This window comes from Phaseolus vulgaris, chromosome 2 (genome assembly GCF_000499845.2).
Source record: "Phaseolus vulgaris cultivar G19833 chromosome 2, P. vulgaris v2.0, whole genome shotgun sequence".
Classification (NCBI taxonomy): Eukaryota; Viridiplantae; Streptophyta; class Magnoliopsida; order Fabales; family Fabaceae; genus Phaseolus; species Phaseolus vulgaris.
Window position 1 is genome coordinate 642,905 of NC_023758.2, and position 63,121 is coordinate 706,025.

General features: G+C 32.0%; 7 protein-coding genes across 8 annotated transcripts; 3 read left to right on the plus strand and 4 right to left on the minus strand.

The window, feature by feature from the left end:
• The first annotated feature begins 13,353 nt into the window (after nt 1-13,353).
• On the plus strand, nt 13,354-19,069 carry LOC137809988 (protein phosphatase 2C 29-like). The gene is made up of 4 exons (XM_068611085.1): nt 13,354-15,511; nt 16,047-16,160; nt 16,771-17,035; nt 18,371-19,069. The coding sequence occupies exons 1-4, from the start codon at nt 13,721-13,723 to the stop codon at nt 18,493-18,495; spliced, it is 2,295 nt and encodes a 764-aa protein (XP_068467186.1). The 5' UTR covers nt 13,354-13,720; the 3' UTR covers nt 18,496-19,069.
• A 1,169-nt stretch (nt 19,070-20,238) lies between these two features.
• On the minus strand, nt 20,239-23,415 carry LOC137809990 (protein ABCI7, chloroplastic). Its single transcript, XM_068611088.1, has 3 exons — nt 21,759-23,415; nt 21,405-21,664; nt 20,239-20,721 (listed from the first exon to the last, which is right to left on the minus strand). The coding sequence occupies exons 1-3, from the start codon at nt 22,587-22,589 to the stop codon at nt 20,412-20,414; spliced, it is 1,401 nt and encodes a 466-aa protein (XP_068467189.1). The 5' UTR covers nt 22,590-23,415; the 3' UTR covers nt 20,239-20,411.
• Nucleotides 23,416-24,378: 963 nt separating this feature from the next.
• LOC137809989 (aluminum-activated malate transporter 12-like) lies at nt 24,379-28,267 on the minus strand. The gene is made up of 6 exons (XM_068611086.1): nt 27,735-28,267; nt 27,478-27,618; nt 27,005-27,277; nt 26,300-26,421; nt 26,074-26,217; nt 24,379-25,145 (listed from the first exon to the last, which is right to left on the minus strand). The coding sequence occupies exons 1-6, from the start codon at nt 28,039-28,041 to the stop codon at nt 24,531-24,533; spliced, it is 1,602 nt and encodes a 533-aa protein (XP_068467187.1). The 5' UTR covers nt 28,042-28,267; the 3' UTR covers nt 24,379-24,530.
• Nucleotides 28,268-30,173: 1,906 nt separating this feature from the next.
• On the minus strand, nt 30,174-33,698 carry LOC137809991 (MND1-interacting protein 1-like). Of its 2 annotated transcripts, none has more exons than XM_068611090.1 (3): nt 33,539-33,698; nt 31,919-33,278; nt 30,174-30,931 (listed from the first exon to the last, which is right to left on the minus strand). In XM_068611090.1, exons 1-3 carry the CDS (start codon nt 33,574-33,576, stop codon nt 30,428-30,430), a joined length of 1,902 nt encoding a protein of 633 aa, XP_068467191.1. In that variant the 5' UTR covers nt 33,577-33,698; the 3' UTR covers nt 30,174-30,427. The 2 variants fall into 2 exon arrangements, with proteins under 2 accessions (XP_068467191.1, XP_068467190.1); XM_068611089.1 differs by having other exon boundaries at nt 31,919-33,458.
• Nucleotides 33,699-36,423: 2,725 nt separating this feature from the next.
• LOC137809994 (protein LOL1-like) lies at nt 36,424-38,719 on the plus strand. The gene is made up of 6 exons (XM_068611092.1): nt 36,424-36,621; nt 36,738-36,865; nt 37,421-37,534; nt 37,659-37,766; nt 37,928-38,037; nt 38,303-38,719. Exons 2-6 carry the CDS (start codon nt 36,808-36,810, stop codon nt 38,342-38,344), a joined length of 432 nt encoding a protein of 143 aa, XP_068467193.1. The 5' UTR covers nt 36,424-36,621; nt 36,738-36,807; the 3' UTR covers nt 38,345-38,719.
• A 2,924-nt stretch (nt 38,720-41,643) lies between these two features.
• Nucleotides 41,644-44,615, minus strand: LOC137809992 (uncharacterized). Its single transcript, XM_068611091.1, has 2 exons — nt 44,209-44,615; nt 41,644-42,089 (listed from the first exon to the last, which is right to left on the minus strand). The coding sequence occupies exons 1-2, from the start codon at nt 44,434-44,436 to the stop codon at nt 41,859-41,861; spliced, it is 459 nt and encodes a 152-aa protein (XP_068467192.1). The 5' UTR covers nt 44,437-44,615; the 3' UTR covers nt 41,644-41,858.
• Nucleotides 44,616-55,506: 10,891 nt separating this feature from the next.
• On the plus strand, nt 55,507-60,405 carry LOC137809995 (AT-hook motif nuclear-localized protein 13-like). Its single transcript, XM_068611093.1, has 5 exons — nt 55,507-56,275; nt 56,368-56,420; nt 56,557-56,700; nt 59,478-59,639; nt 59,795-60,405. Exons 1-5 carry the CDS (start codon nt 55,864-55,866, stop codon nt 60,077-60,079), a joined length of 1,056 nt encoding a protein of 351 aa, XP_068467194.1. The 5' UTR covers nt 55,507-55,863; the 3' UTR covers nt 60,080-60,405.
• The last annotated feature ends 2,716 nt before the right edge of the window (nt 60,406-63,121 follow it).

Here is a 63,121-nt window from a genome sequence, read left to right on the forward strand (position 1 = left end):
TTTTAAAAATTTAACACTTTTTAGTCAATTTTAATCTTAGATTTATTTCTTGTTTACATTCTTTTCTCTTTGATTCCTGTGATTAAAAAGAATGGATAGTTCTTCTATAAGATATTTTTATAGCTTTTAAAAATATTAATATTTTTATTGATCTCTTTAAACTTAAGAAATATGTATATTTTTTAGTAAAATAAATTTGCTATATAAATAAAATACTTATATATTTTTTAAAGTATTAATACAAATAAATTTAATGTATATATAATATTGTTTTTAAAAATGAATAAATTTGATTTCAGTATCAAAAGAGACCGACAAGGATGACGTCAAAGTCGGAAATGGTGGACCTAAGTTTCAGCATCTCTGTCAAAGGTCGTTGACCAACTGATCCATGTCCTGGACCCATGTTCCCAATTAAATTCAACTATTCACATTTTTTTATTTATGCATTTTAACTTCAATTTTAAATGCTTAAAAGTTATATAAATTTATTAAAAAAATTATATATTAAAAAAATTATATATTAAAAATATTATATTACTCTTGAAAACTCAAATTTAATTTTAAATTGTGATCTTTTATTAAAATTAATATTTTTATAATTTATTTATAAATTTAAGCAGATAAATTATTAAAGTATGAATCTGCATAAACTATCTAATCTGTGTCAACTATTTTATTGGCGAAATCAGAATCGCATGTTCAGAGTTGTTGTCATCATTCTCCACGAGTTCATAAAATCCATTGAAGTTTTAAAATACGATGAGAAATGATTTGTAACGTGTCAATAGTTCACATCCTCAACCAATCGGAAAAGAAAGTGCTCTATTAGAAATAAATATCAGACTTATAATAAAAGTGATAACATGAAAATGTAAAATAATTAAATAATAAACTATTACTAATTACGATCAAAACTATTACTAATTATGACCAAATAATAAAATATAATATAATATCCATAGTGTGGTCACGAATTTTCAACGGAACATGGCCTATGATGTCATATTTGGTACCACGTTGACATATGGTTTCTTCCAAACTTCTTCCACTTGAATTTATAAATTGGGTTTTCCACAAAAAAAATAAAATATATATATATATATAAATAAATAAATAGAATGAGAGTGTTGGAGATCTCACATTAATTAGAGATAAAGACATTTTATAATATATAAATGGGTGTAGACCTCAACCTTATGAGCCGGTTTTATGGGGTTGAGTTAGGCTTAAAGTCCACTTCGTAATATGGTATCAGAGTCATTTCGAACCTATCATAACGAGTGTTTATTGGACTTATCGTACCATCCGCTATCGGACCGTTATCGGACCACCAAAAATATATAGTCCCACGCATTCGTAACGCATTCGTAATAGGGAGTGATTAGAGTTATTTGAATATATAAAAAAATAAAATAAAAATAAAAAAGGTAAAAGTTAATAACAGTGGCGTGACTTTGAATCATGTTTATCGTCGTTTAGCTTCATGCGTCTGTCTATATGCAACAAACTCTTTGACTTGCAGAGAGATGAGAAAGAGACAGGTTTTGATAATATATGACAACATGAAAAATATTATTCATTAAAATAAAATTAATAAATGCTGTTCAAAATGTAAAAATATTTAATTGGGTACAATTTTACTCATGTCTGAATCTCACACCTTTTCTGATTTTTATTTTTTTTATTTTTATAAAAACAGAAGTTAAATTAGTAGAATAATATGAGGAACAAAATGACGCCACGTGGGACTTTGATTGAGACTTGAGACTTTAGAATTTGAGAAGAGTGATTAAGAAAGATTCTCCAATTCAAACTTCCAAAACTACTCATTCTATCATGCATACTTAGTAACTTAAATATATATATATATATATAATTTAAATAAATATATAAACTTAAAATTAATATCAATATCAATATATTTTAACTTATAATTATAATGAAAAATGCGAAGACACTATGTCTTTCTGCTAATATAAATTAATGTAGTTTAAAACTATATAGTTTTAACTAAAAAATAGTATTATTAACTAAACTAACCATTTGTTTTTAATCTTAATGAAGTAGATAATTAATTATATTTTTATAAATAATAACAAGATTACTGCGAGAACACCAAGTTATTTTTGTAGTTTAATAAGTTTTATTGAATTATACAACTGTTACTATACGAATATAATATCGAATAAAAACGTTGTTCTTGCAGATTTTTAAAAGGTTCACACGTAAGTATTATAATAATGAAATAATTTCCTAGTAAGAAAATAAAATAGTGTAAAAACCATGTTTCAAATATATTAAATTTATTTCATGAGTAAATCATCTCCACATTGATAGTATAGATAATTTTTATACTACTCTTTATTATAAACTATCATATTGATCAAATTTATTACTTTCATAATAATTATTAAAAAAATTAAATTAAGGATAATTTGCATTATTCAATAGCATAAGATGATATGAATTATCATAAAATAATAATAATAATAATATTATTATTTACGAAATATATAGATTATTTTTGTAATGAAATGTTGAATTAAAAGTACTCACCTCTCATAGGAAAAAAGTCATGTAAGATTAATTAATCGTGAAAATTACTTGATGTAAGTATTATTAAAAGTAAAATTGTGAGTAAATATTTCATCCCAAATGAAAACTTTGTATAAAATCATACTAATTTCTGTTGATAAATACTTTTATTAAATTAACTTTGAAAATATTTTATATTATTTAAGTATTTATTTTACATAAAACATATTAATATCTGAATTGTGGGTTTTAACTCGCACAATAAATAATATTTAAATTAACTTTTTATATAAATTAATTGTAAAACAAATAAATAGTTATCAAGTTAGAAACCAAAATAATTAGTTATTATTGAACTAAATTAGAGATATTTTAGAGGCTAAAAAAATTATTGGTATCTAGAGTAATTTTTATTATTAATAAAAATTTATAAAGTAGTTTTTAAATTGATATTTAACTATTAGCTACCAAGATTTTAGTTACTAATATTTTAGATTCTAAATTAGTCTTTAAAAAATTAATTGAGACCAATTAAGAATATAAATATTAGTAGCTAAAACATTGATAACTAATTTAAATACCAATTTTGTTTCATGAAAAGTGATAGATGAATCAGACAATTTTGTTTCAAGGAAAGTGACTAGTGGACCACACGATTTTGTTTCATAAGAGGTGAAAGATGAATCACACAGTTTTGTTTCATATAAAGTAATGAATGAATTACACAATTTTATTTCAGAAAAAAAGTAAGTGATGAACCAAATTGTTTTGTTTCATGGAAAGTGACTAATGGGGCACCCATGTTTTTTTTATTTAGTTACTATATTCAAATAACTCAGGTGATAGTTCCCTTACAAAAATAAATGTATGTTTTCCAAATCTAAAGAAGAAAAATTATATGAAAATGTTACTATGAGTTTCAATCATCTAAAAAAACACAACAAAAATACAAAAATAAGATAGATATTGATGAAATATAATCTCTTTACAAATTTTATGAAAATTCAAAACTTCAACATAGACTTAGAAAATATATTATAGAGAATAAATAAACTTACTCTATCAAACATTCATTCTTATTGATTAAAAGGATTCTTACTGAGATTTAAAGAAAAAAAATTAAAAATACAGTAAAATTTGTATAAATAAAAACTAAGTAGTTAAAATTATAATCTATATACATAACATTGTAAAATCTCATATTTTATTTCATTTAAAAAAAATATCTCTACTACATTTATATAAAATATATTAATATTTGAATTACAGTTTTAATACACATAGATATTAGAATCCAAATTATAAGTAAATTTTAAAGTTATTTTCTCATAATTTTGTGGTAAAAAATAAATAGTTTACAACATAATTATTTAAATCATTTGGTCCTTTCTTACGTGAAAATGTTTAAATTCAATATGCATTTATAATTTAATATTTTATTTTGATTTGTCACATAAATTACACAAAAATAACATAAATTATCTAAATTGTTTTTGCTTGTTCACTTTGCGCATGTCTCACATGAGCGATTCATCGAGGTGTTGTTTTTTTACGAGATGCATAATTGATTATATTTCCTTTATATTTTCTTTTCTCTACTTTTCTTTCTTTTACGCTTAAGTCATTGTCTCTTTTTCATTTGCAATTAGGGTTCATCAGAACCTCTTTTTCTTCATTGCGATTATGTGGGATTACGTGCTTTCCATTGAAGCACCACATCAGACAAGGAATATTCATCTTCATTGATATTTTTATTTTATTTTTCAAAGAAAATTCTTATTCACTTGTGTATTAAAGAGTAAAATACACATCCGGCAATAACTTAAGTCTAATAACTTAAAACAGAATCGCTTTGTTCTTATTTCATGAAAAGTAGGGGATTGACCACATAGTTTTGTTTTATAAGAAGTGATGGATGAAGTACGTGGTTTTGTTTCATGGGAAGTAACGAATGAAGCACACGGTTTTGTTTCACAGTAAGTGATGAATGAACCACACATTTTTTGTTTTTTGTTTCATGAAAAGTGATAGATGAATCCAACAATTTTGTTTCATGGAAAGTGATTGATTGACCAAACAGTTTTGTTTCATAGGAAGTAAAAGATAAATCACACTTTTTTTTATCAGCAAAGATAAATAACATGGTTTTGTTTAACAGTAAGTAATTGATGGACCATAAGATTTTGTTTCATGAAAAAGTAACGAATTGACCACACAGTTTTGTTTCATAAAAAGTTATGAATAAATCATGCATTTTTGTTTTATAAAAAGCTATGAATAAATCATGCATTTTTGTTTCATGGAAAATGACAGATAAACCACACAATTTTATTTCATGAAAAGTGATTGATGGACCAAATAATTTTGTTTTATGGAGAGTGACTGATGAGCCACACAGATTTTGTATCTTCTTTTAATTACAACGATTCAAACAAATTTTATAATAGGTTTTCTGTAACATCCCTATTTTTTTCTCATATTTGTTAATATATTATGCATGCAATATCTAATTAACATGTAAACATATATTAGGTTATCATATTTGTATCTAAGAAATATTTCTTATTCTCTTGTGTGTATATTTACATTACTTCAAGTATAAGAAATATAGACTAGTGTAGTAAGACTTTCTCCAAATTACAATCTAATTACGTAGTGATCCACTAATCATGAGATTCTATTATTATTAAATTAATTGCATATAATTGGTACAATATCGTACAATATTGCATACAATAATTGTGTGTAATTTGATAAAAAAAAAATTTTAATACTCTCCTCAAGTTGGTAGGTGAAGATCATGAACCCCAACTTGTGTCGTAGCGTCAAAAACTGAAGTATATTGCAAAATTGTCAACTTCTTAACACGAAAACAAATAAAAAAAAGGAAATAAAAACATTAACCTAGCTAATTTGATTAAAATAACACCTCATTTTAAGAGATTTTCAAATGAGAATATGAATATTATAGAAATTTACGCTCTGATACCATATAAGAAAATTATATATAAAAAATTGTAAAAGAAACAAATATTTCTTATTCTCTTGTGTTTATATTTACATCACTACTTCATGTATATGATTATTTTTATATTTACATCACTACTTCATGTATATGAAATATATACTAGTGTATGTAGACTTTCTCTGTCCAAATTACAATCTAATTACGTAGTGATCCACTAATCATGAAATTCTATCATTATTAAATGAATTGCATATAATTGGTTCAATATCGTACAATATTATATACAATAATTGCGTATAATTTGATAATTATTATTTCTTTAATACTCCCCTCAAGTTGGTACGTGAAGATCATGAACCAACTTGTGTCGTAGCGTTAAAAACTGACTTAAGTATATTGCAAAATTGTCAACTTCTTAACACGAAAACAAATACCAAAAAAGGAAATAAGAACATTAGCCTATCTAATTTAATTAAAATAAGAAATTTACGCTCCGATACCATGTAAGAAAATGATATATAAATAATGATAAGAAAAAAGAGATATTTCTTTTTTCTCTTGTGTATATTTACATCATGTATAGGAAATATATACTGGTGTAGGGAGACTTTCTCTCTCCAATCTAATTATGTAATGATTCACTAATCATGAGATTCTATCATTATTAAATTAATTGCATATAATTGGTACAATATCGTACAATATTGCATACAATAATTACGTATAATTTGATCATTAGTATTTACCTAATAGAACAAGGAATAAAATTACTAATATGAGTTTCAATCATCTTGAAAACACACAAAATAAAAAAAATAAGTTTGGTATTAATAAAACATCATATCTTCATTTTACAAATTTTGTGAAAATTCAACATTTGAACCTACATTTAAGGTTGATTAAAAGAATTCTTACTAAGAATTAAAGAAACAAATTTAAAAATATAATAAAAATTGTATAAATAAAAAATAAGTGGTCAAAATTATAATCAATATACATAATATAGTGGAGAATCTCATCTCTTGTTATCTTGAAAAAAATATCTCCACTAAAATAAAATAAACTCTTACAATTAGGTGTTCATTTATATAAAATATATTAATATATTTGAACTACAGTTTTAACATACACAATAATGTTAAAAATTCAAATTATAAATAATGTTTAAACTTAATAGTTTGTAACATATTTAATTAAATCATTTGGTCATTTCTTGTGGTTATAAAATAATAAATGGTTGAAATTTTAATATGCGTTTCTAATCTGATTTTTGATCTTGATTGACCACACAAATTACATAAAGGTAAGGTAAATTTAACATAAATTATCCTTGCATGCTCAGATTACATATCTTAGATGATCAACACACTCATCTACTTTTTTACAAGATGTATTCATAATTGACTGTCTAACTATTATAAGCACACATAATCAATTATGAATGACCTATAATCAATTATCTCTTAAATATAATAAAGTAATTATAAATGTATTAATTTCTTTTCATTTGTTGAGTTATCTTATTTATTATATCTTTATATATATTTTTTTATTTAATTTAAACTTTTATTCCAGGCCAACGGTTTCATTTATGTATTTTTTTTAAGTATGAATTATTGAAAGGTTTGAATTTATGTATGTTTTTCTTATTTGATTATGCTCATTTAGATAAATATACACATAAAGTCACTCTATTCTTATATCATAGGAACTGAGAGATTGACCACAGTTTTGTTTTATAAGAAATAACGGATGAATTAACGGGTGAAGCACATGGTTTATTTCATGGAAAGTAACTAATGGACCACATTTATTTTCATTAAAAGTAAGGGATGAAACACACTGTTTTGTTTCATAGTAAGTGATGGATGAACCACATGTTTTTATTCCATGAAAAAAGATAGATGAACTAGACAATTTTGTTTCATGGAAAGTGATAGATGGATGAACCACACAATTTTGTTTCAGAAAGAGTAACGGGTGGACCACACAGTTTTTTTTTCATATAAAGTAACGGACGAACCACACAATTTTGTTTCAGGAAGAGTAACGGGTGGACCACACGGTTTTTTTTTTTCATATAAAGTAACGGATGAACCACACAATTTTGTTTCAGGAAGAGTAACGGGTGGACCACACGGTTTTTTTTTTCACAGAAAATGATCATGCGTTTTTATTTCATACAAAATATAGATAAACCAGACAAGTTTTTTTTCTTGGGAGGTGATTTATGGACCACACAGTCTTATTCTATGGAAAGTGACCGATAAATCACACAATTTTTGTCCATTCTTTTAATTATGAAGATTCAAACAACTCATATGATAGTTTTCCTTACAAAATAAATATTTGTTTTCAAATTCTAAACCAGAAAAATATGTGAAATCGTTAATATGAGTTTCAATCATCTAAGGAAAAAAAAAAAAGAAATTGATATTTATAAAACATCATATCTTCATTAAACAATCTTTGTGAAATTTCAACACTTCAACCTTAACTTGCAAAATACTAGAAAAGATAATATAGAAAACAAATAAACTTACCTTATCAAAATTCATTATGATTGATTAAAAGGTTCTTACTAAGATTTAAAGAAAAAAGTTTAAAAATATAATAAAAATTGTATAGATAAAAACTAAGTGGTTAAGATTATAATTTATATACATAATATATTGTAGAATCTCATCTTTTATTTCATTTAAAAAATATCTCAACTAAAATAAATTAGACTTTTATAATTAGGTGTTCATTTATATAAAATATATTAATATTTGAACTATAATTTTAAGACAATATAATGTTACAAATCTAAATTATAACTAATGTTTAAAGTTAATAGTTTATAAAATAATTAATGAAATCATTTGGTATTTTTTATTGTTATAAAACAATAAAAATTTCAAATTTTAATACCCGTTTCTAATTTGATTTCTGATTTTAAGATTACCACATTTAAAATAATCTATATACTAACATAAACATTATGATAGTTGCATAAAGATTTGATAACCTTCTTTTATATATTATTCTAAATTACATACATATAAATAATTTTACCTTTATTTTTATTTTTATTTTTTTCACTTTATTTATCCAATTCAAAAAAAAATCAATTTTTACAATAATTTTTATCACATTCTTTTATTGTATTTTCTTCAATATCACTTTCAATCTAAAGTTCAAATCAGGCAATAATTATAGTTATAAATTCAACTATTTGTTTCATATTTTTTTAGTGGATGCAAATCTTAAATCTCTCCCTACATAAAAATAAATAAAATAGATTTTGAAACATAAAGGGTTTTATTATATACTAATTAAAGTATCTTAAATAATTTTTTTCTTAAGATTAATTATAGATGTTAATTTCTTTCCATTTGTAGAGTTATTTGATTCATTATATCTTTATTTTTTTTTATTTGATTTAATTTACATTTTTATTCCAGGTTAACTAATCTTTTTATATATTTTTAAGTATAAATTATTGAAATGTTTGAATTTAGGTATGCTTTTCTTATTTGATTACACTCATTCAAATAAAGTCACTCTTTTCTTATTTTACGGAAAGCAGGGGATTGACCACATGGTTTTGTTTTATAAGAAGTAACGGATGAAGTACATGGTTTTGTTTCATGGGAAGTAAAAGATGAAGCACACAGTTTTGTTTCATAGTAAGTGATGAATGAACCATAGTTTTTTGTTTTAGGAAAAGTGATAGATGAACCAGAAAACTTTGTTTCATGGAAATTGATTGATGGACCACACAGTTTTGTTTCATAGGAAGTGAAAGATAAACCATATTGTTTTGTTTCATGGAAAATAACGGATTGACCACACAGTTTTTTTTCATAGAAAGTGATGAATGAAATGCGTTTTTGTTTAATGAAAAGTGATAGATAAACCAAACAATTTTGTTTCATAGAAAACGTTTAATGAACCACATAGTTTTATTTAATGAGAAGTGACTGATGGACCACACAATTTTTGTATTTTCTTTTAATTACAAATATTTGAACAACTCTCGTAATATTTTTTTCTCTTACAAAATAAATATTTGTTTTCTAAATCTAAAGAAAAACAAGGTATGAAATTGCTAATATAAGTTTCAAAACACAAAAAAAAAAAAAAAAGTTTGGTATTAATAAAACATTGTATCTTCATTTTACAAATTTTGTGAAAATTCAACATTTCAACCTAAACTTAAAAAATACTTAAAAAGGATATTATAGAAAATAAATAAACTTACTCTATCAAAAATTCATTATGATTGATTAAAAAATTCTTACTAAGATTTAAAGAAAAAAAAGTTTAAAAATATAGGAAAAATTGTATAAATAAAAATATAAGAAAAATTGTATAAATAAAAACAAACTGATTAAAATTTTAATCTATATACATAATATATAGTAGAATCTCATATTTCTTTTAAAAAATATATCCAGTAAAATAAAACAAATTCTCACAAATTATTTATATAAAATATATTAATATTTGAACTCACTACAAGAAAATCATGAAATAGAAACCAATTTTAGAGATAAAAAAATAATTAGTTGTTATAGTGACTAAATTAGAGACCATTTCAGAGATTAAATTTTTTATTTATTTTTAAATTAATTTCTATTATTGTTAAATAGTTTCTAAATTGCTATCTAATTAGCTACAAAATTTTAACTACCAATTATTTAAATTCTAAATTTGGTAGCAAAAACCTTGGTAGCTAATTAGATACTAATTTAGAAATCATTTAACAATAATAGAAACTAAAAGTTTTTTTAGTTTCTAAAATTGTCTCTAATTTAGTCATTATAACAACTAATTATTTTTATGTCTCTAAAATTGATTTTTATTTTATGATTTCCTTGTAGTGACTACACTTTTAAAGCACACAATGATGTTAGAAATCCAATTATAAGTATGTTTAAAGTTAATAGTTTGTAATATAATTAATGAAATCTTTTGGGACTTTCTTATTGTTATAAAATAATAAATTGTTCAAATTTTAATATGCGTTTCTAATTTAATTTTTGATTTTGTTTGACCACATAAATTACATAAATTGTCCTTGCATGCACACCTTGCACATGTCTAAGATGACCAACTCACTCATTTACTTTTTTACAAAATATATTTATAATTGACTGTCTAATTATTATAAACACACATAATCAATTGCAAGACATGTAATCAATCATGTAACTCTTAAATATAATTACATTATTGTAATAAAGTAATTATAGATGTATTAATTTTTTTCCATTTGTAGAGTTATCTTATTCATTATATCTTTATATATTTTTTTATTTAATTTAAACTTTTATTCCAGGCCAACTAATTTTTTTTTTTATATTTTTAAGTATGAATGATTGAAATGTTGAATTTAAGTATGTTTTTCTTATTTAATTATGTTCATTCAGATAAATATGCACATAAAGGTACTATATTCTTATTTCATAGAAACTAAAGGATTGATCCCACAATTTTGTTTTCTAAGAAGTAACAGATCAAACACATGGTTTTGTGTTTCAAGTAACCGATGGACCACATGATTTTTGTTTCAAGAGAAGTAACGGAAGAAGCACATAGTTTTGTTTCATAGTAAGTGATGGATGAACCACACATGTTTTTATTTCATGAAAAGAGACAGATGAACTAGACAATTTTGTTTCATGGAAAGTGATTGATGGACCACACAGTTTTGTTTCATATAGATTAACGGATGAACCACACAATTTTGTTTCATATAGATTAACGGATGAATCACACAATTTTATTTCAAGAAAAGTAACGGATTGACCACACAATTTTGTTTTATAGAAAGTGATTGATGAATCATGCATTTTTATTTCATGAAAAACTGATAGATAAAACAGACAATTTTGTTTCATGAAAAGTGATTGATGGACCACACAGTCTTGTTTCACAGAAAGTGACTGATGGGTCACACAGTTTTTTTTATCTTCTAAATGGTTAAGATTATAATCTATATACATAATATATTGTAGAATCTCATATTTTATTTCATTTAAAAAAATCTACTAAAATAAAATAGACTTTTATAATTAGAGTTTGATTTATATAAAATATATTAATATTTGAATTATAGTTTTAAGACACAATAATGTTAGAAATTTAAATTATAAGTAATGTTTAAAGTTAATAATTTATAACATAATTAATGAAATTATTTGGTCATTTCTAAATGTTATAAAAGAATGAAAAGTTCAAATTTTCATATGAACTTGATTTAGATTGATCACACAAATTAGATAAAGGTAAGATGATTTTCAAATAAATTGTCTTAAATTGCTCATCTTGCACCTGCTTCATATAACCCACTCACTTAGTTACTTAGTTATTTTTCTACGAGATGTGCATGCATAGTTGACTGTTTAACTTTCATAAACATACATAATCGATTATGCCTGACTTATAATCAATCATGTAACTCTTAAATATAATTAGATCATTATGCTCAACTAATCAAAGATGTCATTAACATACCAATTATGTAAGTAATTTTGATAATATATTGAAATAAAATATAAAATAATCAATTATAAATAAATTTGATCAAATAAGCACCATTTTGAACACACTTATTATGATTATCACTTTTAAAATAATGTATATACCAACATAAACACTGGGATAGTTAACTATATAATGTTTATGTTGGTATATAGTTGTATAAAAATTTGATAGCCTTATTTTTTTATGTTATTTTAAATTACATACTTTTAAATACTTTTACCTTTATATTTTTTCTTATTTTCACTTTTTTACATTCAAACAAATCAACTTTTTAACATAATTTTTTATTTATTTTATTTTCCTCACTTTCACTTTAAATCTAAAGTTTGAACACATAAAAATGATAAATATTTATACAATAAATTTGCTAGATAAAAAAAAAGGCAATTACTATACTTATAAGTTCAACTATTTGTTTATTTTTTTAAATAGATGCAAATCCTGAATATCTCTTACACATAAATAAATAAATAAAAATATATTTGAAACATTAAAGATTTTATTATGTACTAATGAAAGTATGTTAAATAGTTGTTTTTCTTCTTAAAACGAATTATAGATAAATGTATTAATTTATTTTTATTTGTAAAGTTATCTGATTCATTCTCTTTAGAAAAAGGGACTAATTCCCAACCACAAAATTATAACTTTTTTGTAAAAAACTGAAAAGTTAAAACACTTGGTTCTGTGAATAATTATTTTTGGAATTTAGACACCATGTCTATTACGGATGGCATTATATTAAGTAATTTATTTTCAGATAAAAAATCAAATTTAAAAAAGTCAACAAAGATCATGGACATTTACTACTCCTATTATACCAAGCTTTATATATATGCCTTTTGTTTTTCTTCTTTTTCTTTATACAATATTGCACACTTTATTCTGCTCTGACACTTCTAAAAAATGTCAAAGGACAAATACTGGTTTTAAAATAAAGTTTCACACTGCCTTCTTCTTAAACCGCGTATCTCCACTGAATAAAACATTTATCATGCAAAATATTAATAATTGCAGGGTGAAAAATTGAAGAATTACACTGATCAAAGAAGGAAGTAAAAATTAAGATTTAGAAAAAAATTATAGAATGCATTCATATATTTAATTATATATTCCATATCCAGAGTTTGAAAATGAAGTTCCTTAAAAGTGAAGGAAGTGTTTGAATGGCGTGGCATGGTAAAAGTTTAAGTGCATGATAAATAATTAAAAGTGCAATTAATGTTTTGAATTAAGTTTAATGGAAGTGTGATTAATAACAGAAATAGTAATAAATGTGGTATAAAAGTATTAATGAGGGATGAGGTGTGGAAGAAGCGTGTTTGAATATTAGGAAAACTGGAAGAAGAGTAATTGAGGAGATGCCAGCTCACATAACCGTCAAACTCGGACAGTGGCAACAAAGTGCACAGAAGACAACAAATGTTTTGATTTGAAAAAAAAAAAACCCGCAAAAAGGGATATAATATTATTATTTAAGTGATTTAAGTGTGTGTATTATTTTGGTGTTTGAGTGAGGAAGTGAGTGAGTGAGTGAGGGAGAGTGTGTGAGTTTTGTTTTGAGTTGCTGCTTCTTACTTTGTTCTTCTTTTTTCTTTGTTTGTTCCTTTTGAATTTTATTTGATTGTGGAGAGAGAAGGTGAAGTTGGGTGGGGGTTTGGTGGAGGGAACTCAAATGTGATGGGAAGCAATGGACTGTGCAATCTCTTTTCTTGTTTCAAAGCTTCTTCAAATCACAACCATGGCCATGGCCATGGCCATAGCCATAACCATAACCAGAGTCAGTTGGTTTTTGCGGAGACAGAGCCATTGGACGAAACCCTAGGCCACTCTTTCTGCTACGTGAGATCCTCAGCTCGCTTTCTCTCGCCATCCCATTCCGATCGCATCCTCTCCCCCTCCAACTCTCTCCGCTTCTCGCCCTCTCATCGCTCCGATTTCCCCGAAACCGCATTCAAGGCCATTTCCGGCGCCTCCGTCAGCGCCAACAGCTCCGTGCCCAAAACGGTGCTGCAGTCTGAGGACGACGACACCACCGTCAATGGCTTCAGAGGAACAGCGTCCTTCAGCGCTCTCCCTCTCCAGCCGGCGCCGAGAGGAGGAGAGACTCTTGCCTCGGAGAGAGAGCGGAGGGCGTTCTTTCTCTCGGGGCCAATTGAGAGCGGCGCGCTCTCGGGACCCCTTGACGACGCCGTTTCGGGCTCAGCGGGAGTGCCTTTCTCTGCTCCGCTCGGGGGTGGAGTGTACGTGAAGAAGAAGCGGAAGAAGAGCATTGCCGGGTTGAGGAAAGCCTTCCAGCGGAGTCTCTCGGAGAAGAAGCGGCCTTGGGTTGTGCCGGTGGGGCGGAAGGGGAAGACGGAGGCGACGAGCGAGACGGAGAACGAGAGCAATGTGCAGTGGGCGCTGGGAAAAGCGGGGGAGGATCGTGTGCATGTGGTTGTATCGGAAGAACAGGGTTGGTTGTTCGTAGGGATATACGACGGTTTCAATGGCCCTGATGCGCCAGAGTTTCTCATGGGTAATCTTTACCGTGCCCTCCACAAAGAGCTCCAGGGTTTGTTTTGGGAACTTGAAGAACCGCAGTCGCAGGTGCAGGGAACTAACCCTGCACCTGAGGTGGAGGATAATGAAGTTGAACCCCGGGATGAGGTGGAGGTGGAGGAAGACTCTAATTCTCTCCGAGGATCGGTTAAGAGAGTGACGTTTCAAGCGGAGGGGACTGAGAGCAGGAGGAGAAGGCTGTGGGAGTTTCTGGCTGAGGAGGATGATGCGGAGAACGGGCTCGATCTTTCCGGGTCTGATAGGTTTGCGTTTTCGGTTGATGATGCGCTCAGTGCTAGCAAGGAGGATTCGGGAGGTAGTAGACGGTGGTTGATTTTGTCTAAGTTGAAGCATGGGTTGTCGAGGCATAAGGAGGGTCATGGGAGGAGGTTGTTGCCGTGGAGCTTGGGCGTGGGGGTGGTGGAGAAGGAGAAGGAGAAGGTGGAAAATCCAACGACGGCAGAGGAGGAGGAGGAGGAGGAGGAGGAGGAGGAGGAGAAGGGTCACGGTGGGAGGAAGCGGAAAGTGGGGCCTGTGGATCATGAGTTGGTTTTGAGGGCGTTGTCTAGGGCGCTTGAGATGACTGAGCTTGCTTATTTGGATATGACGGATAAGCTGATTGATACCAACCCGGAGCTTGCTCTGATGGGGTCGTGTCTGTTGGCTGTGTTGATGAGGGATGATGATGTTTATGTTATGAACGTGGGGGATAGCCGCGCCATTGTGGCACATTATGAGTGTGAGGAGGTTGATGCTACTAGTAAGGAAACGGGGAGTGGTGGAGGCATTGGGTCAAGCGGGGAGTGCATAGTGGAGGAGTCGTCGGCTCCAGACGAAGGTGGTGTCGTGTTAGGGAATGAGGGTCCTGCCCGGGAAAGGAGGTTGGTTGCATTGCAGCTGTCCACTGATCACAGCACCAGCATTGAAGAGGCAAGTTTGTAATTGGACCACACTCCCTGTTTCCGTTCAGACTGTCACATTGCAATACTTTTTGTCTTGTTTTTTTCTATATTCATCCTTCCTCTGATAATATATTTTCTACAGTGTCCTTCAATTATGTATTTCCTTTGGTAGCTTTCTTGAATATCATACTTCTATTAATATATTGCTAATGATGCTGCATTTTCCCTTAGTTTTACTACTCCTCTCCTCATGTGCTGTGATGTGTGCTTGCTTGTTTTGTGTCTACTTGTCTTAGCATATCCCAAAGATCAGGGATGAGATTGTCTTTTGAAGATTTGATCTAAATTCAGCATTCTGTTTTTTTTATCAAGCGGCATGTTGTTTTTGACTTTGTAGCTTTCATTGGTGCTGTATTGGATTTAGATGTTTGCTTTGTGCTTATATGCGGTGTCCTTAATTATAGAAGTTCTGCCTCTATTAGTTTTTTTCCTTTTCCTTCAGTCATGATGTTCTGATCAATTCGTATTGCATGTCTTGAAAATTGAAGCTTAATGTTTTGCAGGAAATTGTTAGAATTAAGAATGAGCATCCTGATGATAGCCATTGTATTGTAAATGATAGAGTGAAAGGCCGTCTTAAGGTTACTAGAGCTTTTGGTGCTGGATTTTTGAAACAGGTATTGTGCCTTTTAATATTTAAATACTTTCTTGTACCAATATTTCATTCTTGTTTACTTTTTACTGTCAGATATGAGAAGAATAGTGACTTTGATATCCACTATTATGTGACAGGAGCACTGATTGTTATTTTTAGGCACTGTATAATCTATTTACGACGAATTTGGTCTCTGTAAAAAAAATTCTTTGCATAGAATAGGTTAGAACTTAATGTCAACAAGAAAAGCTTACTTGAAGTTTAAATTATTTTGAATAACCTGCAGCAAATTTTTACATTTTATTTTAATTTTGGACTTGGAGAACTAGTGCATAGCTTTTATGTGTATGTGGTTTTTGTGATTGGTGTTTAGATGTGTGGTTGGGTCATCTTTGCTTTTTAAGACTTGGTTTTAGAGTAAGCCAAACTTCCTTCTCTTGCTATGGAGAGACATTTCATTTCGTGCTACCTGACTTTTATTAGTGCCTGTGGCACTGCTGCACTTGCCCATTCTCATTCACACAAAACGGAATCCTGCTTGTTTATCATCCCTCTTGTTCAAGGAAGCAATTCTTAGACTTAAATGTTATAAGAAAGTGTATGCTGACTGGATAATTTCCATGTTTCTGCAGCCAAAGTGGAATGATGTGGTGCTAGAAATGTTTCGTAATGAGTATATTGGCACTGCTCCATACATATCCTGCTGCCCTTCATTACGTCACCATAGATTATGCCCTAGAGATCAGTTCTTGATCCTCTCATCTGATGGTTTGTATCAATACCTAAGCAATGAAGAAGTGGTTTCTCAGGTCCAGAGCTTCATGGAAAAGTTTCCGGATGGAGATCCAGCCCAGCATTTAATAGAGGAGCTGCTCCTACGTGCTGCCAAAAAGGCTGGTAAAAAGATCTTCTTCATGAATCTTTCTTATATCTTTGCATATGGTCATTTGAACATGTTCAATTTGTTTTACGACAGAAATGGTGGAAATGACAATTCATTTATATAATTAGTAAAAGCATTTGTCTTCTCTCAATGTTTCTAAAAGATAGTCGAACATTAAAACTTCTTGGCTAAAGTCTATTTGGTCCTTTTTTAATTTGTCCTATGTGATTTTGGTTGGTTCCCTTTTTTCTCCCGTGATTTTAGTCAATATTTGCAATTTTGGTTTATTTCTCAACTTTGCATACGTGTTTTTTTTCTTTGATTTTGGTCTAATTGAATCTTTAGATCTAACATTTATTTATGGTACCTTAAAGAAATAATTGAATTGATTAAAATTAAATTATAAAATAATTAAAGTTTGCAAAAGTGAAAATTGGATCAAATTTTGATTTATTTTAAATGTAGGGACTAAAATTGGAAGAAGATTAAGAGGACTAAAATTGGAAGAAGATTAAGAGGACCAAAATTACATATCAAGAATTAATAGCGGACTAAAATAGCAATTTAGTCAAACTTTTTTATTGGTTGACTTGGTGATCTATTCATATGCTATATTTCTGGCCAAAACCAGTCACTACATCTGTGATGTGACTCTTCCTTTTGACATTGAGGATATATTTATTTCCACTGGATTTTGCTTGAAAAACAAAGTAATGGATATTTGAAGTTGTCGACACAAAAGTTGCAGTGTATATATTTTGAAAACTTGAATAAACTGTATCCCCCTTATATCTCGAGCATGTGATTTAATGCATATGGTTTTCTTTTGTCTTTAACTGCTGTTCCGCACCCTATTTTTGAGCCCTTTTTCTTTTTTAAAAAATTGTTTCAAAAATGTGTTGCCTTATTAGTATTGTATTATTCATAGGGTGATGCTATAACAATATGCTTAACATCTTGGTTTTCTGGGACACTGCTTTACTTGTTTGTGAGCTCTGTGTAGCTACTTTACAATTTTTTATTCTTTAGAATTATCTGACTTTACATATTCACATTTTTATTTTATATCTATATTATCCCTCTTAAGGACATATCCTGGAGGGTTGTCTTGTCTATGTGCATAGGATTGGTTGGTTCTTGTAGAGAAAATGTTTGATGCCAGTGGGTCAGTTTGTATTTTACAACCCCAGCCTGAGGTGGGGGTTAAGTAAAGTTAGTTAAGACGAGAAAATAAGATGGAAAAAGAAAATTATTAATGCAATATTGGAATTAACTTTTTGCTCAAATGACTGGACTTGTCAACTACTATTTAGAGATTTAGAGTGGTGATTTTTATTCAATTGTTGCAGGAATGGATTTGCATGAGTTGCTGGATATCCCTCAAGGAGATCGGAGGAAGTATCATGATGATGTGACTGTTATGGTGATATCACTTGAAGGAAGAATCTGGAAATCGTCAGGGAAGTATCCGTGAGACCTTGCTCAACTCCCAGTTGGCTGTATACATGTGATCGTAATTGAGGGTGCCTCTAAGCCCGTGTCTAAATTTCAAAGTGAAACTCATTTTTGGATGTTCATTCTGGTCTGCAACATTAGTTGTGAATAGAAGAACCGTACATGTTAATGGCAAGAAGCCACCGGTATAGCTCCATTCAGAATTGGGAGATGCGAAATGCAATTAAAATGAGCTTAGAAATGGGCTTGGGAAGTCTCTTAAGGAGAAAGAACCATGTAAAGCCTTTTTAAACTGTTCTTTTTTTGTTCCGTCATCATCGCAGTCTATTTCTTTTCCCATCTATTGTCCAGCTTTATAGAGATGAAAAATGATAGAAATTTTTAGTAGCGGAGGCCCTTTCCATTCTTTTCTTTTCTTTTTTTTTTTGCCCCTTTTCTTTCTCTGGTTCCAGCCAAGAGATGTGGGTGTATATTGGTGGGGATACAAATGTACTGACTGAGCTTAGAGCAGTCACTAGTCAGAGAAGAAAATATGTAATTGAAGGTGGATTTCTACCATTTCGGATTAACATGATTCTGAATTACATGCTCAATCTAATCATGCCATTTAAGTTGTACAATGAAACATTCCCTGCCCGAAACAATAGAGAAGAAAGAAATAAAATTGAATGTTTAGTAAAATCATATGAAAAATAAAAATAAGGCATTCCAAAAAGTTGTATAATTTGATTGATTTGATAGAAATTGAAGAGATGCAAAGAGAAATAGAAATAAAACATTGAGTTTCACTACTTTTCAAAATCATTTACTTCATATTGTTATTCAATCAACCAAACTAAATAAATTATGTCCCTAATCCACCTCTACCAAATAAATCACAAACAATGAGTACACACATTTTTGGGGTGTGTAAACCTTTACTTGCAAGACCCTCATTTTGACCCAGTTATATATGGCTTCATTTATGGGAATTGCATATAAGCTTGCAACAGTTAGTTCTGAAAAGAAAATTCTCTGTGTATTATATAACTGTCATCATGGATGTGATAATAACTACAAACTTAACATCAAGCGAAATTGTTAGATTTCGCTAACGTTATGAACTTCATGTAATTTTTGGATCAGAGTTGTTGTTAGAACCAAACTGGCTTTGCAGAACTGATTATTTTTATTTTGTTGTTTGAAGCGGGAAAATTGTGTTTGAGATATATAAAATAAGGCAGCTGAAAGCACCAAAATTTTCCAACCCAGAGGCCATCACAACAAACCGTGAATACGTGAGTCTATTTGCACCTTAGGATTTGAGTAAAGGAGAAACGTCAGCAACATAATCCATTAACATTCTTCTTTTCACACACCTAGTGAGTGAATTTTACATGAATCCTATTAAATACCAGATCTCACTCATTTGGTGCTCTAATGTTCAAACTAAGGAGACTCATTGGAATTTTAATCCATATAATATAATGTGCTGAGAAACAAAACAAAAATGTGTCAAAAGTATATATCACCAACATTCCATTCCATGTGACCTAAAGGCAAAAAAACGGGGCCATAGCTGAATGCAGTAACAGCATTACAGTATTCTGAACACGCTAATATTTCATGATTTCACTAATAATTTCATGGTTCTCAATAAATTTGGGCTAATTAGAGAAGTTTATTTTAGTTCTCCTTCTAGTAAATACCATAAGGATTGTAATTCCTTCAAACAAATGCATTATTCAGTAAAAGAGCACATCCACATATCAGTCCTACACGGTGAAGCATCAAGCACCAATTATTTCACTCATCAGCTACATACAGTACAAGATTACAGTTCAATGTTCTCGAAGAAATGAATTCTGATGAAAAGAATTTCATTTTGATTTCAATTTGTCATTTCATCGGACAACTTAAGATGTGTTTACATTTAGCAAAGGCCTAATATGATGGTCAATTAGAAGATGGATCCAACAAATTTTTAATCTGGCTTCGTACTCTGTCTCTAATGGAAGAACAAGGAAACTTATCAATCACCTCTCCTCCAAAAGCAAAAATTAGAACTCTTCTAGCAGTCTTTTGGTCGATGCCGCGTGCCTGGAAATACAGGAGCTGACTTTCTTCCAGATCACTTATTGCAGCCCCGTGAGAGCACTTGACATCATCCGCCACAATTTGGAGATTCGGTTTGACATTCACGGTTGCACGAGGTTCAAGCAGAAGACTTCTTGTTAACTGACCTGCATCGGTCTGCTGAGCATACCTACACCACAATAGTACATTGCTCATATATTATACACATTTGAACTTTAAGTCTAACTCAACCTCAAAACCGGCTTATAAAGTAAAATTTATAACCATTTATATAAAATGAAATATCTTAATCTCTAGTTGATGTGAGATTTCCAACACACCCCTCACGTCCTAATCGATGTGGGATCTCCAACACACTCTTCACGCCGAGAGTGACAACTCGAGCGTGAGACAACATATTATAGATAATCTGATAATGACCCGATAGCGGGTGACTTGATTAGCCCAATAAACACTCGCTATGATAGACTCAAAAATGGTCATGATACCATATTCTTTAATAGTTTAGCACTATAAATCAATGAAATCAACTTTTTCACCAAGAATCATCTGTTTGTTTCTCTTCTCGGCTTCTTTTAGTTTTGGAAACCATTTTGTAAAACAATTTCACACTATTATTCAGCAATCAACCTCTCATCTAAAACCGAAAAACAAAAACTGGGAGATACTATCTCATTTTTTCCTGTGTTAAAATCTCTCCTTCAATTGCACACTATCCTACAGCCTCCACCATTTGTCATGTTTAGCAGCATTTTGGAAACTAAAAACATCTTTTGGAAAATAGAAATCAACCACAACCTTAACAAAGCTCATTTGATTCACATATTGCAGCACAAGTGCATACATACATACCTGTTAACCTTAACGTTTCCGTCAAAAACTGCCTGTCCCTGGGAATGAGTAACAATGCATTTGTGAAGTTGACGAGAATAGCCCCGTGGATGGTCCAGTACAAGAGTGCTATGCAGGTCCTGCGTTTGATCACCCACAGACAAGTGCAGAGAGGATAAGTCGGTGACAGTATCAGGACCCAATTGCTGGATATGAAGATTGTGCCTCCCCAGTTTTCCTCCCGCACTCACCTCTGTAAGTTGATAAGTACTAGACGATTCCTGCAAGAAAACACATGACACAGAATCTCACAACCCGATCTGGTAAAGTCCACGAATATAAAAGGCAATGATTTGACGAATCCAAGATTGTGACCTGGCGAACGGAGGTCCATTTGATGTGAGCGGCACGGAAAGACTGTGTCTGGATGTAAGAATGAGAAAGCTTCGCACCTTCTCCGATGACCGCCTCAAAAGCAGCGTTACTCCAATAGCGCTCGTTCTCGTTCCCCGGCGCGGCGGAAAAGTCTTCAGTTATATGGGCACTTGCGCCTTTCTCGAGCACGACGAGAACCCTGGGATTGGAAAGGTACATGGTGTCGGAAGAGTGGGTGGAGGGGGGCTGCGGCGGAGTGTATTGGAAGTGGATGGGGTTTTGGAGGTGGCAGCCCTCGGGGACGTAGACGAGGGTTAAATCGGGAGCGGCGATTCCGTTGATGGACCAGAAGAGGTCGGCATCGGGGAAGGTGTGGGGGAGGAATTGGGAGACTGTGTGGAGGAGGGGGGAGGAGGAGAGGGCGGAGAGGGGGCCGACGTAGACGCCGTGAGGGAGGTGGGAAGTGAGGATGTTGACGGGAGAGGGATGGGAGAGGGGGAGGATGCGGGATTGACGGATGAAAGAGAGGTCGTTGAAGCGGAAGGGCTCTTCTCGGCGGGAAGGCCATGGAGTGGAGAGGAGGGATTGGGAAGAAGCGTTTCGGAGGTTGTGGAGAGGGAAAGGGATGGAGGCTGTGCTGGGGATGCTCTCTTCCAGGGTTTCGGCCAGTTCCAGAACGTAGGGGTCTGAGGTGAAGCCCTTGTTATGGGCTTTGGGTTTCACCAATTTCTTCTGAGAAACCCAAGAGAACGGAGAAGAAGAAGAAGAAGAAGATGAAGAAGAAGGAATCAGGGAACTCCATGCCGCCGGAGACAATCCTACACCGTTCATCCTCTCTTCCTCTTACTATCCTTTGCTTCCACTGAATCAAAAACCACTATTACTCATTCCACCTAACTTCATTCAACCTATTTAAATTTTAAAATTTATATATATTCAATTATAGAGTTAGGTTTCACATGGTTTGATCAATTTGGATTCCAAATTAAATTACATGGTTCAATTGAAATTTCTCCTCAAATAAAAATAATAATAAATTTGACTCAACTCGACTCATAATGAAGACTAGAAAAGAAGTGAAATCAAAATGAACAATTCATATCTATTAAATATTTTTAATAAAAGATGAAATGTATCAACTCTTCCATTGATTTCAACCGTGAAAAATATTTATAGCAAATAATAAGGGAGGTTTCAATCATAAATAAAGAAGAAAACAAAGGATAAAATAAAAATTAAATTGAGAAGTTGTGAAGGATAAAAGAATACATCAACCTTTAATTAATGAAACGATAGGCGCTCTTCGGTTTCTTGAAAATAATAACTATGAGTTCATCGGCCAATCCAGTTAATATATCGTAATGTTTCGATATTGAGAAAAAACTTCAATATTGAGGAAAAGGTCATGTATTGCATGAAGAAAAACCTCCTCAATTTTAACTAAGTGGGGTGCCTACCTCATTCAATCCAAATCATTAAGAAGACCATGCAAAGGTTTAAACTTTTCATGAAAAAAAACCTCATATCAGTCTTAAGTGGGTGGGGTGCCGACCTTGTTCGATCCAAAGCAATGAAGACCATGTACAGGTCTTAACTTGACGTGAAGAAAACCCATCCACAAGTCTTAACTTGGCATGATGTCGACCTTGCTCGATCCAATTAGAGTTTTTAAATTTACATCGTGAAGGAAATGCCGACCTACTAGGTGAAGGAAATGTCGACCTCGCTCGGTCTGGTTTGTAAAGGAAATGTCGATCTCACTCATTCCAGTTTGTAAGTTTTAAATCATATCTATAACAGGTAAAGAAAATGTCGACCTATCAGGTAAAAGAAGTGTCGAGTCCAAGTTCGGTCCATTATCAAAAGTCAGCTGAAAGGTGGAATCAAGTAATACCAACGAACTTATCAGCCTCATTGGCTTATGCTTGAGACTGGGAGGCTGTGAGGTCATGGGTTGAACACAATAATAGGGTGAAAGCGGATCTAATACCGATCTTTGAGTTTAATGGTTATGAGCTTTTTAGCCTCATTGGCTTACGCTTGAGGCTAGGGGGTTGTGAGGGGACTGATCTTGTTAATATGGTGAAAGGTTTGTTGATCTTGGAAGCTTTTTAAGCCTCATTGGCTTACATCTAAGGTTGAGGGGTTGTGGGGTCATGGACTGAGTCGGATGAGGTTGAAGGAGGTGGGCCGATCATGCTAGGGGAGAGAAGGATGTGTTGGAGGTCTATTAAACCTCATTAACTCACGCCTAAGGTTGAGGGGCTGTGAGGTAATGAACCAAGTCAAATAAGGTTGAAGGAGGTGATCCGATCATACTAAGGGAGAGAAGGATGTGTTGGAGGCATGTTAAGCCTGAGAATACATATTAAAAAAAAAATTCTAAATAAGTAAAAAGAAGTAGAAAAACTATAATTAGTACGGGAAAACCTATAATAAGTAATTATCACCTCTGAAGAAATTACAACTCCTTTTATTAAAAAAAGGTAATTAGGACTTTTTGATATTCTTTTATCTTATGCATATGCTTTTAAATAAGTAAATATGGATATTAAAATCAGTATTTATATAATAAAAAAAGTTAAAATAAGATGTATTTAAGAGATAAAAGAAAACCAAGTAATGTGTAAGCATTTTTATAACCTGAAATATATGGTGATCCTGAGAAATATTCCTATATATATGAAAAGCCTAAAACATATATTATTGATATTAATATCCATAATGATTGATTGATGAAATAACAGAGATGATAATGCATGAAGTAAGGGCTCAGTCGACTCCATGAGATGGTAAATGGTTGTGAAAGACGTCAATTCGAGGTTCATCACAAGTGACAACAAACTCATCACCAGGTATGAACTCTTTAAAGCATGCTAATCTCCCCAGTTCCTCAACTTCCTCTATGACAAGATCAAGTTTAGCAACTGTTTCCACAAGCAAAGATGCAAAGGCAGCAAAAGGAAGAGCCTCAGAGAACTCAAGGCTAGTGATTGCAATTTTACTCAGTTGGGGCCTCAGAGACTTTCGTTCTGATTCCTTTGTCTGTTCAGTGCTAACCCTTTTGTTTTTCCACTCCAGCAATGCTGAAGAGTCCGTTTTAACGCTTGAAAGAGAGGTCTTTCCATGTCCAACTTGTTCTGCAGCTATTTTGAACATGTTGCTGGCTTGGTTGTGCCTGTGTTTGGGGCCTAAGAAGAGCCGAGGTTGAGATTTTATGGCAGTGTTCAGGTCCTGCAGGGCTTCGTGCAGATGATCAGAGAGTATTTCTGGAGAGCAATGCCTTCGATTCCTTATGCTGTTGGAAAGTTCTATCAGTACTTTCGATACCTCTGCTGCAAGCCGAATGCAAGGGTCCTTGAACATGGCTCTCACAGATCGTGGTGTCTAAAAACATTTTCAAATGAAAGTGTACAAATCATAGTGTCAGTGGGATTAATTACGCTTAACTATTTCACATTACAGCAGTCAGAATAAACCTCTGTGTGTGTGTTTATTAACAGTTTCAATCCATCAATAAAGAAATAGAAATATTCTGATGTACATATTATTTACAACCTTCTGATGTCATGCTAAATCCTTATCAATTTCAATCCTCATTTTTAAAGATGAAATAATTACTATGTGTATTTAGTTTGGTATCTATTCTTTATTTTGAGAGAAGGTCTTACTGACATCAATTAAAGAAAATAACTTTCAATTTTCTTTTCTAATTAATTCTCAAACTTGTTTACTAATGTTGGAGATCACAACATCAAATAAAGATAAAGACATTTCATAGTATATAAGTGGATGTAAATTTTATCCTAAAAGTTGGTTTTATAAGATTGAATTAAGCTTAAAGTCTACTAAGTCTACTTCTTGATATGGTATCAGAGTCACTCGCTATCGTAACGAAAGTTTATTGACTTTATAAGGTCACTCGCTATCGGGCCGCTAACAGACCACTCATAATATATAGTCTCAGACGTAAGTTGGGTGCAAACCTCACCTAAGGTAAAGTTAAATTTAAAGTCAATTTTTTGATATGGTATCAAAGTCATTTATAGTCTATCATAACAAAAGTTTGTTGAATTTATCAGGCCAATAGATGCAAACCTCACCTTATAAGCCAATTTTATAAAATTGAATTAGACTTAAAGTACATTTCTTAATAACTATTAATAACTAAAGATTAAATGTAATAAGATATTTACAAATATCAGTACTTCTTCATAACTAAAGATTAAATGTAATAAGATATTACAAATACCAGTAGAGTATAATACAGTGTTAATTAAACTATTTTTCAGATGTAAAATTTATGAAGCATTACCTGGATTTCTGTTCTCAAACAGCCATGTAAGGCCACCACAGTATAACCAAATTGACGCAGAACAGCTCCAACTTTTACATATTGCTGCCATGGAAATCTATGACAGTACCTCGAATGCCTTGGCTCCCAACTTGCATGCAATGCCTGCCCAATTCAAAACAGAACTGAGTGATTCACTGCATTCAAAGAAAATGAATGTATTTGAATGACTCACTCACTGCCTTACCAGTGTCTCATCAATGGATTTTGAATCCAAAACAGCCTTATAACCTTTGTATATTGGATCCTCAGACAATTTTATATCTCCAGAACCTTCTATTTCTCCATAAAAGTATTCATTCACACAAGCTGCAACATTTTAATTACCTTTCAATGTGTTAATTTAACAAGAAATAGTGAAGAAAACAAGTATCACTAACTAATACTATACTACTTTTGTACCAAGCTAAAATTGCATTTGATCATATAGCTGAATACACTTCACCTTTTAGTTCCCATATTTACAAGAATTTATTTTAATCTTCAAATATGTTATTTTTAATCTGTGTAATTTTAGATAATAAAAAGTAAAATAGAAGTATGACTACAAATGCACACAAAATACATTCACTTTCATAGAAGAAATTATTACATGGTCAGAAATGATAAGATTTCAAGAATCTCTACATGACAAGTTATTAACTTTTTTTTCACACATTCAAACATAGATACTCACAACACACATGCAAAAATTCATCAGCCATGTACATAATTTATATAAATAGAGTACTAATATTAAATTAAGAAAGAGAATATGTGTATTGTTAGAATTAGTGCAGATGCTGTAAAAATGATCAAATTCAAATACTGTTATATGTGTCCAACAGATGTATATAACATGGGATGAGACTATTTTGTAAAGTCCAATTAGTAGTATTAGAAGTTTGTATACCTTCTATGGATTTGGCAAGGCCTTCAAGCTTGTAAACAGTGGAATTATGGAGGTCTTCTCCTGACCAATTTGGAAATACCAGTAGACTCATGAGAAGGCAAACAGCACAGCCTATGGCAATGGTGTATACACGCTCATGTGCAATCTTCAACACATTATCAACCCGGTAGCTTGACACAGCAATCAGGTTGAAAGTCAAGAGAAATATAACTATACCATAGTCATAATTCTTCTTTATATAGGGAATAAACCTCATATATGTAGCTAGAGCTCCTGCAATAAGAGCATTAACTTTTAGTCGTCATCACATTGAATGTATTAGTTATTGTGATAAAAATTTGAAAAAGCCAAGAATGAAGTGAAATTAATCAGAATGTTAACATTGGTAGAATCATTTAAAGACAACCCTTTTGATCAGGAACCTCAATTTTAAGCCTTGATTTCTCATAAAGTTATAAAGCAAATCTGGGCACCTATAGAAAAAACTGCAGCTCCAATGATGATAGCTTGAGAGACTCGGCCACATGCATTTGCAACATACCCAACAATGAATGCCAATAATCCTGCTAACAGTGTTCCCAATCCTCTGTTGAGCCCTTTGCACAAAGTTGCCCCTGGAACCATATAAAGATATTAAGCAGCAAGGGCATTATTATACATAGGAAAGTGTCAAGTAATGAGAGTAGTTAATTTTGATCACATAAATTTGATATTTAAGAGAATTACTTGCCTGCTGTGAATTCCAACACAACCACCACAGTCATGACAGCCCAAATAGCACTCTGTCCAATCGTCTTGTAAAATGGCTCCAACAAATACAACAAAGAAACCAGAGTGAGAGACAAACCCACTTTGAATGCATGGATCAACCTTCTTGGATCTTCACGCCCCACCCTCCATGTAGTTTGACAAGCCTTAGTAGGAATTCTCCTCACCCTCTCACCAAAAACATGCACACGTTTCTTCCAGTTACCATTCATTATGCAACTCTCATTCTCAACCACCATTTCCTGGCCAGCAAAAACTTTGGGAACCATTTCTTAAGGTGCAAGTTATAGAATGAGACGACACTGTAGTAAAGACCCTGACAACTCGAAATGCAACAAGTTAATAGGCTTCTCAGGGTGTTTCATATTTCAGTAGCCATAACACAAGAAATAGTTTTATAAAAGGGAAAAGGAACTGATATTTTTGTCATTTTGTGGGTTAATGGGGAGTCTAGATGCATGAAAGAGAACCCCAATTTTTGTCCATGAAGCAAGTGTGAACTTTATAAGGAGGGTGAAAGCTAGAAGCTGGCAATGTCATTTCTACCTTCACGTGCATTCCATTAAAGTGGCAACGCTTTAAACTGAACATCTCTCTCAACTCTTAAAAAGTTGAAAAAAGAGAAGAGAACTCCAATTACACTATTACTATTTTTTGTGGTGACTGGTTCCCTGTTACCTTGATGATTATATTGTCTGTGTATTTTTTATGGAGGTCAAATTATGAGGGAACATTCAAACCATTAAAAATGGGCAAAGAATGCTTCCAATTTTCTCCACCACACCATGCAAGATTATATGTAGAAATACTTGAATTTGATGCTGAATACGGTGAAGGTGACAAGTTGCACCGACCATGTTACGTACATAAAAGTACAATGCAGAACTTAAGCGTTGGTACAATATTTATATTTTCAAATCCCAGTTTAACTGTCTACCTCTGGTTGACCTAGCTCTAACACATTGAGGCTGTTACCAATCACATTTCATTTGCAAAGCAAGCAGCTATGAAATTCTTCATTGAATAATTTCAAATCACATAATTAGGTGCTATTAATCTATCCTCTTTCTCATAAACTTGAAATCAGAACAGACATAGAGATTGATGAAGACTATAAGCACATAACAGATGTTGAATTAGGTAATAATTTTAGGTTGATAGTTTGATTTCATTGGCATTAAAGAGTGCTGCTGCCAGCTGCAATATGGCAGTGTGCAAATGATAGAGTGATTGTGGCATCGAAAGTTGGTGTTGACTCCTTGTGCTTCACGGGAATACAACCAATAATAGCCATAATATGGTATGAATAAATGGGAAGAACCGTGTGAACTGTTGTATATATTTGATATTTAAGGTAGCTTTTTTGAATCTAAATGTAGTCCTCAAACAGTTGGGGTTACTAGATTTCTTTCTTTTTCTTTTGTTTTGTTATATTAGTAAGCGGTTCTCTCGTGCATTTCCAACTTCTCCATGACTCCATCCGTTTGAAGCTGAGATTTCAACATCTGCCTCCACAAACCAATTGCCATCTGTATTCTTCAATTTTCTCCAACATATTGGGAGAGGGTTGGATCCTATTCTTTCACTTTGGTGTGGAAAAAAATTATCCAAAATGAGATCATCCTTGCGTACTACTTACATAACTCAGCAAAACAAGATTTAAGCTTCATTTTAACCCAACCTGATTTATGTTCTCAGACCTAAAGTTATATTTGTGGAGATCAAAGTTGTACACTGTCAAAATAAAGAGATCAAAAGTAAAATTACGTTTTATTGTTTTTATGTCATCACGTACAAAAAAAGCTTTTATATTTTCTCAGTCTTGGTATGGTGGTAGAGGAGGTAGGATCGTCAACAGCTGCACGTGATCCCTAAAGCCATAAGTCGAAACCCAAAATATAATTAAGTCCATGCACAAGCCATTTCCCATCTTCAATGGGTTCTCATCTTAGAGAAAAAGTGAAAAAGAAGAACAGGCTAATCAAGTATAACCATGTTAATACATGGTTTATCATCGTAAAAAATTTCCCAATTCATTCATGTTCTTAGTTTTACCGATAAAAAGCTGAGTGGTAGTCTATTTCCAGATTTTACATGTGATTACTTCTCATCATCACAGGTGAATATTAACTACTCAGTGAAATGTAAAATTCATTTTTTAAAAATAGCATTTAAAACTCTCTTACGTTTAAGTGAAACATCAAATTCTATCAAGTTTATTTTATTTAACTATTATTTTGTTTTAGACTCATTAACCACATATATGCCATTTTATTTAATTTTACACAAATTTATAAGATTTAAGGGGTAAAAACCGTAAGCAGCCAACGCAGACAATGCAGCTGCTTATTTCTTAGTATCGTGTGCTCATTAACCATACAATACAAGAATAGCTATCAAGGAATCAAAAGATCAAATAGTATTTGATACCAAATTAACATTTGTTGCGTTAATAATTCAAAAGTCTTTACTCATTAAATTTTTTTATATGTTATAATCCTTGACTAGTAGTGCCTTCAAAACACTTTTTTTCCCATTTTCCTATTTTCTAGCTAATATCAGATATTAAGACCTTCAAAACGTTTAGTTGACGGCAGAACAAAGATTTAATGTAAATAAACTACTCCAGATCGTGCTCACGCCCCACGATAAAGACTACGAACTTGCCCCAAATATACGAATTCTCTGTTCGATTGGAACCCAACAGCATGGACAAATAGCTTTGCCATTTCTCCCATACTCTTTACTGCAACTGGCACACATAACTTGGTGTGCACATGGCAAGAAAATTACGGAAACCTCCTCTTTTCCACATATAATGCATTCTCTATCAGTATTACCGGTGGCTTCTTTTCCAGAAAAATCTGGCACACTATCTAATTCTTGCAGAAGCTTAGCAATTATCTCTCTGTGGGGCTCTGCACCCTCAGACTCACTTGTAGGCAAAATAGCCAACTGTGCAGATGCTTTAAGACACGAAATCTCCTGCTCCAGTCTTAGGAGATCATCCTTGCGACGCTGGAAATCAATCTCCATCTTCAGGCTTAAAGCCTTAAGATTTCTTTTTCTATTAGCCTCAGCTGCTTCCACAGAACGGCGTTCCTCTTCAATCAGTGCTAAGGCTTCCTCCTTAGCCTTTAACTCTTCACCCTTCATGACCTGTCAAAAGTTATTATTACGCAGAATAAAGGATTCAAGACAAGCATATGCTCTGATACATAGATAGTTTAATTATAAAGTAGTTCAGGAAAAGAGAAGGCCCACCGAGCAGAAAACTAAGAAAGCACCGGGCAAAAACTGCCATTGTCATAGAAAAGAGGTTGAATGGTAAGAAAGTTGCATTGAGTGCATTCAATGCGGACAAAACTGTATCATACTTATCGATCAGAATGCAATGAACTGAGGAAAAATTAGGCATAACCATAACCAAGACAAAAATATATGATTCACTTTCAAGATTACGAATAAGAAGACACCAAGAAATTGAATGCGTGTATTTAGGATCATCATGGACTAAAAAGACATGAATTCTCCACATATCTATCAACGGGTATACAAATACACACTGCTATACCTGATAATTTAACGTAAGCAACTCCAGAATATTAGTATAATTGATGAATTCATTCAAGACAAATCACTTCAATTTTGGTTGATTTCAAATAAAAATAACAGACAAAGAACAAAATCCAAAAGCACCAAGCACTTGTATATGCATTTATAAACATGTCAAGAAGCATATATACACGCAATGTACGAGAGGTATTCAAAGCACCCTGTTGAGGTTGTGGGTACCATGCTGTGTCTTGCACAAATATCCAACTCAGATACGTGTCTCATTGAATAAAGCTCCTCCTTTTTGCTTTCCATGATTCACAGTGCACATACACTGTTCTGTTACAAGCACAAACATCCTAATGTATGATGAAATGGACAAAAAAGAAGACACGACAAATTTATCAAGTCCCTGATGGTAAATACTACACCAAACCAGTAATATACAAACACAAACTCGATAAACATAAGACAAGTTTCAAAATCACTCCACAGACTCCAAATTCAGGTTAGATATATTCAATGGTTCATGAGAAAATAGTTCAAAGCCTTTATGCAGAAAATGTAGATTTCAAAATGATATGAGCAAACCTCAGCTTCTTTTGCACGTTTTTTAATCTGAGCCAACACTTCTTGTATCTCCAAAATCTTCTGTTTTTCATCTGAAATATCCTGTTTTATCTTCGCTTCCTGTTTTTCCCAAGCCAGAAGCTTCTTTAAGCACTTTTTCTCCCTTTTTGCAATTTGCAAGCAGCTTGCGACTGACTCTGATGCACTTAATTTACAAGCTTCTAACTCTGCTTTGATTTCAGCTTTCTGCGCCTCAAGTTTTCCGACTCCTGCAGCTGCTAGATCCATTTGACCACAAGCCTTTCTCAAGGCCTCCTCCATTTCTAAGAGTCTCACCATGGTAGGGTCCTCAAGCTCCTCATTTTCCTCTTTCCCCTTCTTCAGTCTTTGACTCTCCTCTTTTTCTATCCTGAATGTTTTCAGCTCAATTAGATAGCTGTTAAGCTTTCTTGCAGCTTGGATTGCCTTCTCATGAGCCCAATCTTTCCGCTCCTTTACCTGTTTCTCAAGATCCTTTATCTGATGCAATAGAGTGACTATCACCGAATTCTTCTCATCTTCTGCCACAAACTCCAAGTTCTCATCAATATTTAGATCATGAAATTTACTCAGCACAGAGTTAAAGTCATCCTGGTCATTCATATTCTGAGAGTCACCAGACAGATCACCAAGGACTGCAGTCACAGAAACAGACGAAGAGTCCAATTTCGAAACAGTGCTAATCACAGGAAGTTTTCCTGCATTTGACTGGACCTGTTTTGAGCTGGCCTTATAACCATCAGCAAACGCTGCAACATTGCTTTTCAGCGAACAAATCATCGCAGGAGTAAGATCAAATCTTTTCGGGAATTCAATATCTCTCTGTAACCGTACAGTCATCTCCTTACCACAAAAGAACCCTTTTAAAGGAATATCTGAGCCTCCCTCTTTTCTAAATCCCCCTTCCTCGCTCTCAAGCTCGGTTAAAGGAGGAGGACACATGCTTACAACAGGAATATGGACGGTAATTGCCTTTAACACATTGTAATCGCTCATGAGGAGACACCACATAGCATCACCCTCACCTAACTCGAGCCTCACTTCTTGCAACAAAAACACAAGATTCATCAGAGTGTACTCCTGTAGCTTCTTCAAATCAGAGAACGCAGGCTTGGACTCATACATGTCCAAGCTCCCCTTTGTCAAACAAGCCAAGGTATTGTGCAGCAGGTCTGTTGCCAAATCGTTGGCGCCATAACAATGAACATTGTGCAGAATCGCTTTCACGGCAATATCCTCATTGTGCCCCAAAGCAACAAGCTTTGACACAGTATCGTTGTATATAATTTCCATGCATTTCAACGAAATGTCTTTCATTTGAACCTCGTTGCACAAAACCCATCTGGAGGAATCAACATTAGGGTTTGAATCAGAAATGGGACCCTTGACATGATAGTATTTATAGGGCACCATCCATCCATTGTCCAAATTGGAAGCTGAATCGGATTCGGATTTCATCCAAAGAGCTTTCCAATTAGCTTGATTGTTTTTATTATTCACACTGAAACCCGTGTTGTTATCCCTAAACTTTCGTGAATTAATTCAATACATAGAGATAATGACGAACTGAAAAGGAAAATGAATAAGAATAGAGACACTCACAGAGGGGTATCGGAGAGAACATTATCCCTGTAATTCATTGCTCTCTTCTATGTTCCGTTGAAGATAGAAGAGAGCAATGAAAATTGTGAGTGCCGAGTTCAGTTTCTATCACTTCTTTCACTCAACTTCACTGAAGCTCACTGAAGCTCAGTGCCACCGCAAGTTTTCGTTTCGGGTTTGGCCAATTTATAGCTTTCTCTATGTGGGCCCACACCCTCAAAAATATTTGGGCCATCCTTCACTCTTGCTTTTTAGCACCTACCTAATTGTTTTCCACACTTCCCTATTCCAGTGAATGACGGAAATATTATTAAACTTTTTCTGAAAATATTATTAAATATTTTGGAAAATATTGAAAAATAAAATATATTACAGAATTAAATTCTAAAATACATTATAAAATATTTATTTTTTAATTTTTCTTATTAATATTAGGAGAGATTGCAATTATGTTTCTCTTGTATATTATAGTAAATAGTAGTCGCATTCTTTTTTAATTTTGTAATAATTTTTCATATTTTATGAACAATTTTCAATACTTAAAGGTACCCAATAAACCATTATCTAAAACGAAAAATCAGTAAACTAAGTAAAATCAATAAAAATAAGTAAAATCAGTAAACTAAGTAAATTCATTTTCAACTACCTCAAATCTTTTTTATCCTTACTTATATGTCTACTTTCTTAATTTTTATCTCTTACTATATTATCACTATTATTTTAGTTTTTTACATAACTTCTAAAGCATATTTTTTAAAATTAAAATAAATAATAAAAATTACCCATAAGATAAGTATAGAAATATTTTTGGGAGAAAATTGAAACAAAAGAGTTGGTGGTCCTGTTATTTAGTGGTAAGTTTATCCATGCTTCTCAACTTAATATTTTTTTTTCTTGTTGTCTTTACTTTATTGATGCTCCGTGAATTGGAAAATTTTATTTCGCTATTTATTATTCCATTATAACGCATACTTTTAAAGTAAAAAAAAAAAGTGGGCATTGAAAGTGGTAAATATTAATGCTACATTGGATTGTGCATAGGAACACCCTCCCGTGATGGAGCCTAAAATGGATTTGACCCACCCACCCACCAAATCTATCGTCAAATTTAGCCCAACAGCAATGTTTTTATAGGAAACATGAGAGGGTCACTAATTATTCTTTCCATCTTAGTAATTCAATGTTTCCAAATTATTGAGTTTCATGCTTCGTGTATATACTTAGTACTGGATTATTATAACCAAAAGGTTTTAGGTGTGTTTTTTTTTCTTATACATTATTTATCTTATTTATTTCTACTTAATATAAGAGTTCAGACTCTAACGTTCGTCTAATTTTATACCCACACTATTTGTAATCTTCTTTTTTCTTATATCGTGTGTATCGGTAGGAATCGGACAATATCATAATTTTAATATTAGATGTTGATCTATCGATATGTGCAAAATGTATCAAAATAATAATAAAAAATAATTAACACACCTTAAACCGTATAAAGAATGAAGTAATACACGCTTAATCATGTTATGCATGTTAATCCTCGTCCAAGAGTAAGAGAGCACATCACACCCATACAAATAGGCACAATAGACAAAGCAAATGTATGTCATTATTATTGCATTAACTACATCTGAATACTCACTTGAGCGTAGGATAACATTTAGTCAAAATATTCCCAACTAAAAGTCGAAACCAAACGTTAGAAGAGGAAGAGTAAGAAAAACACGATCCTAAGAGAATGAATCAATTCTCCCCTTAATAATAACTTCTGAAGAAAATGAATCAGTTCTTCACTCAATAATAATTTTTCAAACCCGAACAATTTGTTTCTTGTAATAAAAAAAATTGTATGAATAATGAAAATTAAAAAAATTATTGTTAATGTTATGAATACTTGTACTATTAAAAACCTTATCCAAAGTGAAGCGTATATATTAAAAAAAGTAATAATGTTAAGTGGGAAGAAAAGGAATAAAAAAAATGTGAATATTTTTTTGGGAAAAGAGAGAGATTGGAATTTAGGTAAATGGAGTGAGACAGAGGACCACAGTTTTAGATTAAGAGAGCCATGGTCCTTATTTCTCATCTTGTACCTTAGTAATAATAATTCCGAAGGAGAGTCCATGATTTGATTCCCTCTTTTCTTTGTGTTCCCACTGTTTTTGCCCAAAGGAAATGTTAAAAGTGGTCCTTTACAGCTTCACTCATCATGCAAACTTTTACAAAGATTAAGTAAATACTAAAACATTTTACTAAACAATACTTACCTGGTTAATATGGATAACATGAAAGGTAGATCAATTAACGTGAACTTTTGTACTTTAATTAAACATAGTCTTAGATTAAGTTTTAGACACACTAGGATGTTTTCTTTGCCATTGTTTTTGTTCTTCACCTGTGAAGCTCGGATACGGTCAAATCGAGCTGTTTGCGCTTCCGACACGCCGGCGACGCGGATACGCGACGGGTGCGTGCACGACACGGTGTCGGACGCAGCTGTATGGGCCAGATACGGCCTTCTTTCAGGACACGTCGGAGGAGACGCATTCCACTCCTTGGACACGCCGGAGATACGCGGTTCACTCTGTAAACCCTTATTTCACAGAAAATCTTAACTAAAATCTCAAATAAAATCATAAAATCTTAAACAAATCATTTAAATAAAAATATATATAAAAATATTAAAAAAATCCAAAAATAATTTATACATAACCCTGTGTCCTATAATTTTCAATTTAACCGTATTTTCATATCTGTATCAGTGTCGTATCCATAGCCGGATGAGTCTGGGCTTCATAGTTCTTCACATCTCCTCCTACATATGCTATTACTCACTCACTCTCTCTCTCTCCACTTTCACTTTCAGAGTAACAAGTTGTCAGGCTGTGTTTGCCCCACTTGGGAGTTGGGGACGCTATTTAGTTTCGTTTTTTTGGTGAGAGTGTCTCAACTCTTTCTTCTTCTTTATCGCTACTTTCAAGTTGCTTCATGCATGGCTCCCTAAGGGAAAGAAAACTTATCGTTTGACTGTTACGTTATCCTGTCTGCAAATTTAGTTGCTTTCACAATCTGCTTCATAAGAGGTTTTCTCTCTTGCTCTGATTCTGCTGCTATAATGCCAAATTATAGTTCATTTTCCAAGCTTTTTTATGCCATCTTTATGCTTCATGTGCATGACTTTACAGGATTTCTTTTTCAGGTGTTCAAATGGGGGGAGAAAGAGTTTTATTCTCTAAGTAGAGTTTGGTAAAGATAATATTTTTGAGATAATGCCCGTTCCGCTTGCCCCCTACCCTCCACCACCTCCATATACGCCTCCACCAAATGGTATCTTTGCTTACTCTACTCTTTCTTTCTTTGCTCATTCATGTTGGAGGTAGAATGATAACACACTTGATTACTACTTACATAAAAATCAAAAACTCCAATTTTTGCTTCTGATGGTTAATGGAAGAAACGAGTTATTGTTTTCACGACCAAGTCCTTTAGAATGATTCGCATATATAAAATAGAAATGCTCAATTCACTCAAAGGAGGAAAAGGAGAAAGAAATTTCGTTTCCCAAATGGTGGATTGAACATGAAGATGTGTTTAGTAAAATTCCTTTGAGACTTTTAATTTGTTTGTAATGTGTTGATTGGAGATAATTTGTTAGAATTTAGATGTCTTTTTCACGTACAGTTCTGTATTCTAGTCCAATTTCTCTTCTCACCAGGCTTGCCATTTGAAAAATTGGACCTGTATTAATGGCAGTATGAATGCTAGAACATTTATTGCAATGGCAAGAAAGAGAAAAGGAGAAAAAGAAATTGGACTAAGAATAATTTGTCATTTATTTGATACATGCAAATAATTTATGTCAAAACCTTCCTTGGTAACTAGGTGCGCAGAGTCAAGTTGTATGTTCTGGGTGTAGAAACCTTCTGCTTTATCCAGTTGGAGCCACCTCAGTGTGCTGTGCTGTTTGCAATGCAGTCACAACTGTGCCACCTCCTGGTACGGTGCACTTTCTCTCTCTAATTCTTGTTATTTGGGAAGTTCAACTTGTTACTATTCCAATTTTTTCAATCTACCAAATATAAGTAAGATGAAATCATAAGAACTTGTTGCATTTGCACAGAAATGGCCCAGTTAGTATGTGGAGGCTGCCACACTCTCCTCATGTTCATCCGTGGAGCCACAAATGTCCAATGCTCTTGTTGTCACACAGTCAATCTAGCTTTGGAAGGTATTGAACCACAAATCACCAGATGAACTTTAAAAAATAATTTTTTTAAGCGTTTGTGTGTTTTGTATACATATTCATGTTTATATATGGACAGAGTTTCTTTAGTGTGGTAAGTTATTATTATTTGAGTCATTACTTTGTGTGTATGAAAATTGTAACAGCAAATCAGGTGGCACATGTCAACTGTGGGAACTGTGAGATGCTACTCAGGTACCAATATGGAGCAAGATCCGTGAAATGTGCCATTTGCAGTTTTGTAACATCAGTTGGGGTCAGTACAATCTCTTCTTTACATACTACGAAGATTTCTGCTAACATGACTCCCAAATTGATATGAAATGATCCTTATAAATGTATTTTTATTAGAGAGAAGGTGTATTTTTGTTATGCATTCTTCCTTTCTTAGCAACTTAGTGCAAGTACTAAATAAATGTCATACCTGAACGTGAAAAAGGTCCTTTGTATATAGGGGTAGAATAATTTGAACTGCATTCTTCTATGCATCTTGCTTACACTGTTGTTAATGAATGATGCAGACCTCAACAATCACCACCTCAGAGCAGAAATTCAGCACCTAAATGGCTGAATCTATCTTTAAAATTCCTTACAGACACCACGACCTTGGCTTTAATTGTCACATCTCATCATCCTTGAGGAATAACAAGTGCATATGTGATATCAGAGAAAAATCTCCTCAAATGTATAGAACTAATTTTCCCTTGAGTGAAATAATTAAATAATTTTGGTATCATTGGTGTACCATGTACTGCTTTAGTTGTAAGCAGTGTAAGCCACTAAAAGAATCGATATCGCCCCCAACAGTGTCAATGTCAGTGCAGTTTTAAAAGTTCTCCAATATCAAAGGCATTGTCTTCCTTAAAGCTATTTGGAATAACTATTTGTGATAAGATTATTGATTCTGAGTGCTTTAGAAATTTGGCATCTTTAGACAAGGTTTATCTTCCTTTGCTGATATTTGGTTTATGAAGTTGAAGCAGAATCAAACACATCATTTATTTCTTTCATACAAGAATTTAGTGTCTTTTGAATCAACCAAAGGTCCAAATACACCTAAAGTGATATCAGAAAATTTTAATATATAAGTTTGGTGAAAACCTTAACTTATAAATACAAGACAAACTCATGAAATGTTGCACCCTATTCAATGTATTCTCTCTAACATTTATTTTAATGTATTTTTTGTTTGAATAAGATTTATAACAGATTATAATTCATGAATTGAAGTTATTGGAGAGTAGTGGTGGACCCATGGCAGAATTCAAGGGATGAAGATGCACCCACTATTTTTTCACCTCCTACTTTTGTAAAAACTTTTTTAGCCGTTGTCAAATTTCGTGATAAAATGACCAACTTTTTTATGTTTCCTTTCCTTTAACACTCATTAGGTATTTTGCTGCTTTATTTAGTTTGACATCTCAGTTCTTTTTTCAGTTTCCTGCACTTAATTTCTATACTTATATCTTTATTTTCACATATACAATCCTGAATCTGTCACTAAAACAGAGTAAAGTTTCTACTAGAAATACAGAAAGATGCCTACAAATATATATATAAAAAGAGAGGTTTGAAAGGAAAGATGTGCTATGAGCTCATACAAGTCAGCAACATGACCAACATCTTTTTATCTCTGAATCGCAACATAGTCACCCTTTTTGGAAGACTAACTCAAGAAACGTGCTTTTGGTTATTCAACTTGAAGCTTTCTGAGATAGCAAAAACCGATGAATGTGAATACTGATATAGACATCTCTTAAGTTAATATTGCCCCGTGTTCTTCAACAGCCTTGAATATGTCACTGCTCACTGGGCTTAATATATGTGTTCCACTCAATTTAAAATGTCACAGTCAATGAAAATTAGTCTTTGGTAAGTATAAGACGTGCATCATAAGGTAGTTGTCTCTTCACTATTTCTCGTGTCTTGCTACACAAGATAACAAAAGTGCTTCTGACTCTGGCTGCTGCAAAGCAGTGTCTTCTGTTTTGGATTAGATTTGGTTTAGATCAGAAATGAGTGTTCCTCTCTGCTTTATTTTCATTGATGGAACAATCATTTTTCAAACTCGAAGGTAGAAATCTAATTCCATTAGTCTGTTTAATTGGTACAGGGTTAGTGAACTAAAAATTGGATCCTTCATATCATTGCTTCACCAATGCCAAACTTCAACTTGAGTTTTGACTTTGCTCTACTTGAATTCCATAAAAAAAATGTCTGTAAATTTCAATTATCATTTTATTTGTCTTTGCTCTACTAGAACTTCACCATCACATGCCTCTATTTATTTATCTTTTTGAACAGGGAATTTCAATAAGGTAATTTTTATAGAAAATTTGAAATCCTTTATAAAAAACATATATGGTTTGGTTAAGGAATTTTTAAATAAATTAAAATTTTAGAATTTGAGGAGAGAAATTAAATTGCTTAAAATAATTTAAATTTCTACTCAAATGAGAATTTGAAATTTTTTTCATATTATTAAATTTGTTTTTTTTTTTTATACTTTCTTCCTAACATGATTATAGTCGGGTCGCTAACTTGACTAATATTAAGACATATTTAAGATGATTAATTTTTTTAATGATTGTTTTGTTTATGTTGTAGAGGAGGGTTATTTCACTCCTGATATTATTTAAGATTTTTTCGATTAATGTCGATAAGACTATTTTTTTATGTGAATTAAATTTTTTAAGTTAATGCTTGTCATGATTATAATTTTTTTTTATGTTTGTAGTGTTTATTTTTTATCATTGATACTAATGTTATTTTTTTTTAAATAGTTTATTAGGATTATTTTTATAATGTTAATTTTGGAAATTTTTTAAATATTAACTAAGAGTTACTTTTGCTAATGTAGACTAGCGTGATTTTTCAGTCAACATCAATCGAAAATTAGAAGAAGAAAAAACTCTAACAAACACCGTCATAAAAATAATCTCAATCAGATTAATCTAAACAATTATTGTTGATATCAATAGAAAATAATCTCAATCTATAGAGAGAAAACTTTGTCAATGTTAGTAAAAAAAATATTTACAAACTTTGATAAAAAAAACAACATTAAGCAATATCAACTAGAAAAATCATAAATATTAATTTTTTAATTATTAACAATTGTTTGATATTTAAATTTTAGTGATAATTAAAAATACTTTCTCCAAAAAAAGTAAAGTAATAAATTTAAATTGTCTAATTTAAAATAAAATATTTTAAAAATGAAAAAATTTAAAATGAGATAATTTTTTGCAAAACAAATAAAGAAAAAAGAAAATAATGAGAATAAAAACCACGAACCACTTTGAAACTCATGTTTCCACCTCCATGGTTCCTTCCTACACCTTCATATAATTTAAAAAGTCAAATATACCCTTAGCAGTAGACCAAATTAATTTGGACACCTCTTTCATTATTTTAAATACAATCTGATAGTTGAAATTGAATTCGAGATTCTATATCAGATTTTACAAATTAGATTCTATATCAGATTTCACAAGATTGTTTTTATCATTTAAAACCAGCTTCTACGATCTAATTGTAAAAGCCGATATCTAAACAAAAAAAATTGAATTCCAAAATGACAAGTGGAGAACCTTGTCTTCAAACAGCCACCTCGAGCAGAAGTGCTGAACAACAGATAACTAATCTTTATGATTGCAACTTTTCTCGAACTAAATTTCATTTTATTAATTTAATAAGCATGGCAAACAGTTTAAGCATTAGCTAATAGTAGCCAGAAAGGAATAGCAAGTACAAACTTTCACAACGAACTATTAAATGCGTCCACTTTTTTTAAAGTTCAGAATTTTAAAACCAGTAGATCTACAAACCTGACAGTCTGTAATATAGCTTGGACATGAGATTTGGAAGTTAAATTTGTTGGGTGATATTACCTAACTTCCTTAAATTGTGCATTTAACTCCCACACACATATTCATAGCTAGTGAAAGATAGCTAAAAAGCAAAAAGGAATCATCAAGTAAAGCCCAGTTAAAATGTTAGTGTTTAACTACAGATTCCACAGTATGCACAACTAAACAGAAAAAGGCCAAACCAATCAATACTGACCAATGTTTACTACAATCTGCCCTGGTGTTCCACACAATGAGGAATAATTTTCCCATCTAATAGGATCTGTTTGTTCACTCTTACTGCCTTAGTCCCATTCTTCACTTTAAACCTTGCCTGTGTTTTATGATGATCATCTGCAAGTCCTTCTGGCATCGTTGACGACACCTCATCAAGGAATTCATCTGCCACATCTCCATCTTCGTCCATCCTAAGACGCTTAGCATACCAACCCAGACCCTGATGAAGAGAAACACAACAGCCAGAAATATTAAACACCTGCTGGCAGTAAATTACTAGACAAAGGAAAATTTATCTGACCATGATACTTCCTGACTTAATTACTAGGCAATGGAGACAACAAAATGTAAAAGGCACAAGCATAAGGTCATGAATGCCCATATTCCTAGTTTGCAACTATATTTGCTCTCCCCTCTTTCATCTATCATTGATTGGAGTCTTGTGCCTTAAATTCAATATCTCGTACATACATAGTACGTCTAAATGTTGTGAATGTAAAAACAAAAGCTATTCGGCACCAAAAAGGCTGCTATGACAATTCCCAATCATGAAACAAGGACAAGATTCACTGATTATGAGCAGAACAGATTAGATAACTACTTTTGAAACAAGACATGGTACAAAGCAAACTGTCTAAGAATTTGCCATTACCAATTTCAGTTTTAAATAATCCCCTCCTCATACTCCCCTTTGTGTTTGGGTTGAAGAATGTTAAGTACATCCATTCATGTACTCAAGTGAGGGAAATTGACAGGAGATTTAAATTTTAATACTATACATAGATGAACTAATTCCAGTGGATTATGATAAGAATCACCCCTCCTTCAGTGGTAGGACACCTCCAACCTGATTTTGCCATGTTAAAGTCAGTTCAAATAAAAGCCAAATGTTGTCAATTTCATTCTTATGCTTACAAAAATGTTCAGCATCCCCCAAGCTGCTAGAAAGAAGATTGATCCTCAGTAAGCAGAATGAAGCAAGAAAATAAAGACAAAAACAGTATCCACATTGGCACTGCAACATTCCAAAGTCAAACCAATCTACTATTTTCCTGATGAAATCAAATATCTACGACTTGGATAACATCCTCTCAAAATAACTGAAATAATGATACCACATCCAGAACTCGAATTTCAGCTTTGGCAGTAGGAAGTCCAAGAGAAAACAAAGGTCTGCATTATCTTTCCCAAACACAAATATTATAAGATACTCCTTTCAATCTCAAATATAAGAAAAAAATGTTTTTGATAGTTGGATTTAAGTACAAGCAAATTTCAAATATACCTATCTCTAAAATGTCTTCCTTTTAATTGAGATTTTATTTTTCTTAAGAAGTGGACTTTAACCTTAACTCAACTTTACAAAATCGGCGTGTAACATAAAGTTTGCATCCACTTATATATTATGAAATGTTTTTATCTCTATTCGATTTGGGATCTCAAACACACGACCTCACGCCAAGACCAATCAACTCATAGATGGGACTATATATTTATAGATTGTCCGATTGAAACTCAATAAACAAACTCACAATTATATACTGTGAAATGTTTTTATCTCTATTTGATGTGAGATCTCCAACACACGACCTCACACCAAAACCAGTCGGATAGAAACTCAATAGACAAACTCATATTAGGATAAACTCTAAATAAATCTAATACTATATTAAGAAGTGAACTTTAAACTTAAATCAATCATACAAAATCGGGTTTAACTCAATCTTACAAGTCAAGGGGTTTGCAAAATGTCTTTATTTCTAGTGGATATCAGATCTACAACCATTCCAGTGACTCTTATCTTTATTTAGTTTAGGAAAAATGTCTATTTTTCAAATGAAATTAGAACAATTAACTAAACTGATTAACTTTTTTTGTATTCAAAGCCCAAGGGAAGTACTATTTAAAAATAATTATCCATTGGAGTTCCAATCGAAAAAAGGGTTCCATTGTTGCGTACGTACATACACAAGTACTCTACACAGGAACTATAGACTCGTGTTATTTACAATCCTAATAATAAAATTTTAAACAATGATTAAAAAACATTATTAGCATCTGCACAGTCCCAACAATTCACAAGGGCCTTGATGTCCCAAATACACAAAAGTAAGCACACAAGTTTGCTATTTTCCTTTATCATATCCGTGCATTCATGCTAGATTTAATCCCTTTTCTGTAAAGCTCAATTGTGTAGAAAAAAGGTCAAAATTTACAAATGGGGTATAAGATCGAAGCAATTGTGGTGTCGCTAACATGAAATGAATTTTTAGGTTTCCCAAAATTTAAATGCATGGTTATAAAACCCAACAGAATTGGAACGCTGAGAGAGGAAGGACCTGAAGTCCGCCGTCGCCGGACGTAGAGGGAGTGAGAACGGGTGCTAGGTGGTGGCGATCGACGACGACCTGGGCAGGGACGCTAAAGCCTTTACGAGGACCGGTTTCTCTGACTCGATGCGGTGTCGTACGGGGATGGACGTCGTGTTCATCGGCGGCGGCATCCTTGGAATCGTGATCGTGGTTTCCAAGCCCTAGAAATCCAGCAATCTTTCGGAACAGTCCCATGACTCAGGGTATAAAAAAAAACGTGGTGTTCGTTTCAGCAGGTAAAGGACCCCTCTGCGCTGCACGCTTTTGCTTGCACTTTGCAGCTGCAGTTATTGCTCACAAAATGAGATACCATGGGACGCTATATACAACAACCAACCAATCCTTCACTTTCTACGCTGCATCCCTTCATCTTCCATTCTATTTGCTTTTCATATTTTATTATTCTATTTTACAGTTACATTTTATTCTTTTTCTCGAGTAATATTATGTGATAATGATCTAGATTATCGAATTAAAACTCTATTATATAATTGTATCTAAGCTTTTACTTCATTAAATGTTATTTTTACATTTTAATTAATCTTCTATGATTTTATATTTTTTCATTATTTTTGTTCAATTTTTTATTATTATTACCCCCGGGATTGTTTGTACTATGTTGTAAAATAAAATTATCTAACTATTATATTATATTCGAATACTAATTGAGCATATATATAATCTCATTCCTTCAATATATAATTTGCATGATGAATGGAGTTTGAGAGGATAATTTTTCATGGGTAGGCATATTTCATCAATATATTACTAGGATAAAAGAAAATAAGAATATACTAACCATTACTTTTCCTTGCCTTCTTCTATTAATATCTATAAATAATGTATAATATAAGGTTATAGATGTGGTTTTACTATCAAATTAAAATGATAATCAATCTAGATTGTCTAATTAGTGTTATATTGTCTAATATCAAAGAGATGACAATATAAATAATGTTACATGATTTCAAGTCGTTTTCCAACGAATCTAATAGTGAAATCTATCTATTTTACACAATGTCAAACTTAATTAAATAAGTGTCAATCAAATTTAAGAGCCTTCTTAGCAAAACAAATGTCCACTATATTCAGTATCTTCAACGTCTACTCGTGATATGTTTATCTTCTACCTTTTGAATTAAGCAAACAAAAGATTGATTAAAACTAATCGAATTAATCAAGAACTCCAATCAAAAAAAAGAATTGAATTATCAACAAGCGTTCAAAAACAACTCTTTGGACAGAAACCAAATTTCAAAAAGGCGGTAATGCACAATCTGTTACAGAGAATTTAAGAACAAAACTTTATTGAACTGGAACCTCAAAATTCATTGCGAAATCACAAGAGAATCAACCCCAAGGAGTTTAGCCTTCCATACATAGGCAAAACAAAAAGGATTACAACGAAAAAAAACTTTATGTTGTGGTTTTTGAATGTCAGTGTCAAACTTTGAATTCCTTCTTGGAACTTGTATATTTTTATAGGTTTCTCTACTCCAAAGATCTTGAAAAAATATTATGGTTCATATTTTGTTAACAGATTCTCAGTTTCCAAGTTTCCAGAATTCTTGGATTTTATTTCCAGTTTTATCACGGTTCTGTTTATTCGTATTTTGAAAAGATTTGCTTCCAAATTTTTTTTTTGAGATATTATAAATTTTATTCTCCTATTTTTCTCCTTATATTTTGTTTTTTATTTTGATTCAAAGAAGCAACTTGGGCTTTTGCATATTGGACTCATTCATAGTGGTAAAGGCTTTCTTCAAACCGTCAATCCTGAGAAATATTAGATCGTCTACCCTAAAAACACATAATTAAGAGAAATAACAGCTAAAGCCCAAATAAATCCAATTAGATTAATTTTAATTAAGACAATGGATTTATTCTTGATTACATTCCAATAATTTATTTATAAAGCTATTAAGAATACTCTCACACTTATCCTTTTGCACTCCTCGGCAAAACACTTTATAGACTCACAATAAAACTAGGGGTGGCAATGCGGGTTGGCCTACCCCGCACTTGACCCACAAAAGGCCCGCCCCACATAGAATTTGCGGGTTGATTTTTCTAGCCCGCCCCGCATAAGGATTGGCCCGCGAGCCAACCCGCATAAATTTATTTATTTATTTAAAATAATTTTTTAAATAAAATAATTGATTTTTTTTATTTGGATGCATTAGGTAAATGGTTTCATAATATTATTTTCATGAGACATGCGTAGTAAGATGTTATTAAAAAATCCAGAATGTAAAATATGAGGCTTCGTAAAGAAAATATGGGCGTGCAGAACAAAATTTATGCATTTTAAAGTTATGCGAGTTATGCGGACCAATCCGTCATGTCCCGCACTTGGCCTGCACGGGCTGCGGGTTATGCGGGACGGGCCTAAACGAACCAACAGATTGAAATAAGCAATCCGCCCCGCGTTTTTTTCAGCGGGTCGCAGGTCGGCCCGCACGGCTTGCCTCACTTTGCCACCCCTAAATAAAACAAAGGATTACAGTGCAAATAAAAGACAAAAATTACAGTAGATTTTAGGAATGCTTAACATCAAGCATGTTATAATTTCAAGAAATCAAATAATCAAGACAAATGTTAATCGAAATTTCTATATTTTAATACACAAACAGTAATTAAAATCAAATGATAAATCAAGAATGACATAACTTTCACAAGACGCTTCCTAATGCTCAAGTGTTTAGGTTTGTATTTATACTTAGCACTCATGTAGAAAAATATTATCATATGCTTAGTAAGACTCTAATATTCACAATAGTTGAAAAAATTGCAATCAAAGATCAAAAGAACTTCATAATGGATATAATGGGGTAAAGGTAAGTAAAATGGGTTTAAAAACCATAGATTTTTATTCAACAAATCAACAAAAGAAAATAGAAACTAAAAATACAAATCAACAAAAGATAAATCCTAAAGTATCATTCTCCTTCCACACTTAAATTTCACATTGTCCTCAATGTAAAAGTAAACAAATAAATATGTTTGGTAAAAGTGGGAAAAGAAGAACTCCATCGTCAAGCTTGAAGGAAAGGAAGAACTGCAACAAAACTCCTCAACAATCTCCTCTACAATAAAGACCAAGGACATTCATATAATGTAGCACATAGAAGATGTTTGTTAAAAAATCTAGCCAAGGCATACAAAACCTTGTTGTAGCAGTGAATTATGAAGGACATCTGTTATGAAGAGCCTTATGCAGTATAATGGGACTGGCATGGGTCAGGAGGACGAATGTAGGGAGGGTAGAGATGGTTCCATGAGTGGGGGGGTAGTGTGTTAAGAATAAATGAAAGAGAGAGGTTATACAGTGTAGACAGTCTAATGAGTTTTCTTATATGGGACTGTCTAGGGGTGGCTGTGAGTGGGTGTTGATGGAATTTGATCATTTAATGTTACGCTCAGGTGGTAGTGAAGATGGTTGGTGGGATGATAATGGTAGGTTTGACTAGAATGTCTAGCTATTATAAACGGTTTGGTTGGCGAAGGTTATGGAGAGAGAGGTATGTCATGAGGTGGTGGTGGTTGCGCAGGAGGGCGTCTAATGCTTAGAGAGACTTCAGTATCTTGCAATGATCTCTGCTAGTGTATGAAAATATGCATTACAACTATTACAACAATCATTAGATGATATAAACTCGTCTATTTCAGCATTTGTACAATCAATTGGATTAGAAAAACTAAAATCTTCAAGAAACGCAAACACATTTTCATCCTCAATGTTAATATGATATACACAATGATTCTTAATATAATGTTTCATAACGTCTAGTGTCTCCTGATTAAGAAGTTCCAACTCCATCAGTGGTGACTAGACAATAGATGGTAACGGTTCAAAGATCTTAGCAACCTGCAAATCAACTAGGTCAGCATTAAAAATAGTTGTTATGGATGCATCTATGCACTCTGGATCGTTAGACGATACTGGTGTAGTAATACCAACATCTTTAGTGAAAATGACATCTTCAGACGATATGCATTTGTTAATCTCAACACATGCTTGATAGATGAATGAACCAATACATGAATCACTAGTAAAAGTATTAGTAGAATATGATAATTCAAATTTTGTTGAATATTCAAGTAAATTATCATCCTTTAAAACCTGTAAGTTTGTCAATGCAAAGAACATAGTGATTATGGACTGGTTGTTCTACAATGTTTAGGACAATGGTAGACACTTCAAGGTTAGACATTACATTTAAATAAATGCTTGCACATGCATATGTATTAACAAAATCCTCCTTGACTTGAGCAATCATATGCACTTCGGGAGTGTCTTCAAAGGCATAAACATGATTAATAATAACATTAAGTTCATCAACATAATCATTAACTTTAGACAATTCATCCATAATTGTTATTATGACATTTTTTGGAAGATAGTTTATACTTGGGTAAGGGTTTATACTTAAGTGAACAAAATAGAAACTAGAGGCATGGAAGAATTAGTCTCAAAAGATATATCAGAATCACAAGAATAGTCTGTATCAAATTTTGAGAAATTTGCTAAATCTAAATTAGGATCATGAAGTGAATTCAACCTTTGCTTAACAATATCTTTAGCCTAACTAGCCAATTGACCAATTCTCTCTTCTAGTTCTAAAGACTAACCTATATGCTTTTGTTGATATTTCATTGTATTTACCATTAATTGTTTCACAAACTCCTCTAAAGATGATTTTTCAAAACAAGGAGGAGTAATGTCAAGTTGCACAAATTGTTGAAAGGGTGGTTGGCTTTGCTCATATTCATCATAATATTATGGCTCATAATAGTATTGACAATATGGCTCATAAGGCTGCTGTAAATTTAGCACATAAAATTGTTGGGAATATGACTTACAAGATTGTTGTGGCTACTAAAAGTAAGGTTCATTCTATTACAAAGGATGCTCATAAAACTGTGAAGATTGCTACAAATATGATTCACAATGCCTCTCATAGTTGTACTCTTGATCATGATGAGATGAAGAATAGTTTCTAGATGAAAAATAGTTTTAATTTATATCAATTTCAGAATAAAAAAAATTAGAAGAAATATGTCATGAAAAACATTTAAACGTTCTATCAATAGATCAACTATTTAGAAAATATATTTCCTTTTTTTATATTGATGTGATCAGTCAGAAAACTGAAAAACTATACAATTAGAATGTAAAAACAAAGTTAGATATGTAGAAGAAGAAAAATTATGCAGATACATAAAAAAAATATGCAAATAAAGAAGAAAAATGATGATCAAATTCAAATTGGATTCCTTAACAATGGCGCCAAATTTGATAGTTGTCATTTTGCTGTCAAATTAAAATGGTATTCAGCGTAGACCATCTAACTAGTGTTAGGACATCTAATACCAAAGAGATTATTATATAGATAAGGTCAGATGACCCAAAGTTGTCTTCCAACGAATCCAATAGAGAAATTAGTCAAACAATGTTCATAATCTATCTATAAGCAATATTTTTCAATCTTGTGTGCACAAAAAAAAAAGAGTCCAAGAAGAAAGAACAATATTCCATGATGAAGAACATCTATCACATATAAATACTCAGAAAAAGGCTTCAAACTTCATCAAAATTCAATTAATATTTGAAATTTCAAATTTGAATTTCAAATTTGATTACCTTGTTTATGTAACTGTTTTTTCTTCCCGAATTCTCAGATTATGCAGCAGCCCAAAAACACTTCATTTTTTGCTTGCATTACCTTCTTTGGGTGCTATGTGATTATGATGCAAAATCTTTCGAAAACACTGTCAATTGAAACCGTAATTGCTCCATTAAATTAAATAAAATAACATAAACAGATGAAAACAAAAATACACTTTCAACCGTGAATAGACATGAAAAAAAGAAAATGGATTTCGAAATGATACCAATGAGACGAAGAGATCACAATACAAACGAAAAAATAAGATGAAAATTTCACAATACAAATGAAAAAGCTGATAGAAATGGCTTTAACAATCTGAACAGTTTTGATATAAATGTAAACAAAACGGATAAAAAAAACATTAAAAAATGCAAAACCAAAAAAATGAGATGAAGATTTCACAATACATATGGAAAAACGGATAAAAATGGAGCTAACAATCTGAACATAAATTATATAAATGCAAACAAAACTTAACAAAAAACATTAAAAAACCACAAAACGAAAAAAAAATGAGATGAATATTTCACAATACAAATGGAAAAAATGAGAAAAAATGGAGCTAACAATCTAAACAAAAATCATATAAATGTAAACAAAATTGAACAGAGGATTACCTTCTTTAGGTGCTATGTGATTCTTATGCAAAATTTTCAGCAAAAACATAATTGAAACCCTAATTGCTCATTAAACTAAATCAATAAATAAATGAGATGAAGATTTCACAATATAAATGGAAAAAGGAAGAAAAATGGAGCAAACAATATGAACAAAAATGATATATAGATACATCTCAAACGAAGGATAAACACTTAATCCCAAAAAATAATGAAAAACAAAATGCAGAAAACGAAAAAATTGCAATGAACATTTCACAATATAGATAGAATAACTGACAAAAAATGGAGCAAATAGAATTGATAAAATGAGATTAAGGTATAAAAAATTAGTTGGTCCATAAAAAATGAGAAGAAGAAAAGCGAAATCAAAACAATAAAGACATTAAATGAGAACTATAAAAAAAAAAACAAATGTGCAGTGGTTCTTCTGAGAGAAGCAAGAGAGTGTTTGAGAGGTATTAGGATTTTGAAGTGAGTAAAATTGGACCTTTAATAAGTGTCACGTGTCTTCATAGGAATCACCCACGTGTCGATACTTCATTGGTTGTTATTTGCTATTTTGGATATTAACTTTTTGATATATTTTTTCAAAATTTTCTTTGATTGACACGTGTCAAAAAATTTGTCTTTGAAGTGGTTAGAATTTGTATTGTTTATTGATTTATTGATTGATATTGATTTTTTATTTATTGATAAGTTAATTATGATCAAATATCTAGATTGGAAGACAAATCAATGTACGAGCAACAAAGACAGCAAAGCCTTCATCTCAAAGTTGAGGAAGGATGCAATGAAAAAGGCCCACGTGGTGAATCATACATAAAATAAGTTACATATCTCAACAACAAACTTGAAAGCGCAAGCTCCATTAGCATTGCTGCTGACAACTAGCATTGCTGCTGACAACAATCACGATGTAAACATTGCTGATCTTCACGTAAAACAAAGAGCAGTCACCAATCTCCTCACAGGACTGAATTTGAATGCGTAAACAACAGAAATAGTTCGCTTTGATTTTAATTCGTGGTATTCATTGTATACAAGTGGGTTGTATATAAGTGGGTTGTATATAAAGTCTTTCATTGTATATAAGTGGGTGTAAACCTCAAATTTCATTATCTCTTTTTTATTTGTAATTAGGGTTCATCAGAACTTCTCTTTCCCGTTTCAAGTCTATCCTAATGAGAAAAAAAGAGAAAAGAAATAGATATTACCCAACATCGTCCCAGTAGAGGCGATTGATGAGAACGTTACCGCGGAGGTTCAAGAAGTATATGGCGGAAGCAGCCACCAACATCTCCGATCCGGCGTATCAGCTTCCAAATTCTCCGACGAAAAGCTTTCGAAGAAGAGGAACTAACGGAGAAGATCTGAGACTAGGACCAGCAGCAAGGCAACACTTCAACCGTGTTCAACAATGTTCTTTTACAGCACGTGCATCTCCCGTGAGTTTGTTAGGGAACTGATATCTTTTATTTAATTCTAAAAAAAATACAATCATGCTATAAACGTGCTTCAATTCTACTGTTTCGCGTGAAAAATCTATGTAGTTGGCATAAAAAAATGTTTATTTCGTGAAAATTTAACTAAATCATTAATTTAATTCTTTTATTATTTGTTTGTTTAATTTAATTTCTTTATTATTAAAATTTTGAGTTTAGTCTCGAATTTTTTTAAATTACTCCAACGCTATCTTTTTTATCCTGACAAATTAATATTGTTAATAAATAATTATTGATATTTTTTATTTATTTATACGTAACCAGCGAAAGTTGTTGTGTTGTGAGTTTGTACTAAAAAATAAGTTATTACTAGTAAATATTTAATTATAAAAAAATTATGTTAATGATATATTGAAAAATAAAATTTTAATGATCTTATAGAATAGCTAGTAGTAATGATATAGGAGATATTGAAAAATAAGTAAACGTATTTGCAAAAAAGGTTACAATGTGATTATTTATGATATATTAAGAAAATAAGTCAAATAAAGATGTAGTAGGAAAGTTAATTACGTAGAAGTCTTGGTTATATACTTCCAGGTAATTTTAGAAAAATATATGTACATCAAATAATTAAAATTTTAATATATATATATATATACACTGATATTATCGAAAAATAAGGCGTTAAATTTATAATATATTTTAATTTATCTTCTCTGTTTGTTTTATTTATAATATATTAAAAATAAAATTCGAATAAAATACTATTAATAAAGTTTATACTATACTCAATTTATGTGTGAATGAAAAAATAATTATGATGTTCTCAATCACAAAATTAAAATAAATAAATAACGAAAAAAACTATAGTAACTTTTTTAATAGTTATGGTTATAAAAAAATTCAATCATCATTAAAAATATTTTATAGTGTGTTTAATTTACAAATTAATTAAACAACCCACAATAAAAATTGTTGTTAAATAAATATTATATATAAATTATTTTTTAGTTTTATATTGGTTAAAATTTTGATGTAGATTCTATCGATATAGAAGGAAAGTGACATGTGTTTTACACTGATTTCTAACTAATGTAAGATATACATAAAATAAAATACAACGGTTATATATACTAACGGATGTAATATTCGATGTAAAATGAATTAGAATTAACCGAAGTAATATCTAATATAAAATAAATGAATTAGAAATAGTCAATGTGAAAGACAATTTAAATTAGTTGGGATCTTAAATCAATGTAATATATTCACTTTGTGCGAAAATAAAAAAAAAATTGTAACATATTATATTAGTCGAATCCTAACCAATGTAATATGTTGTAGTTTTTATTAAAATTTGTTGATTTTGTGTTTTTCTCAACTTATAGTTGTAAATATACTTTACGCAATATGCCAAATTGTTAACTATGTTTCAATGTTGATTCAGCATAATGAATATCAAAATTTATTTAATTAAAGCACACGGACATTTCAATGTAAAAACATAACTAAACAAATCATAACTCTTAATAAAAACTAAAGTAACAATTTGAAATAAAAATATCTAAGTAATCAACGTAATTTAAATTAAAGTTAGTATTAAATCTCAAACAATAAACTAAGATAGATTCACCCGATGCAATAAATGACATAATACACTCGTTTATTGCGAGCATAATAGTCAAAATATGAATTTTTAAAATTAAAAATAGACATTGTCAATCGAATTCAATACCAATACATTTAACGTAACAATTAATAATATAAAATTACAACAAATATCAATCAAATTATATTCATATTTCATTTAAACTTTTAATTCTAGTTTGTATTCCATTAAAATTTAAATCCTGTTTTACATATTAATGTAATTAAAAATAATTACAAATTTTTTACTAACATTAATTTAATTAATGTTCTACTATCATCTAAAACATAAATTTTAATTTCATCTTAAATTTTAATATAAATTCATTTTTTTCAAATAATAATTTTAATTTTATTATTAATATTAAATTTAAAATTTCTTAAAATATATATAAAAAAAATTTACATTGTAACATTGACATCTTCGTATATAGTGAGATTACGGGACATAATGGTGGTGCCCTCTCTATGGGATTTTAGGATTGAATGACACGCTAGGCATGATCTCACTGCAATTACGAAGTGTGATGGTATCCTACAACAATAACTTTGTGAAAGAATGAGGGACCAATGTACAAATGATGATTGTTCGCGAACGATGATGAATAACAAACAATGACGAAGAGTGAATGATATCAACATAGAGCAAACGACGACGACACATAACGTATTACATCAGTTATAAGACGAAACAAAAAAACATAAAGTAAAAAGGGACACATGTAACGAAAAGGTGAGGAAGAATATGATATAAAAGCATAATACATTAGTTGTGTTTGTATTAGACTATATTACTTTTGTATATATTATATTTGTTCCCTTTATAATTAATGTGATAGGTATCTCAAACATTTCACTTTACATTGGTTTTGATATAAATAATGTAATAATTGATGTGATCTTCCTCTAATACATGTTGATTCATGTCGATAACAATTAGGTTGATGTTTTGCTTTGACATCGTTGTCGATGTAAAGTCGAGTGCATGCTGGTTCGTGTTGAGAACATTCAGGCCGATGTCATATCTAGATTGATGTTTTGTTTAAACATTGTTGTTGATGTAAAGTCGAGTGCATGTTAGTTCATTTGGAAAACATGTGTCAAGAATATCTAAGTTGATGTTTTACTTTGATATCATGATCAATGTAAAACTCGATGCATACTAGTTCATGCCGATAACATCTAAGTTGTTTGAAATATGTTCTATTAATAGATCCCAAACTTTTAAAGTTTTTTTTTAAAATTCGTGTAACTTGACAATAGATTTTTTATTTTATTTTATTTAAGTGTGAGATATACTCTTATATTTACCCTTATAGAAATAATTATATAATAGGTCTCATATTATGAGTAAAAAATATTATATATTAGATATTTTCCATGCGTTAAACTTGTATAATAATAAAAAATATTATTATTACTTTGTATAATAATACAGTTTTCAAACACATTTTATAACCTACTGTTATAAAATGGGTATGATAATAATCCATACACAGTGCAAGTTGTGCACTAAGTATGGAGTAATTTTTCATGATGAACTTGCTATATCTGTATTGTCTGTAATTAATATAAAGTGAGGATTGCATTTTTAGAAGTAGTAAAACACCTAATAACATTTATGAAGATGATTAATTAAATAATAATGAAGATGATTATTAAATGAACAGAAAAGAATTTTAATATATTATAATTATCTACTACCTTTTGAGTATTTAAAATAAAATATAGTTATGGTAAAAAAGTTTTTGACAGAAAATAAAGTGAGAATAAAATAAGAAGTGGGGAGAATGAAAGAGGGTTAGGGGTAGAAAGGGAAGAAAGAAATTGACAGGAAGCGGCAAATGGGTAACTATCAGATCATATCCAAATAGAAATCTTGTGAAAGTCTGAGGAAAGTGTGAATAATAAATTGGGAAAAGGGAGGGAATGAAAACCAAATCTAAAAGTAAAACCCTAAATTAATACTATCAGCCCAAAGCCCACATCGGGTATTCCATCTCTGCCCTCTTTCATTCTCTTTCTTATATATACCCTTCCCCCTTCCAATTTCTCTTTTCTTCTTTTCCTCCTTCTTCTCTCTCTTCCCTTCCTGCACTCGCGCACGCACCTCCTTCTTCAATCACTGCGTTCTTCCTCGATCAAATCCAATACCCGTTCTCTCCGCACGCATTCCGAACCCACCACCGCTCTGCGATCCGCATTTTGCTTTCGCCTTTCGCTCTCCGTACACCCGCCATGGATTCTCGGGAACCGCACCAGCAACCGCAATTGCCAAACATGATGGTGGGACCCACCTCCTACCCTTCCATGTTGGCCCCTGCCACCGCCCGATTCCCTTTCATCAACACCAACCACCACCACCACAACCACAACCCTCCTCCTCCGCCTCCACCACCTCCTCCCGAGCCTCTCAACGACATCAACAACAACAACACGTGCGAGGCTGCGCTGAAGCCGTGCGCGCTTGGAGTGGGTTCCTCGGAGTCCTCGAAGAAGAAGAGGGGCCGGCCCAGAAAGTACTCGCCAGATGGCAACATTGCGTTGGGCCTTGTCCCCAACCACGCCGCCGCTTCTTCTGCCGAACCTCCAGCCAAGAAGCACCGCGGACGCCCCCCTGGTTCCGGCAAGAAACAGATGGACGCCCTTGGTATCTCTTTTTCTATCCTTTTCGCTGTTTCATTTCATCCCTTTCCTTTCACGTGTTTTGATCGTGTATTTTTTCTTCTCTCTGTTGTTCAGGAATCTCTGGAACTGGTTTCACGCCCCATGTTATATCAGCCGAAGCTGGCGAGGTATATACTAGGATCGCTCACTCGCTTGTCACAATCACAATGATAATGATAATAACGGGACATGTAGGGTGTTGTTGGTTACTACTTTTGTTGCAAACTATTCTCAGTGGTTACTTCTATGTCTCTCTGTTTGCAGGACATTGCTGCAAAAATTATGGCCTTCTGTGAGCAAGGACCACGAACAGTTTGCATTCTTTCTGCGATTGGTCCTATCCGCAATGTCACCATTCGACAGCCGCCCTCTGCCTCCACCCTGTCTGGCCCTGATGTGTCATATGAGGTATCTTTTACATTCCTTTACCATTGCAATCCTTTAAACATCCATTTTCAACTGTTTGTAAGGTTTTCAATTATGGTTGCGATCCTTGGTTGTGGAAGTTCTGGCAAATGGGGCCACAATTGTGGTTGTGATGCAGTTTCAGTCAGCCCCAAAACCATGTCAACTGTTTAAAAGTTTTGTTATTCTATATTGATTGACAATGATCTCAAGTACTATATATCTGTTTGGTGTGCTTGTGTGCATATTAACTGTACTTTGTCAAGCAGAATTCGAAGAAATACACACACCTATTATCTTCTTGTCCATGTGCTTAATTAAAATTTCGATATTTGAAAACAGAGTATGATCTAGGTTTCAAACACAAAATCTATCGGAAACATTTACTTGGGATTCCACATTTTCCCTTTCTTTCCTTTTTATTCTCGTATCCCTAATTTAATTTCATTTTCCCTTTAATTGCATATTAACTGTACTTTGTCAAGCAGAATTTGAAGAAATACACACACCTATTATCTTCTTGTCCATGTGCTTAATTAAAATTTCGATATTTGAAAACAGAGTATGATCTAGGTTTCAAACACAAAATCTATCGGAAACATTTACTTGGGATTCCACATTTTCCCTTTCTTTCCTTTTTATTCTCGTATCCCTAATTTAATTTCATTTTCCCTTTAATTGCATATTAACTGTACTTTGTCAAGCAGAATCTGAAGAAATACACACACCTATTATCTTCCTGTCCATGTGCTTAATTAAAATTTCAATATTTGAAAACAGAGTATGATCTACGTTTTAAACACAAAATCTATCGGAAACATTTACTTGGGATTCCACATTTTCCCTTTCTTTCCTTTTTAAATTAACTGTACTTTGTCAAGCAGAATTTGAAGAAATACACACACCTATTATCTTCCTGTCCATGTGCTTAATTAAAATTTCGATTTTTGAAAACAGAGTATGATCTAGGTTTTGAACACAAAATCTATCGGAAACATTTACTTGGGATTCCACATTTTCCCTTTCTTTCCTTTTTATTTTCGTATCCCTAATTTAATTTCATTTTCCCCTTTAATTTCATATTAACTGTACTTTGTCAAGCAGAATTTGAAGAAATACACACACCTATTATCTTCCTGTCCATGTGCTTAATTAAAATTTCGATATTTGAAAACAGAGTATGATCTAGGTTTTAAACACAATCTATCGGAAACACTTCTTGGGATTCCACATTTTTCCTTTCTTTCCTTTTTATTCTCGTATCCCTAATTTAATTTCATTTTCCCCTTTAATTTCATGTGCTATATTTTTGGGGGATTGTACAATTTTGAATCTATCAGTGGAACTATTTCGGTAGATTTACTCTAAGAATTGTTATGGAAAGAAATATCAGCTGAATTTTGTTTACTCAGTTAGGTTCACTTAAATTCTTCCAGATAATCCTGATTCAACTGTGTGAATGAACAGATATAAAGCCATAATAACACAATTGGAGGAGGTTATCTGTTTTGTGAAGGGAGTACCTTCTTTAATGGTTTCCTTTTTATTTTAAAATACCTAATTTGATCTGAAAAAACGTGCCTTGAAAATTATATTTCTATTGTTTTTTATGGAACTGAATGGTTTAAAACATGCTATAGCTCTATAGGGATTCTGTTTCTACTGTTGAATCTATTGGAACCAAATGATCCATCTGTTGTATTGTTTAACAGGCAATGCAGATGAATTAAATTTGATCTGTATTCATCTTGTAGAATAGTATAATCTTTTAGGTATTAAAAGAACAGGAAATATATAGCTATGTATGCCATCTGATTACTAGAAGCTGCAGGCAGGAAATTAGCTGGAAATCTTCTATGTGGAGTTTGGTTCTGGTAAATATGGGTTTTATCTAGTAAAATATGTGTTGGGCCAAGGTAACAGTTGGAATTGGATTAATTTAGGGGATGGTGAAGATGGGTTAAGTACATTTATGGAGTCTGGTCTTCAGTCCTGATCTGTTGGTTGGTTATAAGAATTACTATTTATTTATATTTAGATGCTCCATAATTTCCTAGTCCTTGTAGGTGTTATTGGCCTTCCTCAAACCAAATTCTACTTTGGGACACCAAAGAAGAGCCGACATTTTGCATTAGTTTATGACTTTAACCTAATAAAGCTTTGACGCATCATATCTTTTACTGAACAATTACGTAAAGTTCTGTATAACATAATTACCATGTTAAAAATGACAATGTGAATAATTTTTGAGCTCAGTTTATATAAATTTATATTAACTATGTACAAAAGTTTTCAGACTGCGTGCCTTTCCTATGAAATGAGAAACATGTTTCTAGCAATCTTTAATATTTTATATTTAAACATTTCTTCTGATTTGTTATTCACCATTATTTATTGTCTTTTTTAATTAGGGCCACAAAGTACCCTTAGTAAAATATCTCTTTAATTGTCTTGATGTTATAAAACATATCTTGTGCACATTTTCTTTTATTCGCATTTATTGAAGGCTACTTCCTAACTTCCATGCACTGTCCTCATTAGTAAAGGTATACTATATAGTGATTTAATTTATTAATGGGGTTTAAACAGATAATAATATATTTTTCTGGGAATGAACCAAATTTATCTGCATCTTTAGTTCTCCTTATGTTTAATTTTACATAATTTCATTGTCAATGTTATTATTTTTACATTGTTGGTTGCGTCATTATTTTTACTCTGATATAACAGGTTTGTGTTTAAAGTTTAATTCACACCATTTGATGTCTTTTTCATTACAGGGTGAATTTGAGATCATATCACTTTCAGGTTTTACTCAACAATCTGAAAATAATAGTGGTCATAACGGAATACGTTCCTTGAATGTGAGTTTGGCAGGTCCTGATGGACGAGTATTGGGTGGTGAAGTTGCTGGGGCTCTTACTGCAGCGTCGGCAGTGCAGGTATCACTCTCAAATGTTGAGAAATTTATGTCAAATTGTAAACAATAGACCTATATTGGAGTTTTTCTTCTGCATTTATAGAGAACATTGTGTAGATGGGTTCTTGGCTATTGGAGTCTTTTTCTACAAAAGGATTGATCTAACTTCATCAACAGGTAGTTGTGGGTAGCTTTATTGCAGATGGAAAAAAGTCTAGCTCAAGTAACCTGAAATCTGGACGTTCTACGACGCCATCATCTCAATTGTTAACTTTTGGTGCTCCTACGACTCCAACGACTCCTACTTCTCAAGGGCCTTCAACAGAGTCATCTGAGGATAACGAGAATAGTAATTTTATTAAAGGCCCGGGAGTCCCGGGACTCTTTAATAATGCCAGTCAGCCTATTCATAACCTGCCGATGTACCATCATCAACTGTGGACTGGCCATACTCAGCAGTGATGACTCCATTTTAGTTTCAACACTGCAGAAGCAGGACATTGCCATAATGATTCTTCATAGTAGTGGCTAGAGGTCAAATTCCAAAATCTAACATGCATTATTGGTTCTGGGACTGATTTTAGGGGAGTCTATCTTAAGGTCTAAATCTATTTATCTTCATTTTTCTGCTGATTAGGATTTTTATCATATTTGAAAGTGTTAGCCATGATAGTTCTTAATTATTTGAGCTTGTTACAGAGTTGGGTCTGTGTGTTCATTAGATATATTATATGCGGGTTGTTTCTCTCTGCACCCCCATAATTTAAGAAAAGGCCAGTGTCCTTGTCTTTTGCGTGTTAGTTTTTCAATTAGACTTTTTGGAAGGGTTAAAAAACCTTTGGGATCTGATGATTGGAGAGGAAAATTGTGGTATGCATAATACAATTTATAATTATAAGGTCGACAACTCTAGATTAGACTTTTAGGGAAAAGTGCATTTTTGTCATAGATTCTGGAAGAGTGGATCTGGATTTTTTTTATTTATTTCGGAAGAGTTGGTATGAAAATATACTTTTTAGTTTTGAAAGACTTCATCTGAATTATTTTTTAGTTTGAAAGAGTTGATCTATAAATATTATTTTTCATGTTCTAAAGGGTGTGACTGTTTTGTTGTGAGTTTTACTAGTTGGATGAACTACATCTCGTATATTGATGCTGTCGATGAATATGATTGCAATACTGAATACTGCAGCTCAAAGTCTTCTGGATCACAACTCTTTTCGATTAAAAATAAATTCCGGATGAAGTCTTTTAGAATTAAAAAAAAAATCGAGATCAAATTCATGACAATGACACCTCTTTTTGGGGGAGTTGAAATCAATTTTATAACAATGTATTAATCAAAAACATAATTACTGTTCTGATCAGACAGCAGGAAAGATTCATTTAACATTTTGGAAAAGTCTAATATGAAATTAACACGAAAAAAAAATGAGTGTTATATATATATTTTTTTAAATTATGGGGGTGCTACTTAGGAAGATTGGAGGAAGAAACGGCCCAATATGAGTTCTGTTACCTTTAGGTTGTTTCTTCCTGCACCTCCGTAGTTTCTCTGGGCACTCCCATAGGTTAGATGAAAAGACTATTTTGTCCTTCAAATGTATATTTTATTTTTTATTTATGTAACTGTCAAATTGTAAAATCTGGAATATATATATATATATAATTAATTATAGAATTTTAAAGTTATTTCTGGATCTAGTAATTTTAAAATGTATTCTTAAAAGATATTTTTGGATCACGAAAAAAAACATTAAAACATTACAAAACTTAAATAAATAAATAAAATAATATAAAGAGGTGCATGGAGAATTTACCTACCTTTATCCTAGAAGCTCTTTCCTTTCTAAATAGTTTGGATCCGCGTGCCTGTGTGCTTGAAGAGGATAAACAAATTATAGTTACGATAAAAAATAAAAATTAGAATCAAAATCAGATTTTGTTTAAAATATTTAGTGGAAAAGAGATTAAAATTTTGTTTAGATACAACAAAAAGACCAGCTTATATTTAATAAATTTCATAAAGGGTGTGAAGTTGTTGGAGAAAAAAAAAAGCAAATTTTTGGATGATTTTAGATTAATGTGTTTTTGGGGAAATACTTTTTTGAGAAACAATAATGAACTTCAAATTTTGAGATGTGCACAACATAATTTATTTACAATGACATTCACAAATATATGGCAGCACTCGATTTTCTTTCACCCTTGATTTTTGAAAGAGGAATGCATATTAATATAGTCCTAAAGTGAATTAATTGGTGACACCTATTCATCTGTCAATACCTTATCACTTTAAATAGGAAATTAAAGTACAAATTATAGAATAGCTGATACAATTAATTAGGCCAATTTAATGAAGTCTTTTAACCATTTAAGTTTCAGGTGATATTTGTTAATGGTTTTTTCAGGAATGAGAAATATTAGTAATTTATTGCCTCCAATTTCTGAGAGTGGTAGGTGATATCTATTGTATCAGTTGCAGTTAGGTATTGAATGATTATCGAATGCAATAGAGGGAAAAACCAAAATGTTTTAATATTTTTATTTTAATATTACTTTTGACATTTTTTATTTTAATATTTTTACAAGCAAACTCATGAATGAATAGAGGGAAGAAACAAAATAGTTGATGTTAAATAGTTTCATTTTCTAGCTTTTTTGCAATACTTATTAAGGATTGGTATCTTCATTCAATTACAACTATTGACATATATTTATGGTTATGTTAATATAAAACTATCCTTATTTTTCTTCCTCAATTTTATACATACAGTACTTCGATTAACCTTTCTTTTATACACCTGTTTATATGTTTGGATTAAATTATTTTCTTTCTAAAGGTATGTTTACTTTAGTGGAATGTACTTTTCACATGAAAAAAAAATGAGAGGATAGTTATTTGGATCAAATTCATTCAAAAATTTGGTGATGTTTGAATAACTTGTTTTATGTTCATGGATTTTAGAGTGGTTTTCCTGCTTGAACTACAATTTCTTGGAGATAAGAAATTACAAGTAAGGGAAGCTAAATTTAATTTTTAATAACATCCTAGGTTAGAAGATTTGAATGAGGAAGGGACGTGGTCTCAAGTTTTATTTTCTCCTATAAGGATGTTATTTGATAAAAATGTTTGATTTTATTTTATGTTGTGTGAATATGTATAAATATTAGATTTTGATAGTTTGGAAATTAAATATTGTTTTTTATGTTGGAAAGGTTCTTGAATGTTATGAATTTTTAATGTTATGTGATTGAATGATATGTATCATATATGAATGATGAAAATGATATGGAATTGAATTCATACATTTGGGATAATGTAGGGATTGATGTTTGTTTGTGTATTAAGTATTGATGTCTATGTGGTAACAGAGATCTCTGAGCTTCACTGATGATCTAAGTCACATAGACTAAGATATCAGGTGGTGAGAAGCTGATGGGGGAGTTCATGCACACCGTGACATATGAGATGCACGACTTGTGTTGTATTGAACTTACCCT

What these genes read in the sequence shown, in the direction of transcription:
- LOC137809988 (XM_068611085.1), top strand. Translation starts at nt 13,721, where the DNA reads ATGGGAAGCAATGGACTGTGCAATCTCTTTTCTTGTTTCAAAGCTTCT. An exon ending in ACAGCACCAGCATTGAAGAG is followed by an intron (nt 15,512 to 16,046) that starts GCAAGTTTGTAA and finishes AATGTTTTGCAG; the next exon opens with GAAATTGTTAGAATTAAGAA. An exon ending in ACGTGCTGCCAAAAAGGCTG is followed by an intron (nt 17,036 to 18,370) that starts GTAAAAAGATCT and finishes CAATTGTTGCAG; the next exon opens with GAATGGATTTGCATGAGTTG.
- LOC137809990 (XM_068611088.1), bottom strand. Translation starts at nt 22,589, where the DNA reads ATGAACGGTGTAGGATTGTCTCCGGCGGCATGGAGTTCCCTGATTCCT. An exon ending in AATGGACCTCCGTTCGCCAG is followed by an intron (nt 21,665 to 21,758) that starts GTCACAATCTTG and finishes GTTTTCTTGCAG; the next exon opens with GAATCGTCTAGTACTTATCA. An exon ending in GGAAACGTTAAGGTTAACAG is followed by an intron (nt 20,722 to 21,404) that starts GTATGTATGTAT and finishes ATTGTGGTGTAG; the next exon opens with GTATGCTCAGCAGACCGATG.
- LOC137809989 (XM_068611086.1), bottom strand. Translation starts at nt 28,041, where the DNA reads ATGGTTCCCAAAGTTTTTGCTGGCCAGGAAATGGTGGTTGAGAATGAG. An exon ending in TGTGTTGGAATTCACAGCAG is followed by an intron (nt 27,619 to 27,734) that starts GCAAGTAATTCT and finishes ATATGGTTCCAG; the next exon opens with GGGCAACTTTGTGCAAAGGG. An exon ending in AATCCATTGATGAGACACTG is followed by an intron (nt 26,218 to 26,299) that starts GTAAGGCAGTGA and finishes TGAATTGGGCAG; the next exon opens with GCATTGCATGCAAGTTGGGA.
- LOC137809991 (XM_068611089.1), bottom strand. Translation starts at nt 33,576, where the DNA reads ATGAATTACAGGGATAATGTTCTCTCCGATACCCCTCT. An exon ending in GTTCTCTCCGATACCCCTCT is followed by an intron (nt 33,459 to 33,538) that starts GTGAGTGTCTCT and finishes ACGAAAGTTTAG; the next exon opens with GGATAACAACACGGGTTTCA. An exon ending in AACGTGCAAAAGAAGCTGAG is followed by an intron (nt 30,932 to 31,918) that starts GTTTGCTCATAT and finishes AACTTTTGACAG; the next exon opens with GTCATGAAGGGTGAAGAGTT.
- LOC137809994 (XM_068611092.1), top strand. Translation starts at nt 36,808, where the DNA reads ATGCCCGTTCCGCTTGCCCCCTACCCTCCACCACCTCCATATACGCCT. An exon ending in ATATACGCCTCCACCAAATG is followed by an intron (nt 36,866 to 37,420) that starts GTATCTTTGCTT and finishes CTTGGTAACTAG; the next exon opens with GTGCGCAGAGTCAAGTTGTA. An exon ending in AGTCAATCTAGCTTTGGAAG is followed by an intron (nt 37,767 to 37,927) that starts GTATTGAACCAC and finishes AAATTGTAACAG; the next exon opens with CAAATCAGGTGGCACATGTC.
- LOC137809992 (XM_068611091.1), bottom strand. Translation starts at nt 44,436, where the DNA reads ATGGGACTGTTCCGAAAGATTGCTGGATTTCTAGGGCTTGGAAACCAC. An exon ending in CCGGCGACGGCGGACTTCAG is followed by an intron (nt 42,090 to 44,208) that starts GTCCTTCCTCTC and finishes TCTCTTCATCAG; the next exon opens with GGTCTGGGTTGGTATGCTAA.
- LOC137809995 (XM_068611093.1), top strand. Translation starts at nt 55,864, where the DNA reads ATGGATTCTCGGGAACCGCACCAGCAACCGCAATTGCCAAACATGATG. An exon ending in GAAACAGATGGACGCCCTTG is followed by an intron (nt 56,276 to 56,367) that starts GTATCTCTTTTT and finishes TCTGTTGTTCAG; the next exon opens with GAATCTCTGGAACTGGTTTC. An exon ending in GCCCTGATGTGTCATATGAG is followed by an intron (nt 56,701 to 59,477) that starts GTATCTTTTACA and finishes TTTTCATTACAG; the next exon opens with GGTGAATTTGAGATCATATC.